The sequence below is a fragment of the Peromyscus eremicus genome, chromosome 1, assembly GCF_949786415.1.
Source record: "Peromyscus eremicus chromosome 1, PerEre_H2_v1, whole genome shotgun sequence".
Taxonomy (NCBI): domain Eukaryota; kingdom Metazoa; phylum Chordata; class Mammalia; order Rodentia; family Cricetidae; genus Peromyscus; species Peromyscus eremicus.
In genome coordinates this window covers 65,191,477-65,263,565 of record NC_081416.1, presented here as the reverse complement: position 1 = coordinate 65,263,565, position 72,089 = coordinate 65,191,477, and the positions used below count along the sequence as shown (strand labels likewise).

Below are 72,089 nucleotides of genomic sequence, written 5' to 3'. Positions count from 1 at the left end.
TCAAAGCCCACCCCCAGTGACACACTTCCTCCAACAAAGCCACACCTCCTAATCCTTTCAAATAGTGCCACTCCTTACTTATTTAACTATATGAACCTATGGGGGCCATTCTTATTCAAACCACCACAGGCCCCATGTCTCCTGAGGCCTACCTGGTGAAGGGGGCTGCATCACAGGAAGGAGCCCATCCTCTGAGTCAGCTGCTGAAGTGAGCAAAGACAGCACACGATGCAAGCCACAGTGGCTCCTCTCTAGGGGAGAAGGCGACAGAAATGCTAACCGTAGCATGAAAGACAGTTTGGCCCTGTCTACACAAAGTCATCAAGCGAGCAGGTGTTGCAGTGTCATTACAGCCCATCTGGTACCCAGGGAGCCCAGAAGATGCCCAGCAACCTTCCAGACTTAGATGTGACCGTACTCCCTTGACCTTTGCTGTGACCTGTCTCTTTGACACGAAATGTCCCTTTGACCTTTGTCAGGCCATATGAGAGCCACCTATCACTCCCTGGTGGAGCATGAGGGATTCAGTGCCATCATCTAGCCCCTTTGCTTTCCACTCCACTCGGCAAAATGAGCGAGAACAACTGAGTTTATTCTTGGCTACAACTGGGAGTCTGTATTACTGCTTAGCTCATGTGAACAGTAGAAGCAACCCAACGCTTGCCAGCGGAGAAGAATTTAGGTCAGAATTGCAACCCCATGCATCAAAGCCAAGCAGGTGCATCACTGCCATGGTGACAGGCAGAGGTGGCCCTTCAGCGCTGTTACATAGCAGCTATTCTGTGTGGAGAAGGATGTGGGACAGTCATCACCCCCCAGTTTCCCAGAAATGCCAGACAAGCAGGTTGTCCATGCTGTCTGACCACTGAGCTGGCAGAATTGCTCACAGTGGGGTAACTCAGTGTGGCAAAGGTAATGGTGTACATAGAGGGGCTACCAGGAGGCCTCAAGAAACAGGGGTTCCATCTGTGTTTCCTGGCAATGAGGGTACCCCAAAACACAGGAATATTTGATCCCACCAAGTCCACAATTCAGACTGGAAAATGCAGGGGCAAAAACTTGTCTGTTTGCACACACATTACTACAATAACCATGTGGTATACCCAGTTAACAGAAAACTATTCAGTCATAAAAAGAAATAGAGGACTGATCCATGTCACAACATGGATGAACCCTGCAGTCAGTTGCTGGGTATCAGAAGCCTAGCTTCAGGTTCAGTAAGGGATGCTGTCCCGAGGGAATAAGGTGGAGGGTGATAGAGCAAGATACCAACATCATCCTCTGGCTTCTGCACAGGTATGCACAGGCTTGTGCACCTACACACATAAGTGTGTGTCCAACACACATACACACACAAAAGATAGGACCACATGGGATAGCACTGTGAACAAACTCAGGGTCTGTGATCTGACAGCTAGAGCTCAGTCTTGCACATGGCAGCAGGTATAAAGGTGAACATCTGCACACACCCACATGCACACATTCTGAATAGCACTGCAGCCAGTTTTTTTGTTTTTGTTTTTGTTTTTTGTTTTTTGTTTTTTGTTTTTTTTTTTGTTTTTTGTTTTTTGTTTTTTTTTGCAAACTGTTCTTGGGCTATGTATCAATCAGATTGTTCCGAAAGTGTCTGGGACAAACCTCGATAAGGATGCTTAAGGGATGGGGAGACAAAGCACCATCTCCCTCTTCTTCAGCAGAGTGCACAGGCACCAGCTCTGTGGCATTGGCTTGGCGTTACCATGACTGGAGGGTCCTGGCAGGGGGAGTGTGGTGATATGAACCCGTAGGCTCATATGTTGGTCCCCCAGTTGGTGGAACTGTTTGGCAAGGATTAGATACGGCCATGTTATAGGAAGTGTCACTAGGGATGGGCTTTAAGGTTTCAAAAGCCTGTGCTATTCTCCGTTAGCTCTTTTACTCTCTACCTCATGCTTGTGGATCATATGTGAGCTCTCAGCAACTGTTCCAGCACCATGTCTACCTGCCTGTTGCCACACTACCCACCACGATGGTCATGGACTCACCCCGTGAAACTGTAAGCCCCATAAACTCTTTCTTCTATAGGCTGCCTTTGTCATGGTGTTCTGTTTGTAACTAAGGGAACATCATGGGAATTTAACAGTATGCCGTGTGCCAAGCACTTTGAGTTCCAAGGTGTGGGGCTAGGATGAGTATCAGACGTCCAGGGCCGCAGCCTTATTTCTGCCAGCCTCCTATAAAGCAGGCTCTAAGAAAAATATGACAGCAGCTGGGCAGAGCGTAGAGAGAACACAGCCCCATGGTTGAGAGGAGAGGTCTGGTGTCCTAAGGCCACTCTGCACATGCTCTGTCTGGAGCTGGGTTTCTCCTCACTGACTTTGTCTCTTGATTTGGAGTTTGAGATGAAAAACACCTTCCTGGCATATTTAGGACCACACCTAGCCCAAAGCAAATGTAGGACCCCCAAGTTCTTCTTTGGAGAGCCTCTGAAATCCATAGGATGATGTACAGACTGGCTAAGGACATCAGTGAGGGGAGCTCCCAGAGCAGCACCAGGCAGAGAAGAGTGGGGCCTCAGCAACAAGGCCAACTGGGGCTGATAATGAGGATGGTTGGTGGTACCATATCAGCTCTCCGATGTGACTGGTATGAGCTATCAGGCCTCCTGAGACGGGATTGGGCCTGTCACCCAGAGTAGCTGCTCTGTTGGAGACCCTGTGCACACAGAAGAGCAAGGCACAGCCACCAAAATTTCTAAAGTAAGGAGATGGTGACAGCAGACCTTCTTGGCCTTCAGGCAAGACAGAGGGCTCAGAGCCAGGGCATCAGTGCTCAGTGACCACAAACATGAAGTATTAGGGAAGAAGGTTCTGGTCCAGGGACACTTGTGACTCTGCCCTGACAGCCAGCTGCCACAAGCAGCAGGGCACCAAACATCCAGAGAGTCTCTTCTCCCCATCTGCGGGCCAGCAAGAGCAATAATAATAATAATAATAATAATAATAATAATAATAATAGTAATAATAATGCTCCCATTCAGTAATACTGAGAAGTGCTCATAGGAAGGATCCTGTCCACATCTCTAAAACCAGACTAGAGCAGACTTGGGCTACAACTCAACTGGGGGATTGGATTGCAGAAGCCACACAGCCAGCCACAAGCCTGAGCTGTTTCCTGGAAGATAATTATTTTATACTTATCAAAATAAGTGGTTCACGGGAAGGCTCTTATTTTATAGTCAATTTCAGGTTTTTCCTATTATGTGGTGTGTTCTTAGATGAGAGTGGAAGCATTGCTTCAAAAGCAAAGATCCTGTGGCCAACCTCTGCTTTACCCTCGGGGGCTTCAGTTGTGCTCAACTCCCATGTTCCGGTCATGACCCCAGCCACCCTGAGTCCAAGGGGCTGAACAGATGGGCTGCAGGAGGAGGAGGTACCAAATGTGGAGTGAGAGCTATTGTGTCCTACCTTATCCAGACATTGCCTGTGCCTCTGGCCCTTGGTCCCTTTGCTGGCCCTTGGTCTCCCAGGTACCTGGAAGGCCACTGAAAACTGGTTGGTGCTAAGTGACCCCACTCCTCTCCTTGGGAGCAAGTTCTTCTTCCTTGCCGGTCCACTTGGAGTCTCTCAAACTTGATGACAGCCATCCAGGAATTTGGAGAGAAAGAGACTGTGGCCTGACAGGACCTGCGCTGAAGCGTGGGGCAGCATGGTTGATAGGGGAACCTTCAGTGCAAGCAGCCCATCCTCAGTCCCTTCCCCTCTCACCTGTCATCCATCATTGTAGAAGGGTTTGGGGTAGGGGCACTGACATTTAAGACATTAATCTAAGAGAGCCACAGGGGCCGTTTTCAGAGCAAAACAGGAAAGAATTTAGGAACAGGGCAGTTTCACGGACTAGAATGATGAATCCAACCGAAGTGTGAGATATTGATTTAGCATCACCTGATGGTCCGTGGGAACATGTTTCAAGTTTAAAATCTCCTAATGGATATGTCAATTTTAACTGTTTTTTTCCCCCCACGGATACCTCTAAATCTCTCCTTTAGACCACACTGTGTGGCTGTCTGTCACGTGGCAAGTGGGGTTAGAGGCACATCATCACCACTTCCAGGTAAGCCTCCCAGCTAGGCTGTGACTGGCCTGTATTTTCCCATGCTGGGTCCCAGAGCCTGGACAGCCCCAAGAGGTGGGAGGTGGCTGAATCAAAGAACATTCTTCTTTGAACAGTGAATCTCCTCCCAATGCCATCTGAGATTGGTGCTTGGTTCGGAGTCATCTGTATATTTAATTTTTATAATAATTTAGCCTCTCTTTTTCTGGGAAAAAAAAAGCTGTCCATGAAGCCCAAAGCAAGGAAATGAACTACCTCAGGTCTCATAGCAACAGCAGCATTGGCAGCGAAGCATCCCTAGGCACCTTGTCTGTGCCAACAACTGCTCTGAACTTCTCTCCTATTAACCCATTTAACCCCACATCACATCATGGTGGTATCCACATTTTACAAAAGGGGAAAGTGAGGCATATATATAGACGAGAGGCGGAGAAGTTCTCCCAGGGCCTCAGGGGTGGTCAGACCACCTGAGCTCAAAACCCATGCAAAGAGAAGGCTGTCTGATGACTTTCTTCTTTCTGTCTGATGATGTCTTTCTGCACTTTAGGTGATTTACAGTGATTCCTCCTCCAGGCCTACCCCACAAGCAAGTCAAGGCTGCTTAGCAGTGTGGGCTCCCACTGAGACAAGCTGAGGTGCACCAGGAAAAGCAGGACTTCCCTGGGTGGCTCTGGCCTTCATGGGCTACCATCAGGATGACCAGTGGCTTCCCAGGTAGAAATCTTGGGGGCGTGGTAGAACTCAGGAGAAAAGGGTTGGGCCTGCCTGTATACATCCCTTGAGCCTAGGGAGACTCACTAACCTAAGTCTTGAGGTCCTTCATTGCACATCCTACCTGTCTGTGTTTTATTGATTCTGCTGCCTTGCTGTGCAAGATTCCCTAGGAATATACCACAATGATGTGCTGATGAAGACTGATGAAGACCCCCTTGAAGGGGTATTAATATTTGAATAAATTGTTCTTAAGGTGCACCTACTTATGAAATAAACCACAATAAGCACATGATATTGTCCCATGGAGCACCATATGCACCATAATGTATAGAAGCCCATCGGATAGTGTGGTGGTTTGCATGAGAATGGCTCACATGAGTTCACATATTTGAATGCTTAGTCATGGGGGAATGGAGCTATTTGAAAGGATTATAAGGAATAAGAGGTGTGATCTTGTTGAAGTAGATATGGCTGGGTGGCTGGAGGAAATGTGTCCCTGGGGGTGGGTTTTGAGGTTTCTCTCTCTCTACCTGTGGATCAGAATGTAGCTCCCAGCTATGCTCCAGAACCATTTCTGCTGCCATGATCCCCATCATGATGATCATGGACTCAGCCTCTGAAACTGCAGCTAAGCCCCCAGTTAAATGCTTCTTTCATAAGAGTTGCCATGGCTATGGTGTCTTTTCACAGCAATAGAACAATGACCAAGACAGAAGTTGGTACCAGGGAGTTGAGAGTCGCTGTGACAGGTCTGACCATGCTGTTTGTTGGCAAAATGTGAACTTTGGGGCTTTGGATTAGGAAGGCAGCTAAACACTTTAAACAGGACTTAATGGGCCATACTAGTGGAAGCATGGAATACGGTGACGCCAAGAGCAATGTAAATTATGATGGCCTGGTTCAAGAAGTTTCAGAGGGGAAGAATATTAGTAAGTGGTCTAGAGACCATTCTTGTAATACTTTGGCAAAGAATATGGCTGCTTTCTACCCTTGTCCTAAAAGTCTGCCTGAGGCTAAACTGAAAAATTTTAGATTAATGGAGTTGGCAGAGGAGATTTCAAGATAGCCTAATACTGTCTGTGTCATGTGATTATTAGTGATCACTCTTATGCATATCTATAATGAAAAGAAGCAAGCTGGACAAGGAAAAATACAAAATATACAGTTTGAGGAGAAAAGTAGCACCGGAAAGTATAATGAGTTAAGTCCTGTGCTCAAGAAAATTAAAAGTTTAAAGAAAAGCTGGATGCTAAGTGGAATAAAGGGAGTGGTGACCTCAGGGCAGGACCCCACCCAGCTAAGCTTCCAACTTGTGAAAAGGAACTAAAGGAAAGCTTAAGCAGTGAAGGAAAACAGAAAGCTGATGCAAATCTAACTGGAAGAGAAGGCCAAGCTCCAGCCCCATCAAGCAGCAGGACTTGGCAACCTCAGCCCAGTGGCTATAGCTTTAGAGTCAAGAATATGGCAAAGGGGTTGTGAAATCTCCCTTCATAGCTAAGGAAAGCAGCTGAAGCCAGATAGGATGAAAGAGCCTACTATTCAGGATGGAGCTGCGGTACAGAAGCAAATCTCTCTCGGGGTCAGGGTTCTGCCTTGGACCCTTTCGGATATCTCACTAAATTCCAAACCAGTGCTTCAGGCAGACTTCCTTGCTTCAGGAACTCTCAATGCTGGTGTGAATGACAAGTGCTGGTGTGAATGACATCTAAGCGGTTGCTTTATTAAGCGTGCTCTCAACAGCACTAGAGAATGAGAGTGGTGCCATCTGTGTTGGGTCTTAGTGCAAAGTCCATCAGTACACAGCTGTATTGTAAAGGGGGGCAAAGTTAATCCTGTTACATAATCAAAACGCTGAAGCTGCCCAGAAGCACTTCCCAGAAGACCTGCCTGCAGCTGGTGGCTACCCTACTGGACACACAGCCAGCCGGCTCCAGGACATGGGTCAGCAAACTTGGTGTATGTATAGGACATAGGTCTCTGCCACAACCACTCAGCTCTGCCATATGGGGAAAGGATACAGATACCTTACATAAATACCAGTGGTCATATCCCAGCTGGGCCAGGCCAGACCTGGGCAGTGGGCTAGCATTTGCCAGGCCCTCCTAGGGGTCTTTTCATGTCTGAATTCACCAGTGCTTCAAGACTAGTTCAAGCCAGTAAATCTTTCCTGTGCCTTGCTTCGGCTGTGATCGTAACCCCGTTAGGATAGTCACTGTTTTGATGTCCAGCCCTGGCTTAGGATGCTAGGCTGTTTCCTCCACTCCTCTGGCTGACTTCTGGTTCCTGTGTGTGTACCTCCCTCCTCTCCCCTTTGTTTTTCTTATCCTTGTTTCTTCTCATTTAACAGCATTGCAAAGCATGTGGAACATGAGGTTACCTTCCACAGGGGCCCACACTGTCTGCTCATGGACTTGGAACCCTCAGTGAGGACATAGGGACAGTTGTCAGATGCTGAGGGCAAGCTGGCAAAAAAGGTGGAAAGGCCCTATAAGCATATGGCTTCCTGGGTCTAGAGAAAGGCTTTATGCTATCCCCCCGGTCACAAACCCCCTCAGGCTCACGGCAGTTTCGTGTGGGAGTGGCAGCGGGGTGCTTGAAACCCAACAGGTGTAAGTGTGCTGGCTCCAGTGCTGGCTGAGCTCCAGGCCAGGCCTTTGCCCAGTCCTGCAAAGGGAATCAGCCTCAAATGACAGCGTGTGGCTTCCAAATGCCGTTCCTGGGCCAAAGGGTCACTTTAGCACCCAGCTTCTTAAACTGTGGGTCATGACCCACACAGGGGTCATAGAATCGAATGTGGAGTTTGCAAAGCTTGGTCGGCTGCCAAAGGTTTCGAGTAATGGCCAAAACCTAATTAGAAACCAAGCATGGGATGAACCTGGGGTATTTCTGGCAGTGCTCACCCATGCAATGTTGCATTTTGACTGCGCGTACAAAGTGTTCTGCTGTTAGCAGGCAGAACAGTTTGCTCTCAGAAAACCAGGGCTCTTGTCATTTCCTGTCGTTCTTCAGCAGGTGGCATCAAGTCAGTCTGCCTTCGAATTGTGTGTTAGAGTATTTGATTTTTAAAACTGCTGTTTCACTCACTGACCGGAGCTTCATAAAAACATTAAAGTCATTAGAATTCATTTTGTCTTGGGATTAGGACAGACTTTCCTGATTTTCCTAAGCACACCTTTCCTGTGTTCAACTACGTACTTATCACAGTTTCGTTATTGTCGCTGCAATAAAATACTCAGACCAAAAGCAACCCATGGGAGAAGGGGTTTATTTTAGCTCACAACTGCAGGTTACAGTCCATCATGGTGGGGAAGCCAGGGTGGCAGCAAGTTCAAGCTGCCGCTCCCATCACAGCCACAGTCAGGAGCAGAGAACAATGAATTGTTGCATCAGGCTAGTGCTCAGCTGGACTTCCCCATTTTTTTTTAAGGCTTGTTTTTATTTTGTGTGTATGCATGAGTGCCTTCCTGGAGTGGAGGCAAGATGAGAAGGACCAAGGAGAATCCAGGATGCCAGGAGGACCTGGTTTCATGTGAGACTGCTGTCCTCTTATTGGTTGCTCACTGAGGTGTTTAATTTACGATGGGGGGCAGCGTGTTCGGCTCTTAGCCTCCCTAGAAAATGCCCCCTTGCCCTAGGAGGCAGCCTCTTGTGTTTCTTTGGGTTTCTCTCTGTTTGTGGGATACAGAACCAGCCTGCCTACAATGTCAAAGTACCTTGAATCCTCCTTCCCATAGCTCGGACACATTCCCATGCCCCTATGGAGTATGCTCTGCCATCATTACAAGGAATATTCTCAGGGAGTGTTTTCTATTTTTCCTCTCTGAAATTCATTTAGAAATGGCTGCCCTGGTGACTTGGGATGGCAAGTGCTCCTAGCTGGAGATGTTTCTCCCAGCAGCCAGCCCCCAAGGCTCTGGGATGCTAGTGTCCAGCTTTAACTCAGAGCTCCCTGAGGTGTCAGAAGTGGAACAGGTAATTTGGACACTCTACCAGGACCATAAGAACCTCTGCATAAAGTATAAGAAGGAATAGGGGTCCTGCAGCGTGAAGCTATTTTCTTAGGGGTTCAGTGGTAACTAGGCCTTTTGGTGACATGAAGGTACCATGGTGGGGGGCTAACCTAGAGCAGTGAGTAACCCCACAGCCAGGCCCACTGAGCCTCTTAGCCTTCCAGTTCCCTGGAATTGAAGATGTGGACACTTCCCTGAGCTTGTGGCACTTTGGTCATTTGGGAAGTCCCATGCGTCCCCGAGTCACATTGCTCTGGAGAGCATCATCCTATGGGGGCTGAGTTAGGGAGGGATCTGAGGTCTTGGGGTGTTGCCTAGCATATCACGGCCTGCCTGGGTAATGAGAAATATCCATTAGTCTATTGTCCAGTACAATCACTGTGTCCAGGCTGGAGAGAGGGAGCAGCTGTCTCCCCAGCCAGCAGCCTGCCACCTGGCCGGCCCTTAGACTTTTGTTATCATGCCTCTCTGCTCCTGTTCCACTCTGCAGCTCCATCTCAGGGAGGCCAAACCAAACAGCAGAAACCCATAGTTGTAGTGGAAAGCCCTGCACCTCATATCACGACAGAACCCCCGTCATGTAGCCAGCTGGTAACTGGGCCACATGTACAGGTCATAACAGTGGGATGAGCAAGGCACACTGCTTTCCCACCCACCGCCTATTCTACAGGGCTTAAGTTGGGGTCAACAGTGGAGTCAGCGGGGGTAGGGGCTGGAGAGATGGCTCAGTGGTTAAGAGCACTTGTTGCTCTTTCAAAAGATCTGGGCTCAGTTCACAGCACCCACATGGTGGTTCACAACCATCTATAACTCCAGTTCCAGGGGATCTAGTGCCCTCCTCTGGCCTCCTTTGACACCAGGCCCACACATGGTGCACAAACATACATTCAGGCAAAACACTCATACACATAAAATAAATATTAAAAACCAAGTTGAGGTCATAGTTAAAGCCGTGACTTCATTAGGTTCAGCTTTGAATCTAATTGGGATGGTCCTTCTCTGAAGATGTTCTGGAACCTGACACAGGCAGGGGCCAAGCCTATCCTGGCAACACCAGCCATAACCTGTGTGATTTTTTTTTTTTTTTTACTTGTATAAAGTAACTGAAACATTCTACAAAAGCTTCCATTACTATGCATTTCTCAGGGACAGTTGCCCAACCACTGAGGGTCCTGAGGGTGCCACATATAAAGCTCAACCTACACATTTCCCTTTCAGATGCCTCAGTAGGGGTCCCTGGTATGGGTGTTCCTCAACATGGAGCTCCGGGCCTTCTCCAGCGGCCTGTCCCGAGAAAGGGAATCACCTCCAGGACGCCTCCTAAGGGATATGATGGTTTGAATGAGGTGTCCTCCATAGTCTCGGGCACTTGAATGCTTGGTCCCCACTTCATTAACTGGTGCTGTGGGAGAGGCTTAGGAGGTATGGCCTTGCTGGAGGAAGTATATCACTGGGTGTGGGCTTTGGTAGTCTAAAGAGCTCAGTTCTCTCTCTCTCTCCTTCCTGCTTCGGCTGCCTGCTGCCTCCACTCTGCCATCACATACTCCAACCCTCTGAAACGATAAGCCCAAATAAATTATTTCTTCTACAGGTTGCCTTGGTCCTGTTGCTTTATCATAGAAATAGGCCATAGTGAAGCAACTAATACAGGGACAGGTACAGCTGTGTCTTATATAGACGACACAGGCCAGGCACTGTCTGCTTGAAGACCCACGATGTGGATGGGGACTTTTCCTTTAGCTATAGACTTTATTTACCTCCCAGAGACAGCATCACAACTGGCCTTTCTTGGTCAAGGTTGGCCAGCAGGTTCACAGAATCACCTTCCAAACTCCAAGTGTGCTCTTGGACAATCTGAGAAGCTGTTCCCAGAATCCCTGCCTTCTGTTGAGCATGGAGCTGAGCATGGCAGGGTCTACCTCAAGGAGCTCTACCTGGCTTGGGAAAGGACCACAGAAGGAAAGCCTGGGAAAGGACCACAGAAGTAAAGGCAGGGACGGTGCTGTGGATGCAGTGACCCAGTGTGCAGGAGAAGAATCCACATCTGGGGCCAGATGCAGTGAAGGTATAAGTTCTGATGTGAAGTCCTCAGGTCCTGGCTCCCCCCACGGGCACAGATCTCACAGCCTGCAGTACCATGTAGCCCAGGCTGGCTTTGAATTCAGTGACCCTCTCCTCTCCAATGCTAGGGTTATAGTCATGTGCCAGCATCCCTGACACTGATTTTATATGTGTGTATATGTATGCCTACGTATGCACATGCTTTTGTTGTTGGTTTGAGACAGGGTCTTTCATTGACATAGAACTCATTGAGCCCCGGAGACCTGCCTGTCTCTGCCTCCCTGGTGCTGAGAATTACAAGCACGCGTCACCACATGCAGGCTCTAGGGGTTAAATTCAGTTTTTTTCATGCTCACACAGCAAGCGTTTTACCAACCAAGCTGACTCCCCCCAGGCCCCTGGTATTAACTTTAAATTACATCTATTGTAACAACCCTTGTGAATCGAAATTGGAGAAAATTTTTCCATTACATGGAAAATAAATGTAATATTTCACAGTCCTGTAGGTCAGTATTCCAAGCTAGGTCTCATCAGGTACACGTTCAGGTATGAGCAAGGCTATACTTCCTAGAACCCCACGCTTTGCCTCTTTGGCCTGCCTGTCCTCCTTGGCTTGTGGTCACTTCCCCTGTCCTGCAGGCTGGTGATGGCCAGTGGTGAGCCCTTCCTGTTACAGTCCTCTGGCCACTCTATCTCCTCTCTCTTTCACTTTCACAGATGTCACTGAAGACATCGCCGCACCCCCAATAATCCAAGATGACATGTCATCCTAAAGTCAAATGGTTAGCAGCTTTAATTCTGTCTACAATCTTAAGTCCCTTTGCCATATAAGGCGACATACAGGCCCAGGGATTAGGATGTGGCTAACTGGGGGGCGGGGAGGGGGCTTATTCTGTCTACCACGGGGTTTTCCTGGCTATCATATTGTTATTGATCTCTAACTTAATTCCACTTTTATTAGACTACACCTTGTGCATTATCCCAGCCCCATACATTCATTACCATTCTCTGTGTGGCCCAGCCTGTGGGGCTGTGCCTCAAAGAACCCCCTCCACACTCTTGGAGGGAAAGTGTACCACACAGTGTAAGGACCAGTCAGGTCACGGGGATGGTGTGTCACATCCCCTGTGCACAGTCACATCAGCGATTTTTTTTTTTTAAAGATCTCTGAGCTGGCAGGACTGTCTGCTTTTTCTTTTTTTGGGTACCTTCATATTTATTATTATGCCTTCCTGATAAATGGACTCTCTCGTCTTTTATGAAGTGTTCTTCTTTATCTCTTTTAATGCCTGGGTCTTGTTGTGTGTGCTGCCTGATATTCATGTAGCCATTCCAAATATCTGCATCAACCATTTCTGTTCCATCCATCTCAGTCTTCACATGCAAAACATCATCATCACAGCCAGGTCTCCAGCTTCCGGTTTTTACTTCTCCTTGAGGTAAAACATGTATGGTACAGAATTTACTCTCTTTGCCATTTAGGGAATAGCAGCTGGGTTGAGGCAGGGTCTTGCATATCTTCAGGTTGGCCTTGAATTTGCTCTGTAGCCAAGGCTTTGGCTTGAGCTCCCGATCCTCATGCCTTCATGAGTAGCGGCATTGCGGGCGGGCGCCCCACATCCAGCCGGCTTCACCATTTCTAAACGCACAGTCCAGCAGTTTCACTCCATTACATTGCTGTACAAGTAGTCTCGAGAAAATGTGTTCATTTACAGAGCTGAGATTCTACACACACCGAAAACAACCCCTGCCCTGGGTATGGTGCCTGTGTCCACAGTCCCAGCACTCCGAAGGCAGAGGTGGGAAGACTGTTGCCAGTTCCAATTCAGCCAGGGCTGCATAGCAAAGCTCTGTCTCAGAAAAAAGAACGCCGTATTTCTCCCTTCTCCCAGCCCTGGCAGCCAGGATTCCACTGTCTGTCTGTAGCAGTCTGACTGCGGCATTATTTGGCACCTGTCCTGTGCCTGGCTTATCCCACTCCCTGTAACAGCCTCCAAGCTTCACCTGCCTTGTAGGATGTGTCAGGATCTCCTTCCTTTCAAAGGCTGAACCATTTGAGTTGGTTTGAATGAGAAATGCCCCCCCACCGCCACCCCCATAAGCCTTGGTATTTGCATAGTGTGTCCCCAGTCGGTGGTGCTGTTTGGTGAGGCTTAGGAGGTTTGCTCTTGCCAGAGGAAGTACATCACCAGGGGTGGGCTTTGAGACTTTAAATCCTCAAACTACTTCCGGTTTGCTGTCTCTGTTCAGTGCTTGTGATTTAAGGTGTGAGCTCTTAGCTTCCTGCCCCTGCCACCATGCTTGTTCTTGCTCTATGCTCCGCTGCCATGATGGACTCTTATCCCTCTGAAACCATAAGCTAACGTGAACTTCTGATGTAAGTGGCCTTGGTCTTGGTGTTTGTTCACAGCAACAGAAAAGTAACTAATACAGCGTTGTACCTCCGCCTCCTCCACTCACCCGCTCGTCTGTCAGCGGGCTTGTGAAGCCCCTTCCACCTCTTGGCCACTGTGAGTGATGCTGCTTGGAGGCTTTGCTTTCAGTTCTTTTGGAGAAATACCCGGAGTTGCTGGGTTGTTTGGTAGCTCTATGTTTAATTTTTTTTTTTTTTTTTTTTTTTTTTTTTTTTTTTTTTTGGTTTTTCGAGACAAGGTTTCTCTGTGTAGCTTTGCGCCTTTCCTGGAACTCATTTGGTAGCCCAGGCTGGCCTCGAACTCACAGAGATCCGCCTGGCTCTGCCTCCCGAGTGCTGGGATTAAAGGCGTGCGCCACCACCGCCCAGCTCTATGTTTAATTTTTAATGAGCTACCATGCTATTTTCCATAGAGGCTGTATCGTTTTACATTTCTACTGGCAGTGTCTGAAGCTCCCAATGTCTCCAAATCCCTGCCCAAGCCCTCTCCCTCCCTCCTTCCTTCACCTCTCCTACCTCCCTTCTTTCCCAATAGCCATTTTAGTGGTGGGGAGATATAGTTCCTGCTCCATCCGTCGGTTTCTTTTCTATTTTCTATTTCTTTTTTTTTTTTTCCTGTGATAAAACACCATGGCCAAAGCAGCTTATCAAAGCATTTAATTGGGCTTATGGTTTCAGAAGGTTGGAGTTCAAGGGGAAGGAGCGAAGGCAGGGTGGCAGGAATGGCTTAGAATTCACATCTTGATACACAAGCAGGAAGTAGAGAGAAAGATCACGCTGGGATTTGCTGTGGGATGGTCTGTATGTCAAGTGTGTTGCTGATTGGTCAGTAAATAAATCACTGATTGGCCATTGGCTAGGCAGGAAGTATAGGCGGGACAAGGAGAAGAATTCTGGGAAGTGGAAGGCTGAGATAGAGACACTGCCAGCCGCCACCATGACAAGCCGCATGGGAAGATCTCGGTAAGCCACGAGCCATGTGGCAAGGTATAGATTAATGGAAATGGATTAATTTAAGATATAAGAACAGTTAGCAAGAAGCCTGCCACGGCCATACAGTTTGTAACTAATATAAGTCTCTGTGTTTACTTGATCGGGTCTGAGTGGCTGTGGGACTGGCGGGTGAGAGAGATTTGCCCTGACCGTGGGCCAGGCAGGAAAACTCTAGCTACAGGGATTGGCACGAGTCTTTTGAAACCGCAAAGCCTACCCCTAGTGACACATCTCATCCAACAGTGCTATAATCCTTCCCAGTTTCACCATTTGGGGATCAATAACTCAAGTATATGAGTTTATTGGGGCCATTGTCATTCTACCACACACACCCTTTTTTATCAGCACATATTAATTATAAAAAATGGATTTTATTATTGGCCTTTCTTTTACTCAGTTCTGTTAATCTCTGCCTTTGAATTACTGAGCTTTGCCCACTAACATTTAACGTGGTTATTGATACAGTTGAACAGCCTTTGCTAATTTATTAATCTTCTATTTCCTTCCTTCCTAGTGTTCTTCATGGTCTGCCATATTTTGGAATATCTAGATACTTGTAGTTTTTCCATCTTATTAGTCTATTGTGTTCCAGCCATCTCTCTTTCACTGACACTATATTAGTGGCTGCTTAGGAGTTAAAATATACACAACATTTTACACCTGAGTGTGCCCTGCCCATTCTCCGTGCCACACTCCATAATCTGTGTCCGATCTCTAATAGATACAAGATAATGTGCTATATTTCTGACATAAACAGTCTTTTATATTTCAAAGAAATAAAGACATTAAAAGCTTTCTAATTTTCACACATCTTCCGAGACCTGTCAGCCTTTGTTACTTCTTTAACTTGGAAATTCCAACAGAAAAACTTCCCTCCCAGGGACTTCCAACAGAAAAACTTCCCTCCCAGGGACTTCCCTCAGTGTTTTTCATAAGTGGCAACACATTGGCTAAGCTTTCTCTCATCCCAAGCTTGCCTTCATCCCAGAAGGATGCTACTGTGGATTCTGGACTTGGAAGTCCGCAGGAGTCCTTTCAGGATGTAAGGATATGGTCCCACTGCCCTGTGGCTTCCACAGTCTTGAGGAGACGTCTGTGGTCACCACTGTTTGCAGCTCTGTGGAATGTGTCTCTTTCCTCTGGGTGCTTTAAAGGCTTCCCACTCTTCACTGCAGATATCTCAGGCACCAACCTGCATCACGGTTCAGAGAGCTTTTTCTCGGCTAAAGTGAGGTACGTGTAGTTGAATGTCCACCAGAGCTTGGGGAGGGTTTGGTCTTTGTCCAGGGTTTGTAGCTCTCATTTGCAGTAGGAGCTGACCTGGCTGTGTCCACATGCTTGCTTCTGCTACTCAGATGTCCTTCTCACCTGTCTCAGAGCCGTGAGGACTTTGAGCAGGAATATGGACTATGAGAGAGGAAAGACTTTGGAAGAGGTTGAGGGATACAGAGCCAACTCTATGTGGAGAGTAGAGACAGCTGTGGGCAAACCTGCCCTGTGAGGCTCCAGGGAAGTTGTGGTAACACACACTTACCTAGGTGGTTAACCATCTGAACTAACAGTGCTCTAAACGGGGGACATCTGTCAAGGTCCAAGTAGAGGATTTCCCGTTTGGTTTGTGGCTAGCCATTTTCCTGCTGGGTCCCCATAACCTCATCCCCGGATTTTACTCTCTGTCATAACATCTTTTCTAAAAATCATGTTATCATTCATGCTAAATTGGGGACCCTCCACTGATCTCATTTAACCTTTATTGTCTTCAAAGACTTCCTCTCAAAATGGCCACCACCTGATTAATTGGGGACTTTCACGGGAAATCTAGGGGAACACAACTCAGCCCCACAGTTCTGCCACAGGCTGCAGACAGAAGAGCTACCCCATGACTTGTGTTGTGCAGGGCAGCTCCTCAGGCTTGGTCACTGGCTATCTATCACTGTACCCCTTTATTCTCCCCACAACCTCTGTTGCTGCTCTTGTGGCCTCCATTTTGCATATATGGAATTAATCTCAAATCACTCAGCTAGGGAATGACTAGAACTTTCCCAGGCTGAGTATTTCCTCCACAGTGTCTGGCATTTGGTAGCTTAGGGTTAACATTTTTAGATTTTTAAAAAAATTACATGTGGTTATTTATTGTGGTGTGTGTGCCTGTGGTATGCATGCATGCTAAGGTGTGCACCGGGAGGGCAGAGGACAACTGTAGGAGTTGGTTCTCTCCTTCCACCGAGTGGGTTCCAAGTTTAGAACTCAGGTCCTCAGGCTTGGTGGCAAGCCCCTTCACTTACTGAGCCCCCTGGCTGGCACCAGGATCAACTTGGCTTTTGTTCCAGATTGATTCTGCTGACAGGCCCAACAGCTCATGCTGTAGTTCAGGTTGCCATAAATGATGCTTTAAACAACAGAAACACATTTGCTCCCAGTTCCAGAGACTGAGAGTCTAAAGCCAGGTGCCTCCTATGCAAGTTCTGGTGAGGACCACAACACTTCTGGCCTTCAGTCACTGCCTTCTTGATGCTGTATGGTGAAGTGGCAGATAGTGAGCATCTAATGACACATCTTCTAATGACATATCTCCTTGCCATGTCAAGTCTAACCCTAATAAATTACCTCCTGCTAGGCCTTGCCTCCAAGCGTGGTCCCTGCGAACTATGGCTCCCATATGTGAATCTGGATGATGCATTTTAAATCACTGTAGGCCCTGTGTTTCTCTTACACTGTGATGAGAAAGATGCAGACACTGAGCTAGAGACTAGAACGGCTACTTGCCTCTTCCTATGCTAGGGCTGTGTTGCCAGAAGTCTGGTTGGGGGTCTTGAGCCCTGGTCTTCTAAATTATTCACAAGCTCAGTGCCTCCCACCACAAGACATTGATACACCCATGTTAGGATAGCGTCTGTAGTGACTGGAGTGCCTAGGGGTTCTGTGCTCCACTAGATGCTTAGTGTTAGTTCCTGCCATTGCCAAAAGCCTCACCCAGAAGCAGCTCTTTTTCAGGTCTCTCAGGCACCCAGGGCCTGACCATTTGCAGGCACTCTGAGAAAATCACCTCTCATGGGCTGCTGAAACGCTGCATGGCTTCTGAGTGTCCTGAGATGGAAGGAGAAATCATGTGGCTCTGTGGCAGTCTCCTGCACAAAGTGTCCCCACTATGATATGTGAATAGGACAGGCAGCAGCCCACCGATGAGCTCACGGCCTGGGCTGCTTTCTCTCTAGCAGGGTCTTAGACTGTGGCTTGGCCTGGCCTGGGTCTGCAGTGTCTCTGTCATGACTCCTCCTCCATGCTGAAACAAAATCCTCTACAGAGCCATGTTCCACGTGGAGTAGGACTGGATCTTTTGAAGTGCAGACACAGGGATGAGGTGATGCCCACAAGAGGCCAAATTGGAACATTCTAGAAAGTTCGACTTCCATGTTAGTGTACAGATGGTATCAAAGAGAGCCCCTGTCATCACCAGACCCAGAGGTGGAGCCATGAGGCCAGAGTGATGACCTCTGCACAGGGGCAGGTGGGTGAGCAAAGAGGATTCATGGCACTCAAATTCCCCGAGGTGGGAGGTAATTTGGTGGCACTTACCTGCTAAGGGACATTTGAGCTGAGCACTGCTTCCTCACCCAACTGCATAAGCCATGACTCACCTCACCACTCCACCTCTCACTACACCCCCATGTTGTGAGGGGATTGGGTTTCAGCTCCTGGGAGAAATGGCTGATTCTTGGTCCTGCCACCTCACAGAGGGAGGTGCCATTTATAGGTGTGTACCCTCCTGGAAGAATAGAGGGACACACGAGCTTCTCAGCATCAGGTAACTGTAGCTCAGCGTGTAGCAAAGGGTGCTGTCACAACAGGAAGATGTGCAATTACAGGGACAAAAATACCCCAAGGAAATCAACACGGGACTTATTAATATAGGACCCATAGGTGACAAGTGTCAGACAATCGGTCAACAAGGGGCCTCGTGTCTGCATGATCCCAGCTAACCCGTCATGATCTTTATGAAGTGTCCTTCTGGGGGGTCCGGATCTTCAAATACGAGGGGAGACCCTTCCCTTTTATTAGCAGCTAAGCTCTTTATATACTTTTACTATATTGAGGCAGGTTAGAAGTCTAAGCTTTATTGTCTTATGTTATTGGAAATCCAGATTCCGGCAGGCTTCTCCCTCAGGTCAAGCTTTGTCTGCGAATATATTCTCATTTTTCCATGTACAGAGACCGTCTGGAGAGGGGCAGGAAAGATTATGACTGTAATATACTTAAATCCAATTTATTTGCCTGACCAGAAACTTCCACCCTCCGCGATTGCTTCCTACCCAAGATGCTGTCTTTGATTCTTTCGTGATAGGGAGAAATGTGTGTAGGCTGCTTCCAGCCCGTCCAGGTGCCCACAGCACTGTGGTGGGGCCAGAGGGTGGCCGGTGGGTCTGTGAGTTTTCATTCAGAACTTTCCACTTGCTCCTGAGGCCACACTTGTCTCCTGGAAGAGAAATAGGGTAACTGAGACTCAGCTCTCTTCTCTAGAAAGTCTTTTGGCTGCCTAGTCCCTGTTGTGGCCACTTATCTGCCTCATCTGATGCAGGCATATCTTTACCAGTGGTCATCCTGCCCATGTGTGGTGTTGGCCTGGGCCAGGGAGGCTCTGGCTTCACATTATGGGCTTTACAAGCTTGTGCTGACATTTACTCCAGGCCTTGCATCTGGATGCAGGCTCACAGGCCTGCTTTGGAGGGAATGATTTTGGAAGTTATTTTCTTAATTAGTGTTTGTTCATTTTAAATGATGGGCTGCAAAGGCACTAGCTGGACAGACGGAGAGGTGTGGGTAGGGCTGCCTGGAGAGTGCCCAGTTGTGCCCAAGTCCTCCTGACCCTCCTCCTAGCCAAGGAATGTCTGATATCAGCCTTGGCCTTGGACTGTGCAGCTAATGAATTTGGGATTATAACAGCCTTTCTGAATGTTATCTGTGGGCCTCACCTACAGCCACTTCAGTGTAATATATGATACGCACATTAGTTGCCAACTGTGTACAATCCTCCTTGCTATTCTAGAAGGAAATGAAGCAGAAAGGGCAACTAGCCATGAATAAAGAAGTGGTGGCCTCTGAACCTGGAGCAGCAGGGGCATGGGACCCTGGGTAGGGTCCCAGCTACAGGAAAACAGGGTCACAGAGATGCTGTGTAATATGACCAACTCAGCCTCTCACATCCTAAGAAACCTTCCATTTCAGACAAACTGGGACAGGTGATCTCTACAGCAGCCAAAAGGTGGCATGGACCTGGCATCATGACACTCTGCGTGTCTGGGCCCAAAGAAACTGAACCAAGAGGATATGTACAGACCCCCATGAAAGAGACATATCACAAGAAGTTTTGATCTGAGATTATAAAGGCCAAGAAGCCCCCCAGGTCTCTGAGCTAGAGGCCCCAGCACAGTCCTGCTCAGGTTGTAAGGCCTGACACTCAGGGAGCCAATGGTGAGGTCTCAGGCTGAATCAAAAGGTGGACAGATAGGAACATCAGGGAGTGAGGCTAGAGAGATGGCCATCTCAGCTTAGGCAGAGAGCAAAGGTCCTTTCCTCCAACATTCTGGGCTAATCAGGACCTTAGTAAACTGGATGATGCCTGTCTTCATTGGAAGGTGGACCCACTTAAGAGTACTGATTCAAATATCTCTTCTAGAAACATTTCTGCACCCCTCACCCCCCCCCCCCCCATACACATACACACAACATTTCCCGAGCTACCTGGACAGCCTTTAGCCCAGTCTAGTTGACAGAAAGTTCAGTATCATGAGTCGTCTTGGTCCTGGCACTGTCTCCTCTCTATGCCACAGATGATAGCAATGGATCCCCACCCCTGGAAATCTTTGTCCTCTCCATGAGACTTGGGAGACCTCTAAAGAAAGCATGGTGGGTGACTAGTGATGGCCTGGGAGTCAAGCGTGCTAGTCTTTGGAGACGTGGTGAACTGCACAGCATAGCACACGGCAGGGGATGACAAACTGGTTTGCCTGGGAAGCTCCAGTCTTTTGCTTTTTAGTCTGTGAGGACCCAGGATAGGGTTCTCATCCCCTGGCATGCTCCTTCTCCTGGGGTAAGCACAAGGGGGACACCAGAAGTGGACCAGGCAAGTTGGACCTAGTGCTGCTCCCTCCTCAAGGGAACATGGCATCACGAAGCCTGAAGCCTGTGGCTCCCATACTCAGTCCCTATTGCGCTACTCTGTCCTAGGGAGCCTGTAGTAAACAGTCCAGAAAGAGCCCTGGGATTGTGCTATAGATCCTGCTAATCTCTGTACAAAGACAGAACAGCCCCATTTCCCAGCCTTGCATGGAAAGCTTGGGGAAAGGAGTTTGTGCTATTTAGATCTTTCTAAGGGAAAGGTCACAGAAAGGCTCCTCTTGCAGAAAAGCCTAGGAAGTGGGTCATTTGGGTTTCGACATTAATCCCTTCCTTCAGGTTGAGTAAGTATCCAGTGTCTGTCCACATCACTCTATGTGATGGTTTGACTGAGAATGGCCTCCACAGGCTCATACGTTTGAATACTTGGTTTCCAGTTGGTAGAATTGTTTGGGAAGGATTAGGAGGTGTGACCTTGTTGAAGGAGGTATTTCACTGGGGACCGGCTTTGAGCTTTCAAAAGTCTCTTGTGATTTTGATTTAGCTCTCTCTGCCTCCTGTTCATGGATTGAGATATGAACCCCCAGCTGCTGCTCCAACTGCCTGCCATCACACCCTTACTCTGCCCACGGACTCTAACCCTCTGAGTAAGCTCAATTGGAACTGTAATCCCAATTGAACTCTTTCTTTTATAAGTTGCTTTGGTCATAGTGCTTTTATACAGTAATAGGAAAGTAACTGTGACACCTGCCTGTCACTGGATAGCCAAGCACCTTGCTCAACAGACTAGAATGAAGTGAGCAGGGAGGTGGTCCACAGGGGCAACAATGGCCATGGTTGGGTACAGGAAATGTGTTGCCCTCCTGGACATGAGCTAGCCAGCAAATGGAAGCTTTGGTCTTGCCAAGCCCTCACTGCTGTCCTGAACCCCTGAAAACTTTGATGGGCTTCATCATGGGATCATTGTCCTTCCACCCAAGACTCCATGAGATTAGCTTTGCTTATATAGAGGCCAGGCTGACCTCCTGCCAAAGATGAACTGCAAAGTGACAAGCACCTCACTTCTGACACTCTGGGTCTGAATCAGGCACCTCCTGCAAACATCAATTTCAAGGATACTGACAGTTACCACCGATGTGTCCCCAAAAATGAAGCCAGTGGTCCCTTGGGTAGATCTGGGGAATAATTCTCAGGAGGCAGATCTGAGCTTAAGCCTGAGCTCAAGCCTCAAGCCCAGCCCCAAGCCCCCATCCCCAGCCTTCCTTCTGAGGGTGCTCTTCACAGTAGAAAGCTCTGCTTCTGTGTGTCCTTCCCTCACTCTGAGACCCATAGCTGCTCAAAGACACCTGCTGTCTTCAGCATGCCACCAACACTTCTGCAAGTCCACCTGATGCCAATAGGAGCTGGAGAGCAACTCCTGGAGGGGACAGGTGGCATGGCTTGTGAGCGGAAATGAACTAGGTATGGGCTTATGCTAAGGAGACATTGATTTTTGTTGTTATAAGTGATAACGAGTAAGTTATGTTAAATATCCTTATCTGCTGAAGACACATACTGAAGTCTAAGGACTCTTTGCAATGAACACTTGCAAAGTAAAGATGCATGGGCAAGGGGGTTTACTGTGTGACTCACTGTGTTATACTGCAGCTTCCATGATGAGATTTTTAATTTTTCCCTTTTTTCTCTTAAATCTTGTTTTATATTTGGGGGTGGGGAGTGCAGGGGTGGAGGGCAAGGAGTGGGATCAAGGTATATAATGTAAAAGACACATAGAATAAATAAAAAGAAAGTTAAAAAAAAAGAAGAGTGGATCAAAACAACAGTATGGGCTTGCCTTTACACAATCCAGGGGAAAATCGAGGGAGGAGAGAGAACAGGCCTGCAAAAGGCTCACATGAGCCTGGGCAAGGTGGCCGCGGCTCACTTTCCTAGCTGCTCAGCATAAATTATTTATTTACTGTTTATTTATGGGGGGGATGAAGGGTGATGAGAGTGGGTGCCTGCATGCTACAGTATGCATGTGGAAGTCAGAGGACAACTTGCAGAAGTTGGTTCTCTCCTTCCACCGTGTGGGTCCTGAGAACGAAAGTCAGGTCCCCAGCCTTGGCTGCAAGTGCCTTCACTTGCTGAGCCATCTCGCTGGCCCCTGGTTTTGAGTGTGTTTGGATTTTCAAAGCATCAAAATAGTGATGTTTAGCAGTTGAGATATTTAAAATAGATTATCAACATTTATAATACATTGATAGTTTCAGAAACTCTAAGGAAATTGTTAAAATCTTAAAGCTAATTGGAGGAATTATCCGATAGAAAATGTAACAACCCTAAAACTCCTTCCCAAGGCCATCCATAAGCAACCCAAACTGAGAACCTTCTAAAACCCCCACTACTAAGACTGGCATGCCTCCTGTGAGGCAGTGGGCACCCTACCACCTGTACCACTTTGCTCTGAGGCTCCGCAGTGAGTGCTACACCAAGACAGGAATCAGAAAGTCTCTCCACACAGTCCTGCTGACTTAGGGACCCCCTCTTTCACCCCAAATCTAGAACATTCCTAGACCAAGAAAAGAATGTAATGCACCCACAAGAGCACCCACCATGCCATGGCCTGAGTCAGGCAGCCCCCTGAAGCCCCAAACTCAAACTCAAACTTCTTCCTAACATGGCTTGGTCTTCCAGAAGTTTCCATGTCTCCACATGTATGTCCTTGAGGTGTTCATAACTCTTCTTTGCAGAATAAGGGTGTCTGTTCAACCTAGGGTAGAGCTGGGTGACTTTCTAATTTCTATGTGACCTTGACAATCCACGGGTCTTGGCATTCTGTGGCACTCAGAGAGGCAGGGAGAGGGAAAAGCAGGGAGGAGCGATGTAGAGACAGGAGAGATGGGTAATCTGGGGCCGGGGGAGAACAAGAAACAGAGAGGTGAACTCCAGTCTGGGAGAGAGCTGACGTCTGGGCTGCATGGCACCTGGAAAGAGGACGTGACTGAGAAGTGACCACAGGGGCTACAGCAGAAGGACGCTTGGTAGAGAGGAGGCTGGGAGAGCAGGTGGGCTGTCCCAGGTGGAGTGACTGAGCTGTCACGGGGCTCAGAACCAGGCCACCCACTATGGGAGGGCAACAAGACTGCCAGAGACTGGAGAAATGCTGCAGTGATTTGCAACAAGGAAAGAAGGCTGAAGCCCACCATGACACCTCCATCGGACGATGAGTGATCACCACTGCCTCCCTCCCTCCTCTGTCCTCCCATTCACTTCTACCTGCCCGGTCCTGAAGATGGAGCTCAGCCTAGGGGAAGGGAGGGGTTTCCCCAGGCTCAGCTGCACGCTGGGCTCCTGCTAAGTCTGGGCAAGGCCTTGCTCAGGGCTTCAAATTGTACCCAGCTGCAGAGTCACAAATACAGGGAAGTGAATTCTTTGGCTCCTAAAATCCAACTTGGCTGAGAATGGATTGACACATCGTTGCTTCCAGATAGACCGCAGGGTCCTAAAGCAGACAACCGCGGCAGATCTGGCCCTTCCTCCAACCACTGGCAGCCTCTAAAATCACAGGCTCTTCTAGAGGTGTGTCTTGGCTTCCAGGGAGAGTTTCCACGTGCAAAGGTTAAAGCCAATGCTACCAAGAGAAATGCCTTAGCAGTCGCTAGGAAGAGGGTTCAGTGGGTCAAAGTGCTGGTTGCGGAATCCTCATGATCTAGTTCAATCCCCGGATCCTTTGTATGTGGAAGGAGAGAAGCAACACACAGGTCCTCTGACCTCAACACACTTGCTGTGGCACACGCACATCCATGCACAGGCATATCACACACACACACACACACACACACACACACACACACACACACACAGCTACGTACCAGCATAGAGTGAGGTATTCTGTGTCCCAGAAGTGTTTGTTTGCTTCTCTGGCAGCTCATTCAAGGCAGATTTCAAAACACAAACGCAGCCAAGAGGGTGTCAGCTGGCCACAGCACAACCAGTCACACAACTGGATGTGTGGCTCAGAAACCACATCTAGGCCTAGTCTAGGCGTGAGTCCAATGCAAATGCTGCACGGGGGTGGAGCTGCACTCCCCCCAATCCTCTCACTCACCCTTTCCCTGTACTGAGGCAGCCAAGTGTTTAGACACAGAGCAGCTACAGACTAGATGCTGACAGCTTATGTCCTAGGTCTGACCACACCATCTCTGTGGCGGAACCGGTCACAAGTAAAGGTACTGGGCTGTGCTGAAGACATTCCTTCCTCTCTCAGGCCTGGCACCCTTGGATTCCCTGCCACTACCACGAAGCTCACCTCTGAGGCTCCACCCCTGGGGACCTGCTTGGGAAGCACCAGCCGCGGGTCGTCACCCGGAAGGCAGTCATCGGTGGATCTCATTGCAATTCATTTTAATTACGTGTGGCATAAAAAGACCACCTACAGATGAGACGACGCTGCCGTAAGAGTCCCAAGGTTGCTGTGGGGAATACTTCATAACTGAAGTGTGTTCTCCCCAAGGAGTTATACCACCATTTGATTTAATTTTTAATTTTTACATTTTAATCAAAAATAGATCAAATGGTGGTGGTCTCTCCAGGGAAGTATACTTCAGATAAGAAACCGGCCATGCTCCTCTTAAATATGTAAAGCTGCCATCTCCCTGTGAGTCATGAGGGTGATGACGCCTCCGCCAGCCACCCCCCACTGCAGCTGGGCTTACAGTTTCTGAAGAGTGACACCCTTACACCCCAGGCTGCATCTGCTGCAGTCTCTCACCTGTTTCACACAGATCAATGCAGCTGTGCAGAGCAGCCTACCTGGGAAATGCCTGCTATGTGACCCAGGCGGGATGCCTTACCCTACCAGCCAGGGGAATGTGTAAGTCTTCCTCTCAGGTGCTGTGGGATGTCTTTCTGTAGGCTGTGAATATGTGTTACTCCCATTGGCTAATAAATAAAGCTGTATTGGCCTACGGCAGGGCAGGGTGGAGCCAGGCAGGAAAATCCAAGAGAGATAGTGAGGGGAGAAAGGAGAGTAAGGGGAGAGGCCAAACCGCTGTCGAAGGAGCAACATGTAATGGGACGCAGGTAAAGCCACGGAACACGTGGTGATACATAGATTAATAGTTATGAGTTAAGTTATAAGAGCTAGCTAGTAAGAAGCCTGAGCCATAGGCCATATAATTTGCAATTAATATTAAGCCTCTGAGTGATTATTTTATAAGTGGCTGCGAGACCGTGGGGTCGGGCGCGACCATGGGATTGGGCAGGACCGGAGAAACTTATGCCTACATGTGCACACCTGCATACAGTCACTTTGTGATACTGTATGTTCTAATCATCGCAAGGAAAGGCATGCACATTTTATTCAGGAGCCTGCACAGAACTAATGTCTTCTATCCACCATGTCACCTGGCTGTCACACCATGGCTTTGAGGTTCCCCTAGTTTCCTTCTAATGCTCATGTGTATCCTAGGAGCTGCCACTCTTACTATACACGTGGATTTTAGAGGGGCAAGGTGTGCATTCTGCAGCTTTTCGGGGCTTCCTGCTATCATCGTGAAGTGGAGTTGAGACTGGCACGACCCCATATGGCACCATAGTGAGGAGGAAGATAGTCCATGGGGGAAAGACTGTGGAAAGAAAGCACTGACTTCAGGGGACAAGTGTTAGCATGTGCCCTTTAGTTCATGGTGCTGCTAAGAATGAGGTGGTGGCACACGCCTTTAATTCCAGCACTTGGGAGGCAGAGGTTGGTCTCTGTGAGTTTCAGGCCAGCCTGGTCTACAGAGCGAGTTCCAGGACAGCCAGGCTACACAGAGAAACCCTGTCTCAAAAAAAAAAAGAAAGAAAGAAAGAAAGACAGGAAGGAAGAGAAAAGTGGTCCATGCCCTCACTCTCATCTTGGCATCTGAGTGGGGCACTGGAGGGTCTATGGGGGAAGGCTGAGTGCTTGATGGGAAGGCACTGGACCCTGGCATGGGGCTGAGGAAGATAAGTTCTGCCCAGCCCTGAGACAAGCTTTCACACACTTTCTGCTAACATGTGCAAGCCAGAGACGATATGTCCCCCCATCTGTTGTAAGCACCCCAACTCAGTACCAGGAAAATCACGTGGTACTTCCCAGAGAACAGGTGTGCTTCCTTCCTTCCTGCAGGCCAGAGCTAGCAGAGTGGCTCCGTCAAAGCGGCCCAGAGACAAACGGGGTGTTCAGTCTGTCAGTCTGGGTCTTGTTCTAATTGTCTCTACTTTCAGGGTTCCTCAGCATATCCTGACTCCCCCCACAGGCGGGGTAGGCAAATGGCATGGAAGCAGGTGACCTTTCCCCCAGATCCAGCATCCTTGGGCACCCTGACCTCCCTGTTATTATCATGGTCCATGACTTGGTCTCCTGTTGGCAACACACAGCCTCTCTCAATTGCTCTGGCCAGAGCTGCCAGTCAGCAGTGCAAACCCTTAAATCAGACAAAATCTAGACTCGTGAGGATCCATGGAAGCAGAAACTTCACAGAGATCTTGGTCATTTTCAGTCTCCAAGGGCCATTCACTGGCCCCATGGTCCCAGTTTGGTTTTAAAGCTCCTGAGGGGAAAAAACAGCTCTGAAGACATCACTCTAACCTACCTCATAAGGAATGTGCAAGGCCACAGCTGGCCTCTGAGACTTCCGATTCCAAGTGATGGATATCCCAGAGGTATCACTGAGGTCAAGGCTAGGGTGGATCAAACCCCAGCCTGTGCCTATGGCCTCACTTTACAATGCCAGGTGTCGTATGCCTGCGCTTAAATAGTGGGTGTCACACATCTGGTCCCAACCCCAGTTGAATAATCCAGTGAAGAGGCCTGGAGAGGCAGGTACTTTGTAGCAGCAAGGGTTGTGTGGAAGCCCCTCTCTGACCCTGGGGGGAACAGCAACAGTATATACAGCAGGTGGAGATGGCTGATGTAGCCCAGCACACAAGGCCTGCTGAAACCAATGTAACTTGCTTACTCACGCCTACCAGCCAGGGTAGTACCAGGAGAATCCTGCCATCTAGGGTGAGGCCAGCTTGGTGTGCTGCAGGCCAGGGTGCCCCTGGGAAGGCCAGGCCTCCTGCATCTGAGGATCCGTTATTGAACTCAAGCGCTCCTTCCCTCCCTTGCTTTTCCATACTCAAGATGGAAGCAAGGTCCTTGTGCTTGCCAGGCACACTACTTACTCCATGGTGAGAACACTTGCCTGGATATCTACCCTCTTCCCGGGCCGCTCCCTGTGTGATGTGATTTGTTATGTAGAGGCACAAGGCTGCACACCACAACATTAGAACGTCCTCGTCTTCCATAATGGGAGCTAAGTACCTTAGCCCCCGCCCCAGCCCCTGACAGCTATCATTCTACACCCTGCCTCTCGGAACTAAATCTTTTTAGATTCTACATATGCCTGAGAGCATGCAGCACTCACCTATGAGCGACTTCCTGTATTTAGCATAATGTTGTGCGGGTTTCCCCACACATTGTTGAAATGGCAGGAAGAACTTCAACAAAGAGGACAAACTACAAACATAGAAAGGCCGGCCTTGTCAAGAAGTGAAATCAAGAAAACTGGATGTGCACATGTAAAGAGGAAACTGGACCTTTACCACAGCTTTGAAAAGAAAGATGGAGACAGAGAGAGAAAACTGAGATGGACTGCAGACATAAACGAGGGACCCGAACTTCTCTCTACACAAAAATGAAAGCAGAAGAGGGCGGGACTCAGGACATTGCTTTGGCACTGACACCAGAGACATCAAGCCCCAAAGCACAGGCAACAAGAGCAAATCAGACAAGTGAACCGCTCCCACCAGTAACGGAAACGGGGAGTGCAGAGGACACCCAGAGGCAGAGATATTGCGAACAGACACGAGGCAGCATTACTGCCCAGAATATGTGAAAAATCCACAGAGCTTAATACCGAAACACAATAGACTGACTAAACTTAGGTTCACAGACTTAAACAGGGCCAGCAAGATGGTGGAGAGGTCAAAGTTCTTGTTGAGCAAGCCTAAGGGCCTAAATTCAATCTTTGGAGGCCATGGAAAGTGAAAGGAGAGAAAAGGGCCACAAAACTGTCCTCTGACCTCCACATACATGCCATGCCAAGTACACACACACACACACACACACACACACACACACACATACACACACAAATACATGCCATGTGCGTACACACACACAGACACACACAAAAATACATGCCATGCCATGTATGCACACATGCACAAACACATGCCATACCATGTATGTACACATACAAATACATACCATGCCATGAATGCACACATACACACACACACACACATACCATGCCATGTATGCACACACACACACACACAAATACATACCATGCCATATATGCACACATACACACATACACAAACACATGCCATGCCACATACGTACACACAGCTTAAAAGGATTAAATAGCTATTTCCCCAAATGTCTTTAAATGCCATGGGTCACCATTGGTCATCATTAACTTTGGGGGATTAGAAAAGTCATTCCTAATCCTTAAGATTACATTCTTTCTGGTAATTCAAATTACTTATGAAAGGATTTGTCAAGATTATTGGGAAATTCAAGAAATTAACAGCATTATTAACTTGAGTTTTTGAAAATGATCATGTTAGAGTTGGGGAGATGGCTCAGTGTGCCAAGGGCTTGTTGAGCAAGCATGAGGACCCGGGTTCCTATCTCCAGCCTCCACGTAAAAGCTGGGTATGGCACCGCATGTCTGTAATCTAAGTGTGCAAGGAGTGAAGACGGGCAGATCCCAGGGGCTCTCTGGCCAGCCAGTCTAGCTAATACAGCAGGATCAGTATCCTCCTGAGGAATGAAACCCGAGCTTGATCCCCAGTCCCAAGCAGGCACACACATACACACATAAAAGTGGAAATAACCGTGTTTTCGAAGGTGAAGCAGCTTGAACGTGTTAACACGCCCTTCTCTGTTAAGGATGTAACATGCCTGAACTTTCTGGAGTGAGTGTTTTTCAGACTGTTGGTTTTGAAACTGCCATCAATTTACTTTTTAAAGGTTTGTATACTTTGATACTTTTACCCTAATACAAAACCCAACAGTGACAGATTGAAGGGACAAAAAAGAACTTAGCTAATGTCCCACACATAAATGCCCAGCGTTTCCTTAGGTGGAAGGAAATGTCTTTTTCCTCTTCTTGACAGGGAAACAATGAGGAAGCACTGGGAAGGGAAAATCCCATTTCACGCTCCTCTTGGGGTGCCTGGAAACCCAGTTTAATGCAATCTGTGCAGGTTGGTTCTGCCTGTGGGCTAATGGGTTGTACTTAGTACCTGCCGTGCAGACAAGTGGCCTGGCAGGGACAGCAAGCTGGTGGTGAGGACAGCTGACCTGGCCACCTCCAGCAGGCTGCATGCCCCACCCCCAGGGATTTCCAGAGCTGAAGAAGGATTTGCCCACCTCTCTGCTCACCCACATCTGTCCACAGGCAGCAGGACACACCCAGGGCTACCCAGGATAGGGTTGGCCAAGGGAGGCCTGTTGTAAATATAACTTTCTGTTGACTTTTAAGATGACTTTGGCCTCTTTTCCCCCAGATGCTAGCGACAGCTGGCATTCAGTTGTATGTATGTTGTATGTATGTTTCTAAAGGTCTTAGAATAAAAAATCTGGAACCAGGTATTGGGGTAAATGCTGAAAGATAGAGAGACAAAGGAACAAGCCACAGACACCTTTCACCTCATCAACTCCACAAATCCTCTGACTGAAATTCTCTGAGTCCTCACCTGAAAGGGACTTCTCAGCCAAAAGAGCTTCAGCTGGAAAAGCCTCTAACTGAAAGGGATGCTTCTGCCGAAAAGCCTTTTGTTTCTGTCTCCTCACACCTTATATACCTTTCTCTGTCTAGCCATTACTTCCTGGGATTAAAGGCATGTGTGCTTCCCAGTACTAGGATTAAAGGTATGTGCCACCAATTGCCTGGCTCTGTTTTCTCTCCTAGACTGAGTCAATCTCATGTAGTCTAGGGTGGCTTTGAACTCACAGAGATCTAGATGGATCTCTGACTCCATGAGTGCTAGATTAAAGGTGAATGCCACCACTGCCTGGCCTCTATTTTAATCTAGTGGCTTGTTCTGTTCTCTGATCTTCGGGCAAATGTTATTAGGGTCCACAATATATCACCACAGATGTGCTCCAGGGTCTTCTCGGTCCTCAGCTGAGCTTGCCATAGGAGTAGCCTGAGTTTGCCTAGGCTCTTCTGCACTGCTCTCTGGCCACACATGTCGTAGTCATAACCTGCCATCAAAATGAAACTCACAAAGGCTGGTTAAAAAAAAAGTCACAGTAACTCCAAGAAAATGGCTCCTCCCCCACAGGAGGTGAATGACAGTGGAGATGATGATGATGATGACAGAAGTGGAGAAGAGGTTGTCTTCCCTCAGAAGAAAAGGCAAGATGGCTACCACAACTCCAGCAAAGACGGTAGTGGTTTCACAAACAAAAACGATCAAAGTTGCCACACAAGCAAAAGCCATGAGTGTGACCAGGAGGAAGAGGAAGATGATGATGAAGAGGAGGAGGAGGAAGAAGAAGATGAAGAGCCTGTTAAGACAGCACCTGGAAAACAAAAGAAGGAAATGACCAAACAGAAGTTCCTGGAGGCAAGAAACAGAAAGCGGAAGTCTCGGAACCGTACCTTTCAACCTGTTCGCTGGAACTTTAATCCCAGCAAATCTGCTGCTGAATGAAAAGCTGCCACCAGTGGACTTTTTGCTAAAATTGATCTTGCTGTTATAGATGTCAGAACTGGTACAAATAGGAAATTTGGTTATGTGGATTTTAAGTCTGCTGAAGACCGAGAAAAGGCCTTAGAACTCACTGGTTTTAAAAAAAAAAATTTGGCAATAAAATAAACTAGAAAAACAAAAAGAGAGAGACACTAAGAAAGCTCAAACTGCAAGAACACTTTTAGCCAAAAACCCGTCTTTCAACATCACTGAGGACGAAGTGTTTGAAGATGCCACGGAGATCAGATCATTGGTCATCAAGGATCATCATGATCATCAAGGGATCGATCGCTCATGAGTTTAACGCAGAAGCTGATGCAGAGAAAAACTCTGAAGAAAGCAGGGGACAGGGCCTGATGGGTGATCTTTTCACCCTGCTACACTGGAGAAAGGACAAAGGCAAGAGAGGGCCAGAAAGAAAAGGAAGCAAAAACGTTGGTTTTAACTTCCCTTCAGTGCAACAGAAGAACCTCTTCCTGAAGTATTTGAGAAAGCAACTTTTATCAAAGTGCCCCAGAATCCAAATGGCTTATCTAAAGGGCATGCATTTATAGAATCTGCTTCATTTGAAGATGCTAAAGCTTTAAACTCTTGTAAGAATATGGAAATTGTGGGCAGAACAATCTGGCTGGAATTACGAGGCCCCCGGAGATCACCTAATACGAGAAGTCAGCCATCCAAAACTCTGTCAAAGGTCTGTCAGAAGAAACCACTGAAGAGATCCTAAAAGAATCATTTAAGGGCTCTATTCGTGCAAGAATAGTCACTGATCAGGAGCCTGGGTCTTCCAAAGGATTTGGCTTTATAGACTTCAATAGTGAGGAAGACGCCCAAGTTGCCACGGAGGCCATAGAAGATGGTGAAAAGTGATGGAAACAAAGTTACCTTGGACTGGGCCAAGCCTATAAGGTGAAGGTGGCTTTGGTGAGGGCAGAGGAGGAAGAGGCAGATTTGGTGGCAGAGGCCAGGGAGGTTTTGGAGGTAGAGGAGGTTTCCAAGGTGCCAGAGCAGGAGAAGAGAGAACAAAGTTTGAGAACTTTCTTCCATTCCCACCTTTCCTTCTTCCTTTGAAAGAAAGGACTCTGGGGTATTTACTCTGTCTCCTGTTGAATGACAGAGCTTTCTGAGGACATTTCAGGACAGTAAGTACACAGTCATGTTATCTAACTTGGAATCTATATAGGTAACATCTCAAGAGAAACACCCTGTTGGTTTTGAATGAATATTCATATTCATATAAACAAACTTTTTGTTTTTTTGAGATGGTTTTTCTGTGTAGCTCTAGCTATCCTAGGTGTCCTACTTGCTCTATATGTAGTCCAGGCTGGCCTCAAACTCACAAAGATCCACCTGCCTCTGCTTCCCAAGTGCTGGAATTAAAATTGTGCACCACCATCCCTGGCCCAGTCATAAACTATTTTTTTTTTTTTTTTTTTTGGTTTTTTGAGACAAGGTTTCTCTATCTTGTTTTGGTACCTGTCCTGGATCTCGCTCTGTAGACCAGACTGGCCTCGAACTCACAGAGATCTGCCTGGCTCTGCCTCCCAAGTGTTTTTAAAGATAAGCAATAGCGCTAACCCTTATCTGTACATTTTGAATGTATATTGTTTCATCCCATGTATAAAAATCATGTTTTTCCTACACACACACACACACACACACACACACACACATCACATCACACTACACATACCCCACACACACACACACAATAAAAATACACTAAATGTAATTTTTAAAAGTTTAAGGTGGTTCTTTAAGGCCATTCATGACATTTTCAGCAGGCAAAAGACAGAGTCAGAGTCTGCTGAATTCTAACATGGAGTAGGGATGTTTCTCATGGAGTGGATGATGCCAGAGGGACTGTTGGGTTCACAGAACTGTGTGCCTCTGCAAGCACCTGAATGCCTAGCACAAAATCACCCTTTCCGTGAGTCTGGGCAGAGTTTACAGGGGAAAGGAAAGTGGGAACTTGGAGGTTTGCATTTATTCACAAAACTTAATGTCATTTTTGAGGAAAACAAAACTACAGCTCAAAAACAAAACAAACAACAACAACACCCTGACATTTCCAGGTCACACACCACAAGCTGTCTCTCCCAGTCTTGGCTGTTCGGGCGTGGGCTATCATCTCTAAGCCCATCTATAAGCAGTGCTAGCATCTTCCCAGGGTTGGTGAAGGCCATGTCCTGCCATGTTGGAGCATCTCTCTCACAAGCAGCACCACACTGGTTGCAGCAGCTTGGTTTCCGCCATAACCACACACCAGGGTTAGCATGCACTGGGCTCTTCCATGTGTTCCTGGCAGGGAACACAAGCCCTGTAAAGAACATGACGGACACATGGGAGAAGGGCTGGAGCCCACCTCCAGCTTCCAGTTAAAGAATGTGAAATTAGCTCTCCCACCCAGTCATTTCTCTAGGACCTCAGTGAACAGGACAGCTCACGAAAGCTGTCTCCAGAATTACACAACACACTGAAACCCAACAGCGGTCCACAATTTCCATTTTAATATCAATGGGGTTCTGTCCCTCATAATTACAGTTGGAGAATGACACGGTTTGATTGGACATTAACATTTAGTAAAATTCACTTCAAGATTATAGAGCATTCTAAATATAAAAATAAGTCTTTTAATTAAAAAGAGTATGTGAACAACCCCGGTTATGTCCAGAAACAACCCCCAAAGTCCAAAGCCAGGGAGATCTCCAGCTGTGCCTTATGATTACATAAGCTACAAGGCTCCACAACCTCTGGGCAGTTTGATACAGAATTTGTTGACTTCTAGATAATTTCTTCTCCAGCAGAACATGAGAAAAGAGGCTGCAGTGAGCCAGGATGTGCTCGGGATGTGCCTGGCCCTCTGGAGGAAGTTGGATTACCTGAGAGGCTAACAACCCCTGCACGGAGACCTGGCTGTCATTTGAAAGGTTGGACACCTAGGAGCGCTGTAAGGGATTGGCACTGGCCATCATAGGAGGATTCAAACCCAACTGGAATCTTCCTTCTTCCCATCACATCTTCTAATGACTCCCGGTATGGTTGAAATGGCCCTGCAATGGTGAAAGAACATATTACGAGTATTAATTTACCCTCGGCTTCTTAACAGGCTTCAGCTACATATTCACCAACACTATTTATAGTAACTGGGTTAAGATGGGTGTGATGGCGCATGCCTGTAATCCCAGCACATTGTAAAGCTATGACAGAAGCACTGTCAGCCTAGGCTACAGAGTAAGTTCTACACCAGCCTGGGCTTCAGAGTTAGACCCTGACTCAAAAATAAGACAATAATAGTTAATATATTAATAGGAGAGGGGGAGAGGGAGAGAGACACACATACGCACTAGGCTAGCTCCTGTGTACCACCTCTCAAGTGCTGGGATTACAGGAGTGGGACACCAGGCCTGGCTTGCACTTATAAATAATGACTTCTAAGGCATAACTTACAGATGTATTAACATGCATGACACCATAACTAAGGTACTTAAAGTATTCCTAATGCTGCCCAGTGCACAGAATGTTCTTAACAAATGTTACATCCTTTGTTATTTGGAGAAGAATGAAATATCATCCAGGTAGTAATAAAATGAAAATTTAAAATACACATGTCAAAATACCGAATCAGGATTCAAAACATAATGGTCCCCACCAGAGGCCCTCACCCAACCCTCCTGGAGCAGGCCTCTCTTCATATCCCAACGAAAGTAGATGGGAGAATGAGATGGCTGAGGATGACAGTGGCCAGGTGCCACACTGCTGTGCAGCAAAGGGTCCCGTCAACATCCAAGAGACTCTGTCACACTTGGCCATGTGCACTGGCACACAGCAGTGTGCTTTCTGGCCACAGGCTAAAGAAGGGTGGGCATCCCTGCCTACAAAGTCCACACCAAGACACTAACGATTCCCTGAGGGGACTAAGGTCCAGGAAGATTTGGGTGGTCAGTAAATGAGGGGATGACAGTCCAGTCAAGGGTTTCAACCATCCCACCAATGGGAAAGACTCAGACATTGCCTGGAGAAGACTGGCAGATGGCCATGTACCCATGTTATACCAATGGCTCATGGCTCACCTGGGCCATGAGAACAAAGGACTGTGGAAGCCAGGACAGGCACATGTATCTACACATCCTAGAAGGCATCCTAGGCAATGAAAACAATGTTGAGGTCAGAATGTTCTAGAACCAGGAACAACAGGAACCTGGTGTGCACGTGACACACAGGCAAGATTGGATTATCTGTCTAGAAGGTCAAGCTCATTGAGGTCATGAGGATACTATATATCATGATAGAGAAAGGTGGAGAGTTACTCAAGAACGTGTAAAGGCATGGGTGAGGACATGTGAAAACATATGAGAACATGATATAAAGAATATATACAAACATATAACATACAAAAACAATAGAAGATCATCATTTAAAAACACAAAACATACAAGATCATAGAAGAACACCTAAGATCATCATAAGAACATGCAAGATCATAGAAGATTAATAAACAAATACAAAAAACACACAAGATCGTTGAATATAGCATACATCATCATAGAATGTAGCTAGAGTTTTCCTGCCTGGTCCACGGTCAGGGCAAATCTCTCTCACCTGCCAGTCCCACAGCCACTCAGACCCAACCAAGTAAACACAGAGACTTATATTGCTTACAAACTGTATGGCCGTACCAGGCTTCTTGCTAACTGTTCTTACAGCTTAAATTAATCCATGTCTATAAATCTATACCTTGCCACGTGGTTCGTGGCTTACCGGCATCTTCACATGCTGTTTGTCATCGTGGCGGCTGGCAGTGTCTCTGACTCAGCCTTCCACTTCCCAGCTTTATTCTCCTCCTTGTCCCACCTATACTTCCTCCTGCCTGACTACTGGCCAATCAGTGTTTTATTTACCAACCAATCAGTGCAACACATTTGCCATACAGAACATCCCACAGCAATAGAAGATAATCATTTCAGCACATACAAAAACATACAAGATCATAGAAAAACATCTAAAGAACATCATTGAATATACAAGATCATAAAAAATAAGAACAGCACAGAATATACAAGATCATAGAACAATATGATATATGATCATAAAAGAGCATCATATAAGAACACACAAAATCACATAAGCACATACAAGAATATACAAGATCATAGATGAATATATAAAAAATACACAAATATGGAATCATAGAACATCATATAAAAACATACAAGATCATAGAAGAACATCTAAGATCATATAAACACATACAAGACCATAAAAGAATATCCTGTAAAAACATCCAGGATCATAGATCATCCTATGAGAACACATGAGATCATAGAACACACAGGCCATGTTCCCACAGTCCTGGAAAAATGATGAGCAGGACAGGTACTCCTTTAGAAACGAGGTCCTTCCTGTGGTGCTCAAGGTCTTCCATGGCCCGGGACAGCAGTTCTCCAGAGAGAATGCAGCATGCCCCCACATTCTCCACAGGACTGTTCTCTCCTGAGGCTCTTGTGTGCTATGGGACCAGGCCAGGGGAGTCTAGGAAGTCCCTGGAGTGGTGGGGCCTCCCCACTTCATGAATCTTCATTAAAACCGCCTTCACTGACCTCCCTACCCTTTATGAATCCCCCTTATAAAACCTCACCTGTCATAGATCTCCATTACAACTCCCCCACCTTCTTGGATTATCTGTCTAGAAGGTCAAGCTCATTGAGGTCATGAGGATACTATATATCATGATAGAGAAAGGTGGAGAGTTACTCTTCATTGCCAGTGCCGTGTCCAGGCACAGCTTCAGGGACTTGGACCTGACTGGGGCGGAGAGAGTAGAGAGTGGTGGATGGATGGGCAGAAAGCTAGAGTTGGGTGATCTGGGCTGTGGTAGAGAAACTGCAGCACACCAAAAGTGCAGCACGTTTATTACATAGAGTTGAACAGAGAGGTGGGGTGACTGCATACAGCTGGACAAAGATGTAGGATTATTACACAAAGAGAAACAAGGGCTTGTGGTGTACAGCTGGATCAAGGAGGCAGGTTTAGCTAACCTTGGCAGGAGCTGTCTCTGTAGGGGAGCAGTCTTCAGGCCCTAAATATCTGGGGGAGAAGGCAATGGTGAGCATTTTCTGCACACACTATCAATATCCACACACGGACCCAAAGGGAAGGTTTTGCCATCTTTCCTCTGAGCCTCACTCCCAGGGAGACTTTACCATTTTCTCCATGGGTCTAAGGCTCTAAGATCCTTGACATTCCTGTGCCCACGTCAGTAATACACATTTGTGCAGGACTTCATTATAACTCTCTGAGGACTGGTGAGAGGACTTCCTCTGCCCCCCACATTTCATGGATCTTGCTTATAATCTCTCACCCTTCCTGGATCTGCCTTATAACCCATATCTTTCATGATCTACATTCTAATCCTCAACCCCTCCCAGACCCTATTCTGTTTATTCTGTAGCTCCTGCAGCCTCAGTATGCCTCACTTGGTCCCAACTGACAAGGAGCAGCAGCATTCCCATGGACGAGCTGACTACAGAGAAGTCAGCTGCTCAGTGACAGTCCAGCATTCGGTCATTGGTGGAATGCAAGGGAATCTGCTGGTAACAGTCCTCACCCTTGTCTCTGGGTGTGTAAGACAGAATAGTGCAGAGCAGGGAAGGCAGCAGCTTGACAGCTGTGGGGAATGGACACCTATGTGTCACAGAGCCACACTGCTCCCACACTCATTCCAATACTTGAGAGCAGGTGATATGGGGCTGAGAGGAGATGGTCTGGAGTAATGATAAGTAACACAAGCTGAGCTGTGACAATGATAACAGGGGAAATTGTCAGCAATTGTTCATGTCTATAATCTTAGCACTCAGCGGCTGAGGCATGAGGATTACAACCAATCTAGGCCAGTCCAGGCTACAAGATAAGGTCAAGGCCAGCCTATGCTATAAAATGAGACTATGTCAAGCAGACAAACCAAAGAAAGAACCCATGTCAGCCATTACTGAGCTAGAAACTAGTGTAAGAATGAACTAGAACGGCTCAGATGGAAGGACTGAACATACAGAGACGGAGAACGTACTGAGACAAGGTCCGTGCATTCACGAGGAAGAGTTCAGTGATTAAAACATGACAGCGGACTGGGAGATGGTTTGACAGATAAAGCACTAGCATGATTGCACGAGGACTTCAGCTCCAGTCTCCAGAATCCACGGAAAAGACAGCAGGCATGGAAGCCCGCCGGTAATCCTAGTACTTGGGAGGCAGAAAGAGGGGCTCCCTGGGGCAAGCTGGCAGGCTAGACTAGCCAGAATTAGTGAGCTCCAGTCTCATGGGGGACCTTGCCTCAATAAATAAGGGGAAAATGATCAAGGAAAACACTCAAGTTTGAGCTTACACACACACACACACACACACACACACACACACACACACACACACACACACATGTCCAAACACATGTGTGTCCATACTCATGAGAGTACACAACACATATATAAATATATACCTATGCAAATAAACAAATACAAGGCAGTTGAAGAGCAAGGCGCTCAGGTCCCACAGAGGCAGCTCTGTCTAGGATTCAGAGTGGGAAGTATCAGTTGGATCAGCAAACTATAGTCAGGAACATAGAAAGGGCTCAGGCCACACAGCAGCTTTGGGGGAAAGCCCCCAAACAAGCTGAGAGGCACACAGGGGACTGCTGTTAGGGACTCCACGAGGACTGTACTGACATAGCCTCTGCCTCGCTGAGAGGCAGGGGAGCCGTCGGAGTCAGGCTGGGAGTGGTGAGCTGGCGGGGGAGCACTCCTGTGCATGCGGGCAAGCGGCTATGAATGAGCCCGAGTTTAATAAAGTCCTCTGAAGTTTGCAGCCGCTGCCCACCAGTGATTTGCTGCTAAGTAGTGCTCCCTGGGACCCCGCATCTCTAAAAATACTATTTGCTTTTTATTTAACACTGAACCTTTTGATGTTTTAGAATATAAAAATAGTAAGTGTCTTATTATTTTAAAAGCTTAGGAGAGAAACTAGCCATATTATTAGAAAAAGAAGATATATGCAGCATAGTCTGTTCAAATATCAAGAGGTGTGACTTTTCAAATTCACATTTCAATCTTTATTTACATAAGACTTTTAGAAATAGTAGGTGTAAATATTAAACCGCCCAAGCCTGGGTAAAATTTTATTGAGAATAACTACAAATAAAAGGAAACTGATTTTTTAAAGTCAGTTTCTGAAATTTAGATGAAAAGAATATTGAGCATTAACAAAAAAAAATGATATTTACATATCAATGTAGGTTTTCTGCTCATAGATTCATTTCCTATGAAACTAAAGGAGGCAAGCTTGGGGAATTACGAAGAAAGGGAAAACCCTAAGCAAACAGGTACTGTTGTTCAAACAGAATATTAGCCAAAATGATCCAATCAGGCCCTTGAGCTAATTCTTTCTTTCTCCCTTTAAGCCATTCATGCCAGAACACAACCTCTCAGAGTGTTAAGAACTCACACTATTTCCAAATGTGCCTCCCACAGACAGGAGGTGAAAGCTATGTCCCAAAGATATGGGGTTGGGGCAAGAAAGAGAGCCAGCCAGTCACAACCAGAGATGTTATTTAACTGCAGTGGGCCACAATTCTCAAGCAAGGTATGACTTATCTGCATCCTAGGATATATTTGGCATCCTAGGAGATATATGTATATATATATATATATATATATATATATATATATATATATATATATATATATATACATATATTTAGAAATCAACCTAAATATACTAAACTCAAATGACTGCATCTTGAATTTGACCACTGTTCAGAAATACACCACACATCCAACGTGATGCTCTGCAGGCAGAGAACAGAAAGTAGCAACGCACACTTTCCTGGAGGAAGCAAGACACTGAAGTTTGCTTTTGTGTTGATCTAATGACCTCAGCTACTCAGGTTTATGTGGACAGCAGCTACCAGGACGTCAGGGCTGTCTAGGACAGAGTCGGTGCTTGGCACTGTAGAACCCTGCAGCCAGTCCTGTGTCAGCTGAAGCTGCTGGTAAGTTACGGACTCAATCTTTTGCTCATCAGGAACAGCAATTCACTTCTCTGAAGATCTTTAGGGGGCAATCTCCAACACTCAGACTCAGACACATGCTCACTCTCCTGGTTTCTATGTGGAATTTAAATACAGTTCTATTTTATTACAATATTGAGATTTCAAATTTAAAATAAAAAACCCAAGAATTATAGAGGTTATCAAAAGCATATTAACTTGTTCTTAGGGTAAGTTCAAAATTAATAACAAAGGCATTATTATGCTAATATATACTTTATGATATTCTGCCCTACAGCGGAGGCTGAAAATTGACTGGCGGTCTTTGACCTCCCTTTATTTTGAACTGATGGTGTGAACACTACGTTTCCTGCAGAAATCTAAAATTTACAGAAAGTTTATGGAAACACACTAGGAGAGTTTAAGCAGGTGAGGAGAACCCAGTGCTAACGCCTGCTGAGGTAATTTAAGTAAGGTCATGTCTCTTCCCCAAGACGACCTTCAAGTTCTGTGTTTCAGACAAACAGAGGATCAACTCCTGCTCCTCCAGGTTGTCTTCTAGTCACCAGCACCTTCACACAAGTACGCATGCACAAATACTGCTGCCTAGTCAGAATTTTAACTTTATTTTTAATTTATTGTTCTAAATGTGAAGCTGGAACAACATTTTTTTGCTAAAAAAAAAACCAAAAAAAAAACCAAAACAAGCTTAAATCAACCTTTATTTATGTATCTCATTCTTATGTGTGTGTAACTGCAGATTTTATTAACTGTTTTACAGATCTGATGGTGAAGAACTCTACCATTTATGTCTCAGACAACACTTACAGATTCCCCTGCAATACATCTCAGGCAAGGCTGGGCTGAACTCCTTCCGCTGTTCTGCAGAATCTATGAGATGAACCACAGACATACGTGCGTCAGCACAGGGGTAGCCACGATTTTATTAAATGAATTCTGTGGGCTCACAGTGGGTTTGGTGGCAAGGGGAAGCACATACCACTGAGCTCGGCCTCTCCTGGCTGCACTCCGGTCGTGGTGCAGGCGGGCCTCGAGGTCGTGGCTCCTGGTCCTCTGTGCTCCAAGACAGCAGGGCACAGGTGCTTACCATGTGGCTGCTGTACTCATGCCCACCAGCTTCTGACCTCCAGCATGCCCGTTTCTGAAACACAAAATTTCACTTCCGATGACCTCAGACAACACACAACACTCTCAATTTCTTTTCAGAAAACTTCGGTTCCTAACATAGACCCCCGTGGGCTGGAAAGCCTTCTAGAACGTGTGGAGATGACTTTCAGGACTAACAGCCATCACTTACCTTAACCTTGTTAGTTCAAGCGCTGTCTGTAGTTACTCGGCTTGATAGATTTAAAATAGTCATTTTAAACAATTTTGGCTGAAATTCCTGTAATAAACTATTGTGACTGGTTTATTGAAAATGTACCAAACCTATAAATTTTGTTCAAGGAACTACTTATATGCTTCAACACATCTTCCTTAGCATCGAGTTGCATTCTTTCTTAACACAGTACGCATGGCTCACTTGTGAATAATTCTCTTACTGGCATGGAAGAACAAATTACTTTTATTGATCTCAGAGTCTGCACACACAGCCCATTACCAGGTAATTCGGGAGAAAGTTAACATTTGGTTTCTACATCCACATTAACTAAAGAAGGTTAATTATAAAGATAGTCCTTCAACACTTCAGAACAAAGTATCATGTCCTAATGCCTCAAGCTACATTCCTAGAGCCAACCTGTTCTGGGCAAGAGAGTCAGGAGGACCTCTGTAAACACACACCAATCCACTCTCAGCCCAGGGCCAGCATGTCCCTCTGGCTCTGGACACCTCCCAAATCAGAAAACATTTGCTGGTATGATCCACTGCATGGCTCCAACATCTACACTCAGTTGTAAATCACTGTCTTTGCCAAGTCTGAGTTTCCCCAACTGTGTTTATTATCTATGGTGTCATTTATTTAATAATTCCTAGTTGGCTCTTAAAATGTATTCATTGAAAGTTTCAAATATATAGTGAGTTTTAATCATTATCATCTGTGTTAGTTATTTTTCTGTTGCTGTGATAAAATACCACAACTAGGCAACTCACAGAAGGGTTAATTTGGGCTTACAAATCCAGGGAGGACACAGGGATGGTGGTGGGAGCAGGAAGCTGAGAGTACTCATTTTTATTTAATTATTTTTTCAAGATAGGGTCTAGTTTCAAGCTCACAGAGATCCACCTGCCTCTGCCTCCCAAGTGCTAGGATTAAAGGGATGCACCACCACACCCACATTGTTTACCACAAGCATAAACCTTGAAATGGCGTGTGAGTCTTTACATTCTCAAAGCCTGACCCCTGTGACACACCTCCTCCAACAAGGCCACACTCTCCAATCCTTCCCAAAGAGCTCTACAGCTGGGGACCAGGTATTCAAACTTATGAGCCTATGGGGAACGTTTCTCATTCAAACTATCACATTCCACTTCTTGGCCCCCATAGGCTCGTGGTCATATTATAATGCAAAATGCATTTAGTGCAACTTCAAAAGTCCCTACAGTCTTTCAGTCTCAACACTGTTTAAAAGTCCAATGTTGCTTCTGAGACAAAAGACAAGCTCTTAACTGTAACCCTGTAAAATTAAAAAACCCAGTTACATACATCCAGCATGCAATGGCACAGAATCTACATCACCATTCCAAAAGGGAGGAATATGGACCTAGTGAGGAACTCCTGAACAAGAGCAAGATGGAAACCCAGCAGGGCAAACTCCAAATGCTGTAGTTTGACGCCTGATGTTACAGGGCTTTGATAGCTCAGCCCCTCCAGCTTTGAGTCTGCAGCCCCATCTCTCACCCTCTCAGCACTTCTTCCCCTGAACCCATCCTTCTTTCCCTGAAGTCTCCCTCCAGTTTTCAGGTCTTTGAGGGTATGTGTGTATGTGTGCGCACATTTCAGTTTGATTTACTTAGGGCTGACTGTTTGCATGAGCACGGGTAGGAAGTTACTTACTGGTACAGACTACTTTTCAGTGGGTGCCCCACTGACAAAAATGACACCTCTCCCCAACTCCTGCAGCCACCACTTACTGCCAATGGTCCTACCAGAGAGTTGGGGGTGTTTGAAACATAATGGGTTTACTCGACGAGGAGATATTTCACCGTGATACATGGGACTGAGTCCTAGATTTCCCACAGTCATTCTCAAAAGCTACCCTAATCTAAATAATCCCTCACAGGTGTGCCTGGAGGTTTGTCTGATTCCATATCCTGTCAAACTGACAATCAATACTAACCATCCCAAATACCAAGGCAAAAAGTAAAATGACCTCTCTCATCACATTAAGGGAATCACACTATGACCAGGAAGAACTTCTAGAATGAAAGGCAGGCTCAACAGCAGGAAATCCATGAACATCATTCACAGGTTAGTTCTCATGAGGAAAACAATGACACAATTATCTCCAGGGATACTAAAAATCATTTGAAATGTAAACACCATTTATGACAAATCAAAAACAAACTAACTAAACTAAACTAAAATAGGAAGCAAATGCTTTGGTTTTTCTTTGTACTTTACTTGATTTTTTTATTTAAGTTGCCTGTGTGGGTATTTGTGCACCACATGTTTGAGGGGATCCCCTGATCCACAGGTAGCTGGGAGTGCTGAGAGGTGGGATTATAGGCATACACCACCATACCTGGCTCACAGAATTTAACATTCTTTTTTGGAGTGTGTGTGGGGGGAGGGGGTGGGGGAAGGTTGTTTGCTTTTTTAAATAAAGCCTTATGTGGCTTATTATTAAGAAAATATTTGGAGCATGTGCTACAAAGGCTCATGACTCATATGTGAAACTCATAAAGGGAGAGGAACAAGTTACATGAATGCAGTGGTACATACTTGTAATCCCAGTTACTGGGAGGTAGAGGCAGGAGGATCAGGAGTCAAGGTCAACCACATTACATGAGGCCTGTCTCAGAAAAAACCAAGAGAAAAACCTTAGTGGCCCCACCTCCATGAACAAAAGACAGAGGATTTACAAGCAAGCTGCTGAGAAGCCATACACATCAGTCGTGACAGAGTGCTCAGTTAAATACACTCACTTCAGTGATTTCTTTGTCAAGTTGGTGAGATGAAAGAATGCCCAGGGCATTAGTGGGCATGTCTTTGGAGGTGTCTGTGATGGTATTCCCAGAGAGGATTAGCTGAGAGGGGAAGCTGGGCCCTGAAGGTGGGTGGCACCATTCTAAAGGCTGGGGTCCTGGACCGATGAAGAAAAAGAAAAAAAGAAAAAGTGGGCTGAGCACCAGGATTCATCTCTCTGCTTCCTGTAAACACAGCAATAAGAACAGTTACTAATACATTCGTATTTAGGAAAATGCAAATGAAGCTAATATCAAGATATTATCTGTCACCCATTAGCCTGGCACAGCTTTTCAAACGTGACACAGCCCTGTAGAAGGCAAGCATCTCCTGTGATGCTGGAAGGGAGATAAGAGAGTATGGTGAAGTCACGAGAACCCAGCAATTCTACGTCTAGCCATCTACCCAAAGACACATCTCCAGCACTGGACTACTGCTGCCCACTCCTCGCTTCTCACGGGTATGACACGGAGGTAACGAGACATAAAGATGAGTATGCACGCATGTATACAGTATGACCTAAAGGTAAAGAAACACATAGATGAGTGTGCATGCATGTATATAGTATGACAGCAGAGATAAAGAGACACACAGATGAGTGTGCATGCATGTAGACAGTATGACACGGAGGTAAGGAGACGCACAGATGAGTGTGCATGGATGCTCCTCAGATGATTTACAGCATCCGAGAGCAATGAGCTCAATATTCACTGTGCCCAACACTGTCATTTTGGTTTCTAAATGCTGTTCAGAATGGAGCAGGGAAAACAAAAGAGGAGCCTAATTTTTTTTTCATAAAAGTGGTTTTTTTTTATACTTATTTACATTTATTTCTTTGTTTTGGGGAGTGCACAGGCCATGGTACACGTGTGGAAGTCAGAGTGCAACCTGCAGAACTCAGTTTCTCTCCTTCTTCCATGCAGGTTCCAGGAATCAAGCTTCGTGGCAAGAGTCTTCCCCCACGGAGCCATCTCATCAGCCTGAGCCTAACTAAAACATTTTTCAAACCAAAATACTTAGGAAATCCTTATGAAAGGACTCGGGCACATCAACAGGGCACAGGTGTAAAGTAAATGATAGCATTGGGTTATAGTTCAGAGAGTGGTAAACACCGTGCACCTGCCCATTCTGAAAATAACCCGATAATAAATGCAAGGAGGGATGGGGCTTCCTTTTGTGATAAATTCTAAGTAGTGAATGTCAACGGTATGACAGAAACAAAATTAGCGATAAGTAAATACCACAGAGACAGCTAGATGAGATTTGTCAATAGATGCTAGAACCTGTGGGCAGCTGAGTGGGGCGGTTTCAGTGAGTAGCCCAGTTAGGCTGGCTCAAATAATATTCCTCCTGCCTCGGTCTCCTAGAATATTGTGTGCATGTGTGTGCCACCAAGTGGGGTGTCTGTAAAGATGTATGCACATGTCTGTGGAGGCCAGAGGCCAACTGTGGGTATTATTTCTCAGGAACACTCTCACTTTATTTTTTTGAGATAGGGTCTCTTATCCATTAGTCTAGACTGAGTGAGCCCTGGGACTATGTCTGCATTCCCAACACTGGGATTGCAAGCACATGCCACCACACCCAGATTTGTTATGAGAGTCCTGGGAACCGAACCCAGGTCCTCATGTTTGCGAGGCAAGTGCTGCTGCCAACTGAGACAACTCCCACCTCCATGTTGTACTCTGTCATATCAAAATGTTTTCAGCTCTTACTCCGCCATGGATCACCATCACCATGTCTACTTCCTCGAGGATTTTGCAAGCCTTCTGCATTCAGTTAGACGAAGGCTTTAGGAGGACACGATCGAGGCCCGAATCTCTGGTTATTTGGGATCTGCTCAGGTTTTACATGGAGAACGATATACAATGTGTGGTGGCTGGAATGACAATGTTCTCCACAGGGTCAGATATTTGAATACGGTCCCCAGCTGGTGGTGCTGTCTGGGAAGGCTTAGGAGGTGCGGCTTTGGGAGTTTAAAGACTTAATCACCCTCTGACTGCCATTCAAGATAGCTCCGGCTCCTGCCACCATGCCTGCCACTTGCTGCCACGCCTCCCACCATGATGGACTCTTCTTCCTCTGGAACGATAAGCTAAAAAACCTTCTTTTCCTTAAGTTTCCTTGCTCATGGTATTTTATCACAGCAACAGAAAATTAACTAATACATTGTGTTAACACTGGGTTGCTGCCAACTCTCAATACCTGGGGCCAATGTGGGACTGTTACTATTCCTCACACTATTTACATACATGTTTTCATGTCTCCTGTTAGTAACATAGTCAGCCAGCAGCAACAGCATTTCTCTCTTCTTCTTGCAATATCTGACTTACTAGAAAACGGAGTAGAAGCATAAACACGAACCAGAACTTATATTTCACCGGTGAAATTCAAGACACTTCTGGAACTGTTCACAACAGTTTGTATGCGGCAAAGCACCTGTCACAGGAAGGCCAGCAGACCTGTGATCCCCACGGTGACGAGCCAACATTCTTTAGGTGCTGAGGTGGTGGTCTGGGTCCTTGATCCTTGGTGCAGGAGAAAAGGAAAGGCCTACCCCGATACCATGGTGGGTGGGTATCCTCTGGGGCATGAGACCATGATGTGTGGTGACCCTCAGCCATCAGAGTGGATTAAATGAACAGCATGCTCCTGTGGCCAACAGTCCAGTTATCAAAGTCTGCCCCGACCCTAGGACACTGACCACTGCCGGGGCACTGTGCCGGAGCACTATGCTGGAGCACTATACTGGGGCACTGTGCGGGGGCACTGTGCTGGGGCACTATATTGGGACACTGTGCTGGAGCACTGTGCTGGGGCACTATACTGGAGCACTATGCTGGGGCACTGTGCGGGGGCACTGTGCTGGGGCACTGTGCTGGAGCACTGTGCTGGGGCACTATGCGGGGGCACTGTGCTGGGGCACTGTGCTGGAGCACTATACTGGAGCACTGTGCTAGAGCACTGTGCTGGGGCACTGTGCTGGGGCACTATGAGGGGGCACTATGCGGGGGCACTGTGCTGGGGCACTGTGCTGGAGCACTGTGCTGGAGCACTGTGCTGGGGCACTGTGCTGGGACTGCTAGGGCTGAGTGCTTCATTCTCTCTGTTCCCTTCCAGAGAGACCTGTCAGCTTCCGTGAAGTCAGATGAAGATTTACCACCAAACTAAAAAGACACTTCACTACATAAACAAAATTAAAATCCCAACCAGACACAAAGACCCCATTACTTAACAGTAATTGAAGCAGATCAAGAGACCAGCGGCCTCATCTGAGCACAGCTGAATCAGGGGCGGAGCTGAGCAGACACCTCTGCAGACGAGGCAGGAATTAAAATACAAGTCATGATCCTGCTGCCTCAGTGATGGGACAAAGTTGGGACAGGCCTCAGAATGTCCAGCTGCCCTCCCTGAGGAGGAAGGGGGCCACTTCTTTGGTGATGTGGATACTTCCTTTATTGGAAGTGATGGGCCCAAATGACCCTAATGAATGAAGAGTCCAGAGGGAGGAGGGGGTTAAGACTTAGCAATTTGCCAGAAATGAGATTCAAAGCATGGTTTCTGTGCTGACAAGATGAGCCCTTCCAGAAACCAGATGGGACATGACCCTGGGACTCCTGGAAATGCAACAGGGACTGAGGACCCAGGGGACCACACAGCGGCTCCTTGGTGGGTATGACTCCAGACTATGAAACATCTTCCCAAGTTCACCTTCCTACTCGAAACTCTAGAAGAGTGGGGTGGATAAAAACTGAGCGCTGCCCTGTGACGTCTCCAACAGGAAAGCACTGCAGAGTCTCCACAGTAAGCAGAAGGAAGAGACGGCACACTCTAGAATATCCAAACACCCAGGGGAAGCACTTATACTACGTGTGTTAATGTGATTCAGCATGAGTGATATATGCATAGCACAACTCAGAAAACCAAGCCAGGCATGGTGGTGCACGTCTTCAATTCTGGCACCTCAGAGGCAGAGGCAGGTGGACTTCTGTGAGCTCAAGGCCAGCTTGGTCTACATAGTAAGACACTGTCTCAAAAAAAAACCCATTAATTAAAATTAAAAAATTAGAAAACCAGAGTCATTAGAGATCAGTAATGCACCGATGCCAAGTCCACAAGAAAATGTATTTTATATAAAAATGAACATAAAAGAAATAACTTAATCTTCCAGGCATGGGGGTGTACATATATATCCCAGCACTAGGAAAGGGAAGGCAGGAAGATCACAAGTCTGAGACCAGCCTGGGCTATACAGTGACATGTCATCAAAATAATAATGGGAATAATACATAGTAGCAACCATGATCTAACCCTTCCTTTTGAAGGTATTTTGAGAAGCTTTATTATCAGCCTTATCCTGGTGCTGATAAGCATTCTGCATGTACATCACTCTTCATGTCCAGCTACAGGAAGTGTAGCGGATGGTTTCGCGAGCTTTCCTCCACTCTATCTGCCATAATAAAGAAGCTTCCTTATGCTGCAGTTGGATGGCCATCAGACTGTACAGGGAGCGGGGACTTCCAGGAATCGAGATTAATAAAGCCCCACAGATTGCCATTTAGAGTCAAAGCATGGTTTCCATCAAGCAAAGACTCCTTCCTGATGACATTTTCATTTGGAAAATGACCTTGCACTCTTGAGAGATTTGCTTCCTACAGCACAATGAAATCTGACAGAATGTCAAGCAGAGAGGGGCCGGCCAGAAGTTAGGACTCTTACTCACTCCTGGTCTCTACCTTACAAGGACGTCAGGGGCTCTCACCAGACAGACCTCGACATCTTGATGCTGCAACCTCACTCGGCCATGAGCAGTATTCAAAAGACTCTCAACTGAGCAGGCAAGATCTTCCAGTAATTTCCAGCCAAGTCCACTTGGCAAGGAGATGGTGAGTTACAGTATCAACAAGCCAAGGGCAAAATAACAGGCCAACTAACGCTAGGCCAGATGGTCACCTTGAGGAAGCAATGGAGAAGAGTAAGGGGAAAACTCAGTCTTCCACTTTTAATAAAAAGGTGTGGGGAAGGGACTGGAGAGATGGCTCAGCAATTAAGAGCACTTGCTGCTCTTCAGAGGACCTGAGTCAGCCCCTCACAGCTCCAAGGTATCCAAAGCCTCTGGCCTCTGCAGGCACCTGCACATACCCACATGTAGACACACACTCACCTACACATAATTAAAAATAATAAATATAAATAAAGATATATATATTATATTTATTATTTTTAATTATAAAAAAAGGGAGTAGGTAGAGGAAGGAGGATCACCACGTTTGAGGCCAGCCTGGGCTACTCAAAACACCAAAAAACAGAGAAGGACACAGGCCTTCTCTCAGCTGCCAAGGTGCTCCATCCTGGCGGAGTCTGAGAATACACTGTGGTGAGACTCTCCTTTCATGCCATGACTAGCCCCATGCCTGGCAGCCCACATCACACCATCTCCAAGCCTGCCTGAACTATTCTGTCTTTATGTGCATGGATGGTGGGTGCGGTGACCATCTCCAAGGACAACACTGGAGTCCTCATAAAGTGCTGTTATAAATTTGGACCTTCTGGACCTGGCCTGTTGGCAAAGACTTGGGCCACTGTGGACGCTGAGAGCTTGGCCTGCAGTCAGGGCCTAGAGGCCTGGCCCACAGCTGTGCAGCACTGGAAGGCGATCCTGCAGCCTTGCCAAGCCTTGCCACCACTGCCCCAGCTGAAAGGAGATCAGAGACAAATGCAAGGTCTGAGGAGTCAGGTGCAGCTCAGACCTCTCCTGTCACATGTTCAATAAAAAGCTGAGCTTGGGGGTAGGAGTAGGGAGGACAAATGTACTCAGTGGACTTGCTGATGATTAGATTTAGGCTTGTGTGAGTTTACCCAGGACACAGAAGCCTATGTCACATTTGGATTACGACATTAAAGATAATTTTCCCGTAGTGTTAGGGATAGAACAAACACTCTATCGCTGAACTACAACTCTAGCCCCAACTCTAAAGATCTTAAAGAAAGCAATTACATCTACTGATAGCAAGCAGAACCCAATAAACACCCTGTATGTAAATAAAATGGCATTTCATTTCTTCCCCATATCACAGTGGAAGGTAAGGGGTTCACTTGAATCTTGGAATGAGAAAAATGAAGCACAAAGGCCTTGGCTGATTTGCCTGACGCCTGTGATTGACAGACCGAGGCTTTCACTGTGCTCTCCAACGAGTTGGAGACAGAACTAAAGAATTCAACGAATGGAATCTTAAAAAACAAAACAATATATAGAAGAGATGGCAAAGCCTAATAAAATCTCAGCATACAATTATCCCTGTCAAGAGAATACACTATTGGTAGAAGGATAAACACGTAGATTGATGGAAGAATATTGGAAGCTGAGAAATAAGCCATTATGTTTATTACATTACATTCATTTAAACCATTACAGTCAAGTGATGTTTGACAATGGTGTCTGAATGAGACTTCCCGCCCCACCAACAGTGGGGGCTCCCTCTGGATTAGGTACAAACTACACCCAAATACCTGTTTTCACAGAGAGATCCTTTATTGATTTCTAAGAGAAAAGGGGAGGTCTGTGTTAGAATGGGCTGGGATGTGGTGGTAAAGGAGATAGAGGACTAGGGAGAAGGGGAAGGGAACAAGGGGAAGGAGGCAGGGGTATCTGTCCTGGAGGGGCACAGGACCGCCTCTGGATAGAGAGACAGACGTGGCCCATAGGCAAATGGCAGCTTATAAAGGTAAAATGGGAGACCCTGTGTTCGGATGAGGGGTTTAATTTTAATTGGGCATGTTAATTTGGTAAACCAAAGGGGGCTTTTGACTGCTGGACTTTAATACGTCGATAGCTGGACTTGGGTAGTTATCCTCAGGAGGAAGAAGTGGCCAAATAAGGGAACAGACCTTGGTGGCTAGTAATCTAACTGTTCTTGGCAAGGCAGAGGGAACGGGGGAGAAGGGCAAGGCTGCCAGAGCCACATGCTCCAGTGGGCTGGTGTCCCTTCAGTGTCAAGAAAATCCAACAAGGGAGATACAGTCTTCAGGAGAAAAGCGTGCTAAGAGGACTCACTTCAAATGTAAAAAAGACTGAGGACCTGCTACTTGTCACATATAGAAATCAACCCAATATAGATCAGACACTAATATAAGGATGAATAGTACAGCCAGGTATGTGGCAGGCACTGGTAATACTAGCAACTAGAAGGCTGAAGCAGGAAAACCCTGAGTTCAAGGCCAGCCTGGGATATATCAAAAGACTTAATATCAATTAATCAATCAATCAAACAAGCAAACAACAACAATGGTACCTCAGAGATGGCTCAGAGGTTCAGAGCACTTGCTACTCTTATAGAGTAAAGAGGTGTGATGGTTTAAATAAGAATGGCGCACACTGGTTCATATATTTGAAGGCTAAATCATCAGGAAGCAGCACTATTAGGGGGTGTGTCCTTGGTGGGGTAGGTGTGGCCCTATTGGAGGAAGTGTGTCACTGGGGGTGAGCTTTGAGGTTTCAAGGGCCTAAGCCAGGCCCAGTGGTGCGCTCTCTCTCTCTCTCCTCTCTCTCTCTCTCTCTCTCTCTCTCTCTCTCTCTCTCTCTCTCTCTCTCTCTCTCTCCCCCTCTCCCTCCCCTCCCCCTCCCCCTCCCTCCCTCCTGCCTGGTGATCAGGATATAGACTGCTCAGCTACTTCTCCAGCATCATGTCTGCTTCCACGCCACCATGCTTCCCACCATGATGATAATGAACTAAACCTCTGAACCTGTAAGCCAGCCCCAATGAAATGTTTTCCTCTATAGAGTTGTCGTGGTCATGGTCTCTCTTCACAGCAATAGAACACTGGCACCAGGTTTGCTTCCCAGCACCCACATGGAGGCTCACAACTGAAGGAACAGGGCCAGTTGTTTTGTTTTTTTTTTCAGGGGCTAGTTTGCTAAGACCTCTGCCCCATATTACCCCACCATCCTATGTTGACTCATGTCTGGCTTCAATCAGACCCTCAGGGAGAACGTCCAGTCTGGTAGCCAATCAAGGTCCTACCTGGCCATAAGCAAGAATTGTTCTTGCTGTTTTCAGTCAGACAGACCCTGGACACAGCACACAGACCCCTGACACAGCAGACAGACAGACCCCTGACACAGCAGACAGACCTGTGAGACCGCAACCACAGTTGCTGACCAGATGTCATGAGCCAATCATAAAATGATTCCTGTACCAACCAGTAAAGATCTAACCCAATCACCTCAAAGTACATTTAACCACAGCTGGAATTCCCCTAGGCAGGCTTAAAAGGGACTGTCTTACCCTGGGGTAGACACCATTTTAGGTGGACCCCAGCATGCTGGTTTTTCTGTCTTGAAAATAAAGCTGCTTTCTACAATTGCATATTGGATGTCTTCTGGTCATTTGGAGAGCTCTAAGGACACCACAACAACCATACTCAAGTTCCAGGGGATCCAGTGCCTTCTTCTGACCTCAGCAGATACAGCCAGGTACAGGGTACACAGACATACATGCAGGTAAAACACTCATAAATATAAAATAAAATAAAGGTTTTTTTTTTTTTAAGTTAACTTTGTGGTATGTAAGTTAAGCTTTTTCTTTCATGGACAAAAGACTTAAATAGGCTGTTTACAAAAAAAAAAGACACAATATCAAATCTCTCTCTAAATTTTTATTCTTACACTCCTAGATCAGTGCAGCTCTCAGATCTCAGCAGAGAAATGTCTGTGCAGTACATGCTGGGTAACACGGAAACTCACAGCTGGCCAAAGCTCAGCCACAGATGGGACACGCCCTCCCACCAAGGCTGAAGGGTCACCATGGAGAAAGGGCAGAGATTACAAGAGCCAAAGATCCAGAAAGATCAGCGTGAAGCCGTGTCTTCTGGACATGATAGGACCACTTGTACTCATGAACTCACAACAGCTATGGTTGCCCGCTCACGATCCAGCCAGTCGACACTTTAGCATGTATAAGAAGGGGTTCATGAATCCCTAATCCTACTTGAGGACACTTGATGGCTTCTGGGGATGCAAGAGTCAGCTTATCAGGAACCACACCCTTAAAGAAAACTGACTCCAAGTTCATGCGACAATAGTCTTCAGAACTCTAAGAGAAGTCAGAAGAAGCAAGCTACAGTCCAGATCAGGAAAGCAGATTACACACGATGATAGTTTTTGTTTGGGTTTGGTTTGGTTTGTTGAGACATAGTATTACTCTGCAGCCCAGGCTGACCTGGACTCACTGTGTAGCACAGGGTGGCCTTGAACTCACAGTGATCCTTCTGCCTCAGCCTCCCAACTGCTAGAATCACAGGCTGCTTTTTTTTCTTTTTCATTAGCATGAATTAATTGTACAAAATACTGCATTTCGTTATGACACAACTGAATCCTAGTTTTTCCTAAATAAATGTTTTGGAAATATCAGCAATATGACACATTCTTCTAGGCCCCCTTCATGTCTTTTCAGTGAAACGCGTGTGCTCTCCGAGTCAGATGGACAAGGTGGTGTTCCCAGGACACATACTAAGTACCTCTCTTGGTGCCAAGCACCTGACAATCAGAGAAGCCAACCCACCGTCCTTCCAGGGCAGCTGCTGAATACAGCAGCCATGCAGGAGGTCCCCTAGCCAGGGAACGTTGTCTTCCTGTGGGCCCTTATCTCCTCTCTACTTTTCTGTGCATCTATAATAAAATCCGACCCCAGCTACAACAGACTGGTACTCTGTGTAGCTGTAGGAGAACACTTAGGTCAGGGGCACAACCAAAGACGAACCACTGACCCATTTCTTTTACCAAGGAGGAGCATGGCCAAACATAACTAAACCAAGTCAGGCACAGCACTCAGCTCAGCAGATTCTAAGAGAAAAAGTGGGGGGTGAGGGCTCAGTAGCCTGTTTCTTGAGGAGTGGGCTATAATGACTGAGGAAGAAAATCTTAATAACCACCAAAGGGCAAAGCAAAGGGTTTTGTTGGAAGGCCCTGCCTCATCAGCGGGTGCTCATTAGGGTTCCACTGGGGACCGCACTCAGCAGACGAGCTATCAAATCTGCATCCGACGGAGTGAAACGGGCAGATTCAGCTCTCCATCTTCGTACTTTTAAGTTAGACCCCTTAGGGTTTCTGGGAGGGTGTTAAAGCCATCAATACGTTTAAGTGGTTTTGCTGACAAGGACTACTGGCTTTATTGGATAATTTCCCAAGTGTTAGCAAAGGTAGGTCCTGAAGTTCCCCATAGATAGAACAGAGGGATAAAACACAGTTCCATCCTCTCACCCACCTACCCTCCCATCCCCAGTTTTTAAACCAGTTAATAACAGTAAGAATTAGTAAACAAGACAGACTGAAGCTTTCTGGTTCATTTACATCCAAGTCTGTGTACCTGCATCAAAAATACTCCAGGTTGGAACTCAAAATTACCTGTCCTCTCGACATTCTTGAGTCTGTTATCTCTGGACTACGAGCCTGACCTGCCTGAGGGTGTCCATGAAAAGAATAGCTAGGAAAAGCTAGTCTGCCAGGACACGATATACCACACTGCTGCCTTTGCCCTCAGAAGAATTCACAGAGGCGAGACCAAAGCCAGGAAACAAAGTCAGGTCCCTGGTGCTTTTTGTTGTTTTTATGAGACAAGGTTTCTTTGTATAACACTCCTGGCTGTCCTAGAACTCGCTTTGTAGACCAGGCTGGCCTTGAACTCACGGAGATCCACCTGCCTCTGCCTCCCAAGTGCTAGGATTAAAGGCGTGAGCCACCACACCCGGCCCCTGGTGCTTTTGGTTGGCTGTGAAGTAGCTGCTGATGAACTTTTTTTCTAAGATAATCTTTAAAACATTCCCAGTCAAAACAAGGCAGGGAACACTTAAAATTGACAGTCTTAAGACTTTTGTGCTTTTAGCAGAAGAGGTGATTTCTTCTATCTACAATACATTTGCACACCTCTGAGAACACAGCCAGTCAGAATGCTACAGAATTCAGGCTAGGGCTGCTCCAGTTGTGAACAAGGCAGATGTCTCAATGGTGGTCTTGGTGACCAGATGGTGACAGAAGTTCCAGATGCGCTGTTGACAGCAGCAACAACTCACAACAAGGTCCCCGTCCCCAGCATCTCTTTTATCTGCTCCGTCAGCCTCCACGGGTGCACATAGGTAACTTGGACCTACACTTTATCTTTTGTCTTTGAACTTCAGACTATGTATTGGCTTCTTCATCCACGTGGACCCCATGGCTCAAAGGTTCTGAAGAAGCAAGCTCTGGGGCTGGAAGCTCTTAATTTTTTTATTTTTATTTATTGATTCATTGATTATTTCATGTATATGGGTGTTTTGCCTGCAAGTGTTATCTATGTACCACTTGCTTGCCTGGTGGTCACTGGGGCCAGCAGAGGGCATCAGATACTGTGGAACTGGAGTTACAGGCAGTTATGAGCTGTCATGTGGATGCTGGGAATCTTCTCTCTCTAGCCCAGCCCAAACTTCTAAAAAGTCCTTCAAACTAAGTGTTATTGGGTACCTCTGTGTTGTGTAGCCATTTCCTATGAATTGAAATATATCCTCCTGGAGGGAAGCTCTTTTTAGAAAGCTAAGGAAATGGAAAGCTCAATTTTATAAGACTGAGGAAACTCAGAAAGTTCCGAGGTGCACGAAGTCCCTCCCCAGATTTCTGTAAGCAGCAAACAGTTGTTGGGAACCGCGGACTCTGTGGACTGCCCGCCTGCTTGCTGTTCAGGAAGCTGCAGGGACGCAGCTTTCACAAGTCACCATCATGCTGGGGTGAGCTTTTCCTGATGTGGATGTCACCCATGCCTCTTGTCCTAGTCACTGTTCTGTGGCTGTGAGGAGACATCATGACAAAGGCAACTCTTATTAAAAGAAAGCATTTAACTGGGTGCTTTCTTACAGTTTCAGAAGTTTAGTCCAGTAGCTGAGAGTTACATCCTGATCCACAGGCTGGAAAAGGGATAGATACTGGGCTTGGCATGGGCTTTTGAAACCTCAAAGCCCACCCCCAGTGACACATTTCCTCCAGTGAGGCCACACCTCTTGATCCTCCTAATCCTTTTAAATAGTGCCAATCACAGCTAACTAAGCATTTGGATATGTGAGCCTACAGAGGCCATTCTTATTCAAACTACTACACCTCTAATTGATAATGTCTGACCAATAAAAAATTATTAGGTATAACAGTTTGTATAGTAAGTGTCCCCCAGAGTCTCATGAACTAAGGGCTTGATCCCAATGCAGCAGTATTCCGAGATGGGGTCCCAGAGGTGATGGGTGTTTACCACTGTAGTGGCAGTGGGACCTGGGAAAATGGAGACCATAAATGGGGCGAACTAAAGTCTCATGCAATAGGCAGCTTAGAGTATCAGACAATTTGTATTCTGACGGTTAAGAAGAGTCACATGAGTAAAGTTCTCAGGAGTTCAAGCTGTACAAAATCACATGGCAAGCCACACATGGCAAAAATGTAGTTCTCCACAGAGGCACATACAGGATAACAGCAGCAAGCAATAATGAGTGACTGGAGTAAGCTCACTCCTGTCTGCTACATCTAGAGGAGCATGTAAACACGGTCCCAGAACAATTCCATGTTTTAAAAAACTGAAGTCACGGTCTCCAGAGATGGCTCAGCAGTTAAGAGCACTGGCTGCTTTTCCAGAAGACCTGGGTTCAATTCCCAGCACACCCACATGGCAGCTCACAACGGTCTGTAAGACTTGTTCCATGGGATCTAACACCCTCACACAGACATACATTTGGACAAGACGCCAATGTACATAAAATATAAATAAATAAAATTTAAAAAGTAGAAACTTAAGTCACAAGAATCTCATTCTGCTTTCTCACAAGCACTCAGAATTCTCTTCACACAACTCCATTCTTGGATCGTGTTCCGACAGATGGACAGTGAGGGTGCTAACCTCACTAATGAAATCATAGCCTCAGTGGCTAATAAGAGGCATGGCCTGACAGCAAGTCATGGGGTGTGCCTTTAAAGCGTACATCTCGTCCTCAACCCCTTCCTCTCTATCATCCCCCTTTCCTCTCTCTCTGCCCACAGCGCTGTGAAATGAGCAGCCTCACTCCCCAACATGATACTCTGCTTGTCCACAGGGTCACAGAACCAGGCCAAAACAAATTCTTCTGGTTTGAAAATGAAGAATGAGAAGAGAGCACTCGCAGGGTTCCTATAACTACATATGCTCAAAATGTTAGACATGGGACATATGTGTGTGTGTGTGCATGATCCAAACGGAAGGTTACAGTTCCTGAGATGAAAACTGCACTGGACGCAATGAGTGGCAAATTAGACACTTTCAGAGAGAAGGCTGCTCGGCTTAAAAACAGTCCTAAGAGTTATCAGAAACTGAACACGAAAGGTAACTGTCACTGGGTATCGTCCATCACTGAGGAAACCACTGTTCTGCTAGGACCATTTCCAGTGTGAAGTCACAGCCCTCTATGTTTGTGTCTCCACACACACACACACACACACACACACACACACACACACACAGCGTGTCTCTGGCTGCTTTTACATTTTTCTATCAGTACCTTCGAACAATTTGCTCATTAGCTGTCTCTGCCACAGTTTTCTCCATGATACTGTGCTTGCAATTACCGAGATTCTTTGACCTCTGGGGTTACAGATGCCATCGAATTTGAGACACCTAGCTATGTCCAGTGGCATGGGCCTATAATTCTAGCTACTTGGGAGGCTTGCAGGAGCATCACAAGTTCAAAGTCGGCTTTAGCTACAGAACAAATTAAATGTCAGTGTGGGTAAAGTAGTAAGATCTTGTTTCAAAAAGAAAGCTGGGGATGTAGCTTGGCAACAGAACTCTTGTCTATTATATGTGAGGCCCTGTATATGAACCCTAGCATCATCATCATCATCATCTTCACACACACACACACACACACACACACACACACACACACACACAGTGAAATACTTTGACAAACAAGAGGACAAAATAATTATCACCAGCAGATCTGTCCTCTAAAAATTCCCAAAGTAATCTAGGGACGCCACTGAGTAGCAGAGTTCTCGCCTAACATGTAGAAGGCCTTGTGTTTGATTTCCTAAAACTGAAAAAACACTAAGAAGAAATATTAACACTAAGAAAAAATATTAAAAGGGGCTTTTAATATTAAAATATTAAAAGACATCAGATGTTTCTGTTCAGTATTAGGGCACAAAGTATACACAAATCTCTGGATCTAATCATCAACAAACGCAAAACAACCCCTGACCCTCAACATTCCAGAAGGAAATATGGACGGAAAGAAGACTCGAACTATGATGGAACTCTGTCAGTAAATGTATGGTCTCTTGGTTCCTGCTATGGAAACCTCTCTAAAGTATAACGGCTTAAACAGAAGTCTATGGAATGACACCTTCCAGGAGCAGATCTCTTGATCCTGACGCTAAGCAGGGTCCGGCCTGGTTAAGGCTTGTGTGAGTGACACGGTAAACAGCACAGTGCAGCATGTAGGACCGCAACAGAGGGGAACGTCCTTGAGAGGAGAAACACGGGAGCTCCTTCACCATGAAGGGGCTTGCTGCAGCCTGACAGTGACTGTGTCAACTGAAGGTACACACTAGATCAAACAGCAAAGCGGCAACTAAGTAACCAATGAGGGAAACAGCACACAGTCAAAACAAAACAAACGCACAAACAAACCAACCCATTAAGCCTAAAGAGGAAAACAGGAAAGATTAAGCAAGGAATGGCTAAATAGAGAACAAATAATGTGGGGAAAGCCTGTAATCCCAGCTCTGCACAAGCTGAGGCAGCATTAGAAGTGCAAGGTCATCCATGGCTACATCCTGAATTGAAGGTCAGCCTCAGGTATATGACATCCTAACTCAAAAAGCAAGCAACAACAAAAACCTCTTGAGAAGCAAAGCCAGGAAGATCACTTTAAGTTTGAGGCCAACGTGGTCTCCATAGTGAATTCCAGGCCAACCAGGGCTATGTGGTAAGACTGCCTCCAAAAAAAGATGAAAGAGTTTTAAATATCAATAGTCATGTGACAAGACATCCATAGTCAGATTCAATTATGGTATACAAGAAATTCACTTCAACCAGTTGTCATAACACATATCCTTTAATCTCAGCATTTGGGAGGCAGAGCCAGGTGGATCTCTGTAAATTCAAGGCCAGGCTGGCTTAAGTAATGAGCTCCAGGACAGCCAGGGCTATGTAGAAAGATCCTGTCTCAAAAAAATAAAAATGGGGCTGGAGAGATGGCTCAGAGGTTAAGAACACTGGCTATTCTTCCAGAGGTCCTGAGTTCAATTCCCAGCACCCTATGGTGGCTCACAACCATCTGTATGAGATCTGGCTTCCTCTTCTGGCCTGCAGGGATACATGCAAACAGAACACTGTATACATAATAAGTAAATAAATCTTAAAAAAAAAATAAAAATGAAAAACCAAAACATTCCCCAAAGCCAACCACATTTGAGGCCATGGAAGAAGCCATTGTCATAAATTTAAAAGGATACAAGTCATACTAAGTATGTTCTCAGACTGGAATGGGATTAAATTGGAACCACAAATTTAAAGCCAACTTGTGTCAAACTAAAATTTTACAAAAGGGTGTATGGGAGAATGACCTAGGGGTCTCACTCAGTGGTAGAACACCTGCCTAGCACACCATGGCTCTGGGGTCAAGTCTCAGCACAGCAGAACTCTGGCTGACCTGTCTGCAGGAATTAAAAGGCAGATCCTAAAATTCATATGGGAATTCAAGGGACCCAGAATGGCTGACATAATCTACAAAAAGAACGAACTTTGAGAATTGCGTTTACAGATCTCAACACTGACTTCAAGCAAAGTGTCTGCAAAACACAAAACACAACTTCACCTTCAAAGGAAATAAGAAATGGTTCATTCTGAGTGACTCGGAAACAAGGACTCTGAATGATGTGTTCCATTGTGGAAGCGGAGACAGATGTGATAACTTAAGGCATTTACTAAACACACTGATGCATCAGATAGGCAGGTTACAATCAAAGAAACAAGTCCATCTTACAGGTTTCTATTTGAGGGCTCATGGAAGCTAATGGTCTCCTAAGTTAAAACATCCCCAAAGCTTTAATCTGATAGCTGCAAGGGTAGGTGACAGAGATATAGAGGTGGGTGATGAATAGCTATAAGTGACTAAGGACAGCTGGAGAGAATCTTAGTTCTCAATCTGTAAGACCTGCAACATTTCAACTCTCCACAGTGATGAAATGTCAATCAACCTTTAGCATGGGCGTGGCCTTTTCAGGAACCTCCCATTCAAACCACAGCACTTCAGACTGTATTGTACTATCACAAAGGTGAATATATTGATCAACTGAAAGTCCAGAAAAAGCCCTCCCATTTAAAAAGGAACTAATTTCCAACAGAGCTACAAAGGTAATTACTGGGAAGAAAAAAAGCTGTTCCACAAAGGGTGCTGAGAACTTAGTACTCACAAAATAACCCAGTTATTCTGAATCTGCTCTGTGCTATTCTGATGGACATAGAACACAGATCTAAATGCAGAAGTTAAAACTAACTTTCTTACAATATACAAAGGTTCGGCGTGGGAGAGGATTTCTGCAATCATGAATCTGATGAGGAACTTCTATAAGAATGTGTAAAGAGGGGGGCTGGAGAGATGGATCAGTGGAAAGAGTTCACACAGTTCTAACCTGTCAGACCACCTCACAAGGTGACAATGATGGGCCAGTGTTGGCCGGACCACACTTCTGACACGGACTGCTTAGATATTCTTGGCTCTCTATTTCACCTTTACTCTCACTTCAGGATTCCCAAGTCGGAGGGGTTCACCTGGGTCCCTTTGTCCCTCTTCCAACGTGGCTGCAGTAAATAAATATTTTTCTGCTTTCTACTTTTAACTTGGATCTATCAGTTTGCTTATTAAGGATGGGTGGCCAGACAGGACTTAAGGCACAGGTTGTAATTCATAAACTCCATAACACGATATTACGGAGCACACGTCTACGCACCTATGCGCAAGCGCAGCCGGAGGGGCGGGACTGTCCCCTGCTCGGCCCCGCCCCCGGCCCCGCCTCGGCAGCAGGCTTCCACCGCCCAGCCGGCCCGCCGTCCGGAAGGGCCACGCCTTAGCCTCCCGCACGCCAGCTAGGGCGCCGCCTCCCTCGGCTCGCGCCCTGCCCGGAGCTTACCGCGTCCCCTGCAACCGGCAGCTCCTCGATCCTCCGTCGTCTCCATCGGCCTGGCGCCAAGCTGTCCATGCGGCTTTGCGTGCCGCCTCTCAGGCCACCGGGAGGCGGGACCACCCTACCACGTGCCTGGAGGAGCCAATGAGGAGGCGTGGGGCGTAGCCTGCGGGACACCGACTGTGCCCCACCGAGAGCTGCAGGCAGGAGTAGCCGAAACTCGAGTCTCCTACGGCCCGAGGTGCAGGGATTCGTTCACCCGCCACAGGTGGACGCCTAGCAAGCTGTGACTATCTTGTCGCTTCTCGGCTCACAAAGTCAGTCCCAAAGGTCGTTTGTTTAGTATTTGCCAGGCTTCTGCAACCCTTGGTCCGCGGGAGGCGCGCCCGCCTCTTTTCCCTTATGATTGGTTACTGAGTCCTGATTGATGGAGCCGCAGACCAATAGGCATGGGTGAGGCTGCGCTAGCCCGGGAGTTGCGGTCTGACCGCTAATAGCTTTGCTTGGTGGTGCGAGAAAAACGCAAATTCTTATCTCCGCCTTGTGGGCAGCGCCCTGCCGTTTTTTGATAGCTGGTCGTGAGCAGGCCCCCGGCAGCACCACCGGGGGCAGGGACGGCCACAGATATCGGGAGTGGGGTGCGGCTCCAGGCCCCGGCTTTGCGCAAGGCTGCACACCGACTTCTTGGAGACTAGGCCAGGGTTCCTGCGGTAGCTTGTCCAGCCTCTTCCTCCCTCCAGGCCCACCGCAAAGCTCTGAACTCTTCTGTATCAAAGCTCCCAGACCCCTATGCCTTTTTGAAGAATTAAAATAGGGCAGTGATTGGCTAGCAGTGAGCATGTGAGCTGGTTTGAACCAGTGAGAAGTAGAGAAGGTGGCTTGAAGCAGAGTTCTAGGAAGTAGGGTGTCTTTTTCCAGTTCTCGTTCAACGTTAGCTTCCTGGAGCGGTGACAGCCTTCACATCACCAAGAGGAGTGCTGGTGGCAACGCTTCTGCAAAGTGGGTTTTAACAACACGTTCTTCTGAGCCACGTGACCCCTGGCCACACTCCACACTTCTCTATTGAGGCACTTTGAGTTTACCACAGGAAACCATTAGGAGTGCATGAAGCTGTCCTTAGGTCGCTGCTGCAGAATCTCCAGGTGGCTCTCTTACCTCAGTTTCCTGTAAGAGATAACATTGGCGACTGATAGGGGACTGGGAGATATTTACCTATTTTAACGAATTTTGCAGGTTAGGTGTGATGGCATATACCTTTAATCCCAGCACTAGAGAGGCAGAGGCAGGTGGATCTCTGTGAGTTTGAGGCCAGCCTGGTCTACTTAAAAAGTTCCAGGACAGCCAGGGCTGCATAGAGAGACCCCACCTCAAAGAAAAAAAAATCAAAGTATTTTAAGCCAAGTACTCACTAGATGGAATGTCACTCCTCAGTGTTCCTGGGCTGACACTGACACTGGCTATTCACAGTCTTGTGTCACACCCCCTTCCCACCAGGTGTGTTTTTGGAATTCAGAATCTTTTGAATTTTTTAAAGAGGCTGGGCAATGTGTCTCTCTGGTGTTGGAGTTCTTGCCTAGTCTATTAATCAGCATTCTCTACAGGAACAGAATAGTTAGAAGGGGTTTTTTAAAAGGGAGGAAGGTAGGTGGAGAAAGGAGGATCAGGAGTTCAAAGGTCATCATCACAGCGAGTTGGAGGCTAGTCTGGACTACTAGAAACTGTCTCAAAAACAAAACACAGGGCTGGGCTTGTTGGTGTACACCTTTAACCCCAGCATTTGGGATGCAGAGACAGGCAGGTCTCTGTGAGTTCCAGGACAGCTTGTTCTGCATAGGGATTACATAGAAAAAACAGTGTTTCAAAAACCAAAACAAAAAGCATGGGCTGGGGAGATGACTTATTGGTTAAGAGCGTCTATTGCTCTTGCAGAGTGAAGGAGTTCAGTTCCCAGCACCCATGTCAGCTGACTCACAACTACCTGTAACTCCAGCTCCTGGGGATCCAACATCTTAGGCCAGCACTCACACACACCCTCAAAAAATGAAGAGTTAGGAGCAATAAAAATAAACCCTTGTATAAAAAAGGATGAAAACAGCAACACTGAGAGTATACCAAGTTGTTCAAGATCCCTTTCTCTTTTTCTTATTTTTTAATTTATTCTGTGTCTTTCACATCATGCCTCCCAATCCCACCCATCTTCCTCTCTACCCCCCAAAAAGAAAATAAAATTTAAGAGAAAAACGGAGGAAAAAAAGGAAAAAGGGAAAAATCTCGTCATGGAAGCTGCAGTGTGACACAGCGAGCCAGTCACACAGTAAACCCCTTTATCCATGTATTTTTACATGCAGGCGTTGATTGAAAAGAATCATTGGTGTGGTTCGAGGCCCCTGGTCTCTGCTGCACCATCGACGCTGGACCCCCACTGGGACTCTTCCTGAACATCCGATTGCTGCCCTGTGTTGTGGAGATCCTGCAGCCTGGGTCTACAGGACTAACCCCATCCCTACCCCACTAACTCCCTACTCCCGTGCTCCTGCAGGTCACAGATGGGGTGAATGTTGGAGTGGGCCAACACATAACCCTGGTTCTGGGCCTGGGTACTTGCAGGGTTGGTCAGCCTGCCAGCTCTCCCCTGTCTTGGCCACCAAGGTGAGCTCTCCTGCATTGCCCTGGCTAATTCAGCCCTTGCAGCAATGAGCAAGGGGCGGGACCAGTTCTCTGACTTTCACATCCTCAGGGTTGGTTTTCCCACACCTACACCTTCAGGACCAGCTCTACTGTGCTGTCCAGGCAGGGTGTAGTGGCCACTCTCGCGAATGCTGCAGCTAATGAGGGGCAAGGACAGCTCTCCCACTCTTATGACCTCCCATCTGCCTCAGGCATTGATGGGGGAGGGGCATCTCTCCCCAGCCTGTGTTGCCTTAAGACTCAAGATCCCTTTCTTTTATAGGAGTGTTAATGACATCTTGTCAGCTCAGTGCGTTTTGGCTCTCTGCTGATCCCTCAGAGGGTCAGGTCTTACAGATAATTCACATAAGTGTCTGGAATCCTGGACCTTTTAGGAGCAGCTCCACTTTGAGCCTGCTCTCTTTTCTTTTAAAGATGCTCAGGACAACTCCAGGACCATTTCCCCACATCCTTAGCCCATGAGCTAGGTACAACAGTGGGCATATGTAGAAAGGTTGGAGATGGATCTCAGTGGTAGACCCGGTTTGATCCCCAGTGCTGTAAAAAAGAAAAGAGACTTGAGCTCAGATGATATTTACCAAACACTGGTCGTTTCAGAACTGACTGCAAGATGTGTACTAGACCTCATCTATTATTTAAACTCTATCTTAAACTTTTGTTGTTGATGTTGTTTGAGACAGGGTCTCATGCTATAGCCCTAGGTGGCCTGGAACTCTCTGTGTCGACTAGCCTGGCCTCAAAATCACAGAGATCCTCCAGCCTCCACCTCCTAATGCTGAGGTTACCTTCAAACTTGGTTCATCTTAGCCACTTTGAGGTGCTCAGTAGCTAAACACATTCACAGTGTGGGGTAAACCCCTGCCTGTTATTTATTAAGCATCACAATGTTATTCATTAAGCGGCACTGTTTACCGTGCGAGAAAAGCCACGAGGTACAACAAAATCCACTATAAGAATTTTTTAAGGGAAGGGAACAGAAGGGATGTGCTGAGGCCTATGGGGAATGACCGTGTAGGAAGGGGGAGGAGGAATAAGTGGAACCTGCTTTTATAGGTACCCCACCTCCCTGCCGCACATGCGCATATGGGCTTATGTAGCTACCTCATACGTGCGCATAGATTACGTGATCACACTGTGCACAAATTACATGATCACACAGCGCACAAATTAGTAGGACTTAAGGCCCTGGGATGACTAAACATCTTGCCAGCGCACCACAGTCATGTAGCTAGGGGAGTGGCTAGGAATTCTAACACTGCCCATTTCCAAAATAACTCATCTCCCCCAGCAGAAAATGGCCCCATAAAAACTGACTCCCTTTGCCACCCACCTTTCTACTGTCTTTGTAAGTTTGTGCTTGTTTGCTTGGTTTGGAACCGGGCCCCACTATGTAGTCCTGGCTGGACTCAAACTCAGAGTGATCCTCTTGCCTCTACCTCGTTGAGTGTAGAAATGACAGTTGTGCACCACCATGCCAGGCTGTCTGTAAATCTGACCAGCCTTGGTACCTGACATAATTGGAGTCAGAGTATCTGGATCTGTGTAGCGGCTCTGCTGAGTATGAATGCTTTCAAGTTCATCAGCGCTGTAGCATGTGTCAACGTTTCCTCCTTCCTGAGGCAGAACCACATTCATTCTATGGGTCAATTACATGATGTGTATGCATTCGTTCATCACTGGGTGCCTGGCTTGCTTCCATGTTTTTCCATTTTGTGGGAAAATGCCGCTAGAAAACACGGTGCCCCCTGCTTCAGTTACCTGATGTATATTTCTGGAAGAAGAATTGCTGGCTAGTGGGTAACTGATCTTTCTTTCTTTTTGAAACACAACTTTTGGTTGTGGCTGCAAATGTTTTCCATTCCCGCCAACAAAGCACAAGAGTTTCCATTTCTTTGTTTGTCATCTGACACGTGGTACTCTTGCCGACAGCCACCCTGATGAGTGGAATGCTATGTCAAAATGCTTTGATTTCTATTCCCTAATAACTAATGAAGCTGATCACCTCAGGTGCTTATTGGCCATCTGTTTATCTTCTTTGGAAAATTGTCTATCCACGGTCTTTGTTTTTCATTTAAATTTTTATATTTGGATGTTTACATATTTACTTATTTATTATTATACGTGTATGATGTGCGTATGAGTTCAGGTGCATAAGTCTCTCCACAAATGTGTGGAGGTCAGAGGATTACTTTCAGTAGTCAGTTCTCTGCATCTCCCATGGGTTCTGGAGATCCACTTTGGGTCTCCAGACTTGGGCAGCAACTACTTTCACCCACTGAGCCATCTTGCCAATGTGTGTGTGTGTGTGTGTGTGTGTGTGTGTGTGTGTGTGTGTGTGTGTGAAAACTTGGATGCATCTCTCTTGCAAAATCATTACTTCCATCCCTCAACCCCAAACTCCAATGACTTTTTTTTAGAAAAAGAGCTGCCACCTCACCCTTCCTACTGAGAGGTGAAAGATCACATGTTCATTGTCTACTAGCATGGAGTCTGGCTTGCAGAGAGCATTTAATAATGTTCTTGTCCTCTTATTTCAGCTCTTCTTTGGGGGTTTAGTATAAAGTTCTTTTACCATTGGAGCTCACAATTTCTTGAGATATGATGATGACATCATCTTTTCTGAAGATTCCTCCCTTCTCCACATGGCACCTGGTCCCCTCTCTCAGTTTTTAGGTTTTAACTGATTGTCCCTTCCTCAGAGGAGCTATCTATGTCTGCTACCTGACCTACAGCAGCCACCCTGGTCCCCTGGGTGGCCTCAGCTCTCTGATACTGGTCACTGTGCAGTGGTTTTCTTATTTGCTGATTGAGGGTCCTGTGTCTTAAATCCCACTCCCACCTCACAAATTGATTGTTTCCCATTGGCCAGGGCCAGGTATACAGTAGGCACTCAGGAATTAACTCTCCCAAATGCACACTATGTTACTTACTAATTTTGGCATCTTTGACTTCACTATATTCACACATGACGCTTCGGGACTGTCCTCCTGTTTAGATTTAAACAAACAACAACAAACAAACAAAACAAAACCAACCACACCTGTAATTCTAGCATTAGGAAGTGAAGGCAGGTGGATAGCAAATCAAGGTTATTCTCTGCTACTTAGTGAGTCTTAGACCAGCCTGCTGGGATACAGGAAACTGTCTCTAAAAGAAAGGAAGAAGAGGTGGGAAGGGGAGAAGGAAGGAGCCGAGGCACAGTGATGCCCAGGCCTGTAAAAGGATCAAGTAACACATCTGATTGTAAACTATACCCTTTCCTACTTTCTGCTGTTCTGTGGGCTCTGGGTCCGATGTGAAGCCTCTTTACTGAGCTGCAGATCTTTCTGAAAACAAGTGGATTGGAGGAAACTTAAAACAGCTCCATTTCTCTCTTTTGCCCCAGGAGCCCAGCTGTGGTCCCAGAGCAGGAGGGGCTTCTTCACTGAGAGCTTTCATCTGAGTCTAGTGGGTCACTGTTGCCCTGCTCCCTGTTCTTCCCTCACAAGCCTGGAGCTGGCCAGTGCTTCTGTGCGCAGCCCTTTGCTTGCCAGGCTCCACTTCACCCTGTTGGTCTTCTCAGAGTGGCCTGCTCTTTGGACCATATGTATCCACGTGGCTCAGATACTGCTAGAATATTAAATGAGAAGACATGGCATGCCTGAATTGGTCTTTATCCCTGCATCTTCTATGCACACAGTCACTCAAAAGTTGCTAAATGGAAACTGGTTGGGATGCATTCTGGTGGCCTGATACTTTGTACTCACTTCTAGCCTAGTCTTTGGCTCTGTTCTCTCAATGCCATAGGCATTCCATCCAAGAGGGTTAGATCTGAAGCTGCCCTTCTAAGTCAACCCCGTGGTCAGCTTGTGCAGAGGAAGGACATGACTTTCTTCCTATGCCATTTTAGATCAAGTTTTTGTTTGTTTGTTGTTTGTTTGTTTTCCAGACAGTGTCTCACACTGCAGCCTGGTAATCCTCCTGCCTCAGCCTCTCACGTGCTAGACCTCTAGCTGTGAGCCTTCTGTCTTGGCTTTTGTTCTAGTTTGCCTTCCTATTGCTGGATCAAACAACATGACTGGAAATAAACTTAGGGGAGGATAGGGTTTCTTTCAGCTTACACTCTCACCTCCCAGGGACCCAGAACAGGTTGTCAAAGTGAAAACCTGGAGGCAGGAACTGAAGCAGAGGCTATGGAGGAACGCTGCTTACTGGCTTGCTCCCCATGGCTTCTTCAACCTGCTTTGTTATACAACTCAGGACCACTGGCTCAGTGGTAGCACTGCTCACAGTGGGCTGTGTCCTCCCACATCAATCCTTAATCAAGAAAATGCCCTCCCACACTTGCCTACAGACTAATCTGATAGAGATGACTCCTCAGCTGAGAGTCCCCCTTCCCAGATGACTCTAGCTTATGTCAAGTTGACAAAAAATCCCAACCACCACAGCTTTTAAGCTAGCTTCACTTCTGGCAAGACTCCATACAAGGTTGTTTAACTGCACTCCTCATGACCAGGAACACTTCATTACAGCAAATCTCAGAATCACAAACAGTCCCGGGTGTTTCCGCGCTCCTGAAGACCTCTGTGAGTTAGCTAATCACCTAAAACATTTTCTGACATTGGAAATATGCTTGGCAAGGTGACCCCAAAGAGTTCAGATTTAACATCTGAGAAACTCTATGACCTATGCAGACTGGAGATGCATAGGAGTGTATAAGATGTGTTGGGTGTGTGTCATCTGTCCCATGGCATCACAGTAGACACCCCTACACACAGGAGGTAAGCCTTCCACAGCCTGTCACCTAGAATTTTCTTCACAGATGCTGTCAAGAAATAAGAGTATCCGTCACAAATGTGCCTTCCAAAATCAATAGCTTCATATTTGAGTGGACCGCATTAATTATATCTCCTTTTAACCTAGCCCTGGCTTTCATCAGTGGGTGACGTTTGTCAAATGCCATATGCCCATGCGCTTTCTGGGTTGCACTTGGTTTTCAGGAATAGATGGGAACTTTAGCACAAGGTTTTATATTTTGTCCTAAATTTTTTCACTTGCAAGGATCCGAAGTCACATTAGTTATGTTGGATAATGCATTTTGGGCATGCATTTTCATATAAATTATGGGGTGTTTTTGCCTTTCGGCTCTCTCAGCATAGGCAAGGAAAGGCTCTAGCATGTGGAAATATGACTGATGCTGTGTTCACATGTGGGTTGGAAATAATAAGGATTATAAATGACTCACTAGGTATAGAAAATAAGGGGAAAAGACTTATGGAGGAGGAGTAAAGAGCTTGCTCTCTTTATGCACAGCCGAGAGAAGGCACCAGGAAAGATATATCGCTATTCACCTGCCTTTTATTTCTAAGGGAGTTTTTATTAACCCCTTTTTATCAATCAAAATAAATTGATTGCCAGAGAATGCAATATTTCCTGACTATTTGAAATTATAAAGCAAAATCAAAGACATGCAAAGCCACATTCCACATCTCAGGTAACTATGAGATGAACCTTTCCTGAAGAGATTGCTAAATAATGTTAAAGATTGCAAGCATCTTTTAAAACAGAACATTTCATTTAAGGATAAGGCTGGGCCTCAAGATTCTCTGAGACTCCCACCTCTCCCAGCTGTGCTGGTGACCAGGCATGTCAGACGTTGTTAGTTAATATTTATATCCCATCGTAAAAGGACATATTTCTGTAGGATAAATAGTTATACCCAATAATAACAGCTCTGGATAAGGAATGGTAATATAATAACCCAATTCTCGAGGAGAGAAAACTGGATGACGAGGGACACATCTGTGACTCACTACCCCAAGAGGAGGTCTGGTCATTTGTAGTGCCACTCCGGTGCAGTGATTTACAGTGTCGAGAAATCAGAAAATAAAGATTTCCATCAAATTGGAGAGATTCCTTTTGGTCTCCACGAGTCTAGGAAGATGGTCAGAGAATTTGGGACAAAGAAATAAAACTGGGGGACTGGACAGATGGCTCAGTGTTAAGACCCCGTACTGCTCTTGCAGAAGACCTGAGTTCAGTTCCCAGCACCCAGGTCAAATGGATTATAACTGCCTGTAACTCCAGCTCCAGGGGAATCTGATGCCTCTGGCCTCTGAGGGCACTGCACTCATGTGCACATACCCCAACCCATACACATAATTAAAAAAAAAAAAAACTGGGCTAGAGAGTTGGCTCAGTGGTTAAGAGCACAGGCTGCTCTTCCAGAGGATCTGGTTTTGATTCTCAGCATCCACATGGAGGCTCACAATTGTCTACAATTTCAATCCCAGAAAATCTGACTCTGACTTCTGAGAGCACCAGGCAGGTGTATGGTGCACAGGCAATACATGCAAGAAAAACACCCATACACACAATAAAACTTAAAAACACACACACAAAAAAAACCCCAGTTACTATTCAAAATTAAATGACACAAACATATAGGATTAGGGGCATAGCATTTGCCTTTGCGTGCCCAAGGTCCTGCTTGCTTTCTTTCTTTCTTTCTTTTTTTTTTTTTTTTCTTTTTGGTTTTTTAAGACAGGGTTTCTCTGTGTAGCTTTGCACCTTTCCTGGAACTCACTTGGTAGCCCAGGCTGGCCTCGAACTCACAGAGATCCGCCTGGCTCTGCCTCCCGAGTGCTGGGATTAAAGGCGTGCGCCACCACCGCCCGGCAAGGTCCTGCTTTCAATCCCCAGCATTATATTAAAAAAATAAAACAAAACGAAGTTGGCTTAGAAGATGGGGCCAGATGCGGCTCTGGTGTGGAAGAGAGGAGCTGAGTAGCAGGCTCCTGAAGCCCCTCAAGGCTGTAGGCAGCTCAGGGCCTCTTGCTATCCACCCCCAGGGTAACTGCTGCTTGCTCAAAGCCAGACTTCTGATGGACTTGATGACCAGAGGAACAGTCACTGTCCTGGCTCTATGCAGTTGACTAGACCAGCAGAGGGCTGGGCACTGCCCTTTCCCTCAGCTTTATAAAGGAAAAGACCACCCATCTGGGGGCCCTACCCATCCGTCTCTAAGCCTAGAAAGGTAACTATTGGCAATAGTGAAAGCGCAATGTTTGATTGAAACATTTCTTGAGCTAAACAAAAACCTATTCCCAAGCAAGTGATGGGTACTGTCTCCCACTCAGGTGCACCTCAGAGTCATCTCTGAGTGTATAACTGTCAGGAAATAAGCAACTTAGTCTTGAGAATGGGAGACTATTACATAGCAATTCATGTATTTAGACATACTCCGGAGCTAATAGAGACAGCACAGTCTTAAAATTATCATCTCCTCTTTTGCTGGGCTTTGTGGGGTTCCCTCATTTTTTATAGCCTAAGCTGGCTTCAAACTCATTATGTAATGGAGGTTGGCCTTGAACTCCTGATCCTCTTGCCTCTTCCTTTTGAGTGGGATTATTAGGTTTAATGAGCCTTTTCTGCTCATTAAAAAGGAAAATGATTTGTATTTTTATGTGTCTGGGTAGAGGCCGATGTAAGCAGTGGTATTAGAGCTAGGAGCAGCAGGAGTTCCTCGCCACCCTTTTCAGCCCTTAATCCTGTTTGCTTTTTTTTTTTTTTTTTTTCTGAGAAAAGGCCTCATGTTACCTGCCCTGGCCTCAGACTGCTCGCACCTCTACCTGATAGCTGGGATCACAGGCCTGGGCTATCTTGCCTGGTGCTTGTTTTTTTGTGTTCTTGAAGAAGGAGCTTAGTCAGTAGTGGTTTCCAGAACAAAACCACAGAAAACATCCTGGCTGTTTAAATCCAGAGTGGGGCTCCAGTCTGGAGAGCTTCCCTTGGGTATGCTTTGAAGGTGAAGCAGGTCCAAACATCTCCCAGGTCATCTGATGGGATGCTTGCCAAGTCATCTGAAGGCACCGCCTCCCTGAACTTCCACACTTCCTCCAGTCAATGCT

The 72,089-nt window shown here is 46.5% G+C and overlaps 1 protein-coding gene and 1 pseudogene across 2 annotated transcripts; one reads left to right on the top strand and one right to left on the bottom strand.

Annotated features, from left to right (window-relative positions):
* Window positions 1-30,729: 30,729 nt before the first annotated feature.
* On the top strand, window positions 30,730-33,540 carry LOC131905479 (nucleolin-like; annotated as a pseudogene).
* Window positions 33,541-33,646: 106 nt separating this feature from the next.
* Window positions 33,647-62,288, bottom strand: C1H10orf143 (chromosome 1 C10orf143 homolog). 2 transcript variants are annotated; one of them, XM_059250447.1, is made up of 4 exons: window positions 61,519-62,288; window positions 41,196-41,357; window positions 41,024-41,086; window positions 33,647-34,211 (listed from the first exon to the last, which is right to left on the bottom strand). In XM_059250447.1, the coding sequence occupies exons 1-4, from the start codon at window positions 61,585-61,587 to the stop codon at window positions 34,182-34,184; spliced, it is 324 nt and encodes a 107-aa protein (XP_059106430.1). In that variant the 5' UTR covers window positions 61,588-62,288; the 3' UTR covers window positions 33,647-34,181. The 2 variants fall into 2 exon arrangements, with proteins under 2 accessions (XP_059106430.1, XP_059106439.1); XM_059250456.1 differs by lacking the exon at window positions 61,519-62,288 and adding an exon at window positions 44,303-44,506.
* Between the last annotated feature and the right edge of the window lie 9,801 nt (window positions 62,289-72,089).

Excerpts from the sequence above, each read along its gene's own strand:
- C1H10orf143 (XM_059250447.1), bottom strand. The coding sequence starts at position 61,587 with ATGGACAGCTTGGCGCCAGGCCGATGGAGACGACGGAGGATCGAGGAG. Across the intron at positions 41,087-41,195 it reads AGGAGAGGCCGAGCTCAGTG|ATTCTGCAGAACAGCGGAAG; the intron begins GTATGTGCTTCC and ends TTCATCTCATAG. Across the intron at positions 34,212-41,023 it reads GATGTATTGCAGGGGAATCT|GGCCATTTCAACCATACCGG; the intron begins GTAAGTGTTGTC and ends TCACCATTGCAG.